Below are 51,322 nucleotides of genomic sequence, written 5' to 3' on the forward strand. Positions count from 1 at the left end.
ATCTATAAAAGTCTTTATACTGAAATAGTAAAAACCCCTATGACAAGTAGGCTAAAGTTACAGGAGGTAAATTCATTCTTCGGAAGCAACCTTTGAAAAGGAAGACATTAGTGTTTGTAGATATACTGAAAGGCACAGCAGCCCTTTCCCAATAACAGAGGTATATACAGAACAAACTTCATTTTTATCAGACATTTATCATGTCCTTATTTCAAGGAGCAGCAGTCATTACATAGTGAAGTTCAAACAGTTTTCTGGATTTCTTTCTGGTTTAAAATGTGAAACATTTTAACTTGAAACACACAATTTTTCCAACCTTTTCAATGTGCAGTTCCTGTATGTGTGCTTATGCTTGAAACAGGAAAGGCTACTTACGGCTCAAGCTTGGTTTTCCTGGCTATGTTTTGTACCCCCTCATAGGTAATCTTAAATTTTGAGAGGCTTCTAGATCATATGTTCAATACCTGAAGTCTCCGAGAAGAGAGACAGCCAGACAGCAATTTCAATTTAGCACCAATACTGAAAATAAAACTGGCAAATCTACAGAAACTGTGCTCTAAAACCTCATTTATACCAACTGAATGGTTGCCATTTTCAGTAGGGAACCGCCCCACTTCTGAAATACTCATTATCAATGCATAACAAACTCAGTAAAATGGAGTGGCATTGTTACTGCTGCACTAATGTAATAATAAGCCAAAACATATTTACTACATGTATTTATTTGTGGCATTCGCCCATACTGAGTATACAATTACAAATTATGCAGATAATACACACTCAAAGACAATGTCATTAATCAAGATGCATGGTATTATTGACAGAAATGTACTTATTTAGACAAGTAAATGTAATTTAGGTATACGATGAGTTTATCTATTAGTGAACAATGGTACCATAATTGAAATACTCAGAGGAGGAATATGCTCTCATTTGGTTTTTTTTCTTAAGATGTTTTCTTTTCTGCAGTATTGTGCAGCTAAAAAAGCATTGTGTCATTTAACTTAAGAACTGAGATCAAGATTTATTCAGATGCAATTTAAAATGGCACCTAGCTCCAGTAAAAGCTATGTCACACATCAAAACAAAGACAACAACCCCCTTTATTCAAACTAATAAACAAGAAAGAAAAATATACAAGGTACCAGAACAGAACAATGTAGATCACTTCTATCAGTATTTATTATATGTAAAATAAATGTTTTATGCTATTTAGCAACAACTTAGGAATGGCTAAATAAAGAAATATAAATTGATTCCTTAGGCTCACCGAATGAATTTTGTTTGGGATTTTCAAGGCAATGGCAACAAAGAGAATTAGATGACTAATCAGCATGGGGAGAGAGAATCCACTTTCTCTGAAATGCCAACTTATTATACAATACTCTTCTAGCCTTCATAAAGGAATGTCTAATGGATTCGTATCCCTAGGTTATTTACAACAAAGGGTTTCACAGCAAAGTACAGAACGGAACAAGATTTAATTTCATACAAGGCTCCTAAATATTAGTATTTTAAATACTTTTACTGTGCATACTCAGAAAGTAATTTATAAGCATGTAGGTTTTGCCTGAAAACAACTGAAATGGAAAACAATTCTAGAAAGGAAATCTATTCAACCAATTTCTCTCCACAAACATGAAAACAACACAATTATATGGTTCAGTCTGATCCTTATGGGAGGAAGAAAAAGTTATCCTTCATGATATATTTCACAATGACCTTACAGAATTATTATATACATGGCAGAACAGCTAAATCACTTTTTAATTACCCTTGCAAAGAAAGGTTTGCTTAGCAACATTTCAACAAAAATGCAAAATTTTCAGCCCAAGGCTTTTTCCAAAGCACAACAAACAGTTTTGTTCTACAAAATTTACTTCAGGCAGGTATTAACAACATTAAATTCATCTGGGGAAGACACTACATTAACCTAATAAATAAAGGAGAGATCTATACATCAGAGACATAGTAAAACTTGAACAATTTCTCATTCTTTTTTTTAACTAGCAGATACGAAACTATGGAGAGGCATTAAAATAACTATGGAGTCGCAGCTTATTACTGTCTATATATCACAATGTGTTATTACATTATTTAGATTTCTTGAGGAGGACTTTTTAAAGAGTATTTTTCTTTCAACTGAAGCACATACAAAAAACTCCAACAATAGATTTACCTCTCTTCATAGGAAAAATAAACTAAATTTGGTTCTGTAATAGGATATATTTTTCATATGCAGGAATTTATATTCATAATGAAAGGCCTTTTAAAATGACAATATTTTATCAGAGAGGATTATCTTCACATCTTGCTTGCAAGTCAAGGTAAGTCAGAGGTAGCTTAGGAATGCTTTAGAATTTAGTGTTTTACTTGAAATTAATTAATCCCTCTTTCAAAGGGGTTAATAGTAAGTACAAAAGGCAAACAGTATATACAGCTGCCACTGTCTGCACCAAGAGAATAATTCCAAGAAGCTCCAAATAAGATTAGAACAGGGAAAAGGATACTGTACTTCTTTGCATTTGCTTCAGTGCACCAGTTCAGGCTGGTTTTCTACAAAAGGAAGCACCCCACTAACATAATATGCTATTCCAAGGGACAGAAGAGCGATGACAATGATGAGGAGCAGCACCCTCCAGAAGCCCAGGTCTTCCACAAACTCTTGCCATGTGGTGCGGAAACTGGAAAGAACTCCTTCACCTTGCTGTAGGTTTGGATTAAGAAGGGAATGGCTTTCCATTGCACTACAAAGGATTAAAGTTAAAAATACATCAGAGCAAAAGAACGCACCTTTAAGTATGACAGTAATCCTACTAAGGGCAACTGAAACATTCTAAATTAAAAATTAAACCCACCTACTGATTTATAGCATTGATGCTGCTAAATCAAGACAAATCAGATCAGGAAAACACTCCTAATTCTAAACTGACTTCATCTGAGAGGACATTTTATTAACCTGTGCAAAGAGAATGATATTTGCATATGTACAACTGCCCTGAATTTTCAGGCCTGCTACCTAGAAGTCTTCAAAGGTCAGTCCCTATAACTCCTACTATATATGGCTATTATATAGTAAAATATAATGAAGCATAAGTTAAAGCCTCAAGGAGCACACATTATTTGTTAATAAAACAAATTATGACTAAAAAAACACCTCTGAAGAATAAAATGGAAACTTTAACAAATATTAATTTAGATGCTGAATCCTGCTGTGACGTTTACTACTCTCCTGGATGTCTTTGCTATATGCCTCTTCTCTAGCATTAAAAAAAAAATCACAGAAATCAATAAATTTGGGTAACAAGCAGTTCAGAAACTTTCTGAAGAAGTTGGCATTGCTGTGTTTTCTGCCATATGGTGTTCAGTGACTGCTTTGATGTTTTAATATTTCACTACCAATCCATCAGGCCCCCTTAAACTGTCAGACTGTAATTTAGGGACTGGAATTCTCACTTTTAAATGAAAAACAACTATAAAATCAAAGTAAGGCAGTTTTCTTGACAATAGTTCACCTTTAGAAAAGAGGTAAGTTGTCGCATAACGCTGCCTGGCTTCTGGTGTAATTCTCCCAATTTTGCTGGTTTCACAATTATAACAGGAAACTCTGTTGCTTATGAAAAACCACATGAAGAATAGGAAAGCTTTCTCATAGCTTGATTTCATTTAAAATTTTGGCCATCTGCACAGTCTTACTACTTCTCACTTGACTTACACAGGTGTTTACAGGATCAGGCCTTGACAACCACAGAAAGGAAATGGTGGAATCAACCACATACTCAATTATGTCAACAGCAGAATGTAAGCAGAGGAAAAAAAAGTAATTCTTTTTCCTCCCTTTAAACTGCTTTCAGTTACCATATTCCTAGATATTTCTTACAGGATTAATAATAAAAATTTTTAAAAATCAGGGAAAAGTGACTTCCAAGTCAAAACTAATTGTGGAAATGCTGTTATTCTTTGTGAAAGAAATAAATTGACGAATTATGGTTATCAGAAAGAAGTCTCATTCATTAATCTCTCCTCTAAGATTACACCATGGGAAAACTTCACACTATTCATATGGTATTTTTTCTCAGGAAGTACAAACACCGAAGAACAATTAGCCTAAACTCCCAGGGCTTGCTCGAAGATTGCAGCATCACATGCACAAGATTTCAGGAATTGCCTATTAAAGAGCCTGTATTTTTGTTTTTTTAATATTTACCATGCTGTAAAGCTATTTTAGCTTGCCCATGGCTGCAGGATTTAGTCATCTTCCTTGCTTATGATGATTTCCCAAGCAAAACAAAGGGTTTAATAAAAAACAGCCCTTTGTGTAGAACAGAACTTCTTACTCACTAAGTACAAACTAGTTAATACATAACCACAGAGAGGTTAAATAAAGGTGCAATGCAATTTAAGTGAAAAGATCACATGCTTGCTCATTAAAAAGGGTACATAGAAAACATTTTTGCTATTTTATATTACGAGCCAATTAAAATCAATGTTATTCAAGATATTTTTTCTAAATACCAATTACAGCTGCAGAAGAACTGGTAATGCAGCAACACATCCTCAGAAGAGTTTGTGCCACCCAGCCCAGACAGATGTTCCCCTGTGCCCAACAGCAGGTGGGAGCTCACATTCGGACACGCTTGTGGCACAGGTCCTGCTGGGCTGTGCAGATGGACAGATGTCTGTGTGAGGGACAGAGCGAGCTCTGCCTCCTGGCAGCAGGGCCACTCCTCATTGGGAGGAGGGCAAAGCAAGCAAGAACAAATTTGACTTGGGAACAGAGCCCTGGCCTCTGCTTCCAGAGCAGCAGCAACTGCGTGTAACAAGGAGCAGAAAACTGAAGTCAGAGACTGTTTTTAGAAAGAGTATTATTTCTCCATAGGTTCATACATAATGTAAGAGTTCAGAGGGCAGAGAACAGAAGACATTAATCTAAGTGTCTCTAAAATGAGAAAATAATACTAAGAGGGAGAAGTGAAACTGTGGAGGTCTGAAAAGCCAACTGGTAAAAAGACATTATTTATTTACAAAGCAAACAGCACACCAGTTCATTTGCTTTGGCTCCTGTAGGCATCTGCTATTTGTTACTTTAAAAATAATGTATTTCAGACATTTTAAACACGTTCCCAAACAAGCTGGGTAGTGCACTGTTTATGTCTCTGTGCCTGTCCCCAAGGAGAGTTGCTGACTTCCTTGCCAAAGCAAACAATATAACGTTTATGAAGGTCAAATAGCAGAAAGGAAGCTATGTTCGTTAAAGGGACACCATCAAATCAAGAATCAGAATTCAAATGGGGCTGAGGTGATGGTCCATATGTTTAAACAAAATCAGCCTAAGTGCACTTCTGTGTGTCAAGAAACTTTCAATAAATTAGTAAAGTCAGAAAGGTAATATGTACTAATTCTTATAAAGTATAACCATGCAATTTTGAAAATAAAATTAATTTTCTGTTTCAGGTCTTAAAACAGTCTCTCTGAGAGATGGAGTCACCTGATGTATAAGAAAGAACTCAAAGTCTGCTCACTGGGAGTATTGGGCATGATTTCTGCAGTTTTGTTGGTTTCACCTTTCTGTTTGCTCAACTTAGATCTAACTCTATTTATACAGCTTTTTTTCTGTTTAAAGTACAGCCCGTCTACATTTTGACCCAAACTGAGCAACAGTTATGTGACAAAACTCCCTGTGTTTTGTGATGTAATGTTCCAGTAGTCATAGTTCATGGTCATCATTAGACAATATAAAAAAAGCCACAAGTTTTTTGAACCAGGGTAAACAGCATATTAAGACATACTAGAGAGCAGGAGTCATCATTGCTTTATACAACAGGTCTGAAAATTTTCTTTATGTAGTGAAAATACCTTGTTTCGTGCTTTGTAGGACTTCACTGCATTTTTCAGGGCAGCATTAACTCCTGAAACTGACTAATGCACCAAGCCTTTTCTCCTATACCTTTGTTTTCCACTGAAAAGGTTGTATTTTATGGCACACAGCTTTCAGTAATTAGAGCTGCATTTTGTGCTATTGAATCACAATTTACTCCTACTGATTTCCTCTCCCTTGTAACCCCAGGTTTTTGTCTATGCCATTCCAATTTTCCTCAAGGTTGCTTGTATTTTCCTTCTTGGTATCACTAATATGCTTCTATTTCTCATGCTTCTACTTTATTTAAGTAAGCACAGTCCCAGAACCAGACCTTCAGTAATTTATTAGTAACTTCCCTCTAACTCAGTACTTTCCCTGAAATGCTCAGCAATTTTCTTAAAATCTTCAGCTCTCCCTTAACTATCTTTTAGCAACCATGAAATTCTTATTCTCCATCTTTTCCAGGACTACTAAAGATAGAAATTTCACATACGGCACCATGTAAAATCTTTATTCAAGTTCAGATGGATGAAAAGTCTGCTACCTCTTCTTTGCATAGACAATCATCAAAAGCATGTCAGGTTAGCCTGTAATTCTGGCATTTTGCATTTCACACTCTTTTCTGCTTAGCTTTGTGATAAGTGGTATAATATTTATTTTTGTGACTCTGTAATGGAGAATTAAAATCTCAATAGAAGTTCTTTTTCTCCCTCACATTTGATCTGTTTAAAGAGACTTCTCAAAATTTAACACTGAATTTTCAATTTGTCTGATACTATCAGGCCAAATTTGATATTATCTGTTTTGAGGAATAAACAATCAAGTCAATCACAAAAACCTGAAAGCCATAAACATTATTTCTTTAGTAATTATTTTTGTTTGGTAAATACCTTTCACTTTCAGCCGTTTGCATTGTCTCCAGCTTTGAATGAGCTCCTCTGTTAAATCCTTTCACCTCTTGCTCCTCTAGAGATTCCAGCAGTCTAATCACATCTTTATTCACACCCCTTCGTTTGGCAAGAACAAGAGGTGTTGCACCTTGGTGGTTGCTAAAACAAGCCCATAAAAAGACATAAGAAAATTTTAATGTTGACATTTTGCAACAAGTCAACTCAGCACAACATATAACAATTTAGTAAGTCTTCAGAACTATTTTCTGTTTAATCAGACACTAATAAATTCCAATCTATTGGAAGCCAAGTTATGGCACAATTTGCCAAAGAAGAAAATCAGTATATTTAGGTTTAGGTTTGAAATTGCACAACTCTTTCCCCCCCTAAATAAAATCAAAATTCCTAGGACTCTAATCTAATTGGAATCTCTGGGTGTAATAGCAAAAAAAAAACCCAACCAGTAGATTTATGGCAATGTTCAAGTTTAAGCTCAATTTCAAGAAAGAATTGTGAAATCTGGCTCTTTATAGTTCCTTTTCCATGAGAATATTAGGACATCAGGCAAAAATGAAATAAAATACAGATGGTCCCTCTGCTGCTATTAAAATAATACTGAATAGGACCAGAGCTGCCTTTAGACCAGGAATTTCCACCAGAGCTGTTTGAAATGAGGGGAAAAAAATCCCAACCCACAACCCATAAATAATCTGGTCTACCAATAACTAGTTTTGCTGAGTTGAAAACATTAATGAGGGACAGGTAAAAAAGGGTCAGATTTAAAAACTCAAAGCTTTTGACATTACTCCTGGTTTTTGCACACATTGTGAATATGCAGAAAGTTCCACAAACAAAGTAATTCAGTACAGGAATGAAACAGCTAGTTATTTTGCAGCTTGAGAGCTTCCATCTGAGCACTGGCATCTGACAGCTGCTGGAAGCCAGAAGGAAAGAATATACAATATTCTGAGTCACAGACTTTGAGGGAGGGCAAAAACACTGAAAGGAAGCATTGTTAACAGAGGAGTATGGGAATGAACTGACACACACATTTACTGTATTTTCTTTGTCTTCCATAGTACAACAATAGAAACTGGGGTGGAGAAAATTCTTTTAAAGTAGTCAATGGGATTTTTTCTTTGGTGCCAACCACCCACACCTGGTTGTCTGGCCAAACCAGGGCAGCAATGTCATCAATGAGGCAGAATTAGATACAGCAGCCCACACCAGCAGCAGCAATTTTCATTTGCTTTGCTTGTTGCACAGACTAGCAGAAGTGGCCTTTTACTGTTTTCCTGCCTTTTTATTTTGGGGGGTTTTTTGTTTGTTTGGGTTTTTTTTAATTAAGTGGTATCTTTAAAAAGTGGAATTGCACCATATACAGCATTTCAACAACAGCAGATTTACAGCAAGGCTCAGGTGACAGAAAAGCAATATATTATAAAATACATACTGTAAAAAGTGACTTACCAAATATCAATTTTAAGTCCATTAGAAACTAGGAACTGGATGGTATCGACATGCCCACACAGGTGAAGGGCTGTGTTACCCTGGTAATCAGTGGCTAGTAGGTCAGCCCCAAATTTATGCAAGAGTTGACAGATGTCTACATTTCCTCTGGCTGCAGCCAGGTGAAGGCCTGTTCGGCCTCGGCTGTCACGAATATTTGGGTCGAAACCACTCTCTAACAGTCGTTTGGAATAGTTAAAATCTCCATCAATACACGCCTGCAGCAGTGGCACATTTGTCTGGGAGGAGTCGTTTACAAAAACGTAGGACATTGCTCTGATTCTCTCAGGAGAAGGTGACCAACCTGCAAGTAAAAGTGAAGAAATGATAGTGAAACCCGGCAAAAAACCACAATGTAAATAATCTGTAGAGTGCTCGTGTTCCCAAACAAGGATGCAAACTAGCTTATAGGCCAACTCTGAAATGTTCCTGTCATACACATTAACTTTGTGTGCTGCATTCCCTTTTGGTAACATGGAAAGAGCTCACATGTTTGGAAAGAGCAGCAAAGCTTTGTTGTTATGACAGAAAACTGGTAAGGTCTCTGCCACAAATGCAAGACAGGTGCTTCGTTTTCAACCTAGTAGGGAATCACTAGGTTGAAATTATAAAGGGCATTAAAGGTAAAACACCTTTGATATTAAAGGGTAGAACACCATAGACTGGGACAGAAAGGAAGAACCTTTCATAAATGGGGAAACTCACACAATTCAGCCCACTTGCACAGTGACACTAACTGCACTTTTAACCATCTGTAAGCAAAGCTGCTCCAATGGGATTTTCACCATCTGAATTTGAACTTCAATGCACTAAGTACAGTGCAGCTAAAAATGCTTGATTAATAAAAATACTAATTTCTTCATTCTGCAAGAAATCTGTTTTTCAACAGCCTTTGCAGAACATTATTTTTACAGTAGCAGAGATACACAAACTGCTGAACAAACAAGAACAGCAACACAGACCACAGAAAACGAAATGTATTAAGTGAAACTGCTCACCAAAAACTGGAAGTGGGTAAAAGGAACACAATAGTAAAATCAAGTACAGAGCTGCTGTGGGTTCAAATAAAACCTCAACATGGAGAAACACAAACGTACTTTCTCTGGCTTAATATGAAATAAGGGATTAAGTCCTTTTCTGTATCAGGATGTAAAAGAGGAAGATAAATGTTTCACCATGGATTACTTGATTTAGAATAATTAATGAACTATGATTTCAGTTTTGCAGGAGAATATTTTAAGGATGAGTCAAATAATGAGAGTATGATGACACTTATGTGCTTACGGGACACAGAAAAGATTACTTGAAAACAATAAGCAAAAAAGAGAATGATTTAGCAAGAGAATGGTAAAATGTTCATGAAGCAACTGTAAGAAGCTGAAAACATGAAACAATGAAAACATCTAGAAGACTGGACAACAGTCCTCTCTTTGCATGCCCTCAGAGTGGAGGCAAAAAAGAAAAAAAAAGTCATATAAACCACTAAAAATCCTTAGATGAAATCTCAATAGAGATGTGACAAAGTTCAAGTGACAGGACAGAAAAATTATTTTACTAGATAAGCTTTGAATAGAAAGTGAACTGAAACTTGACTTGAAACAGTATTTTTCAGTTGCCCAGGGTTTCTATTCTTGGCTTATGGTGTAGCAGTGTTCTGATTAACTATCTGAACCTCTTATTAAAACTGCTATACACAGCTTTAAATTTTCTCATCTATATAAGGTATCCTTCCACACCAGTGCACTCATTCAGCCAGGAGAATGGAAACATGGCCAGTAGCCAAAGAATTCAATTTAAAACCTCTCCTTTTTTGAGAGTTCATAATGTCTATATTTTATAGCTCTTCCCCCATGTTTTAGATCAAATTCAAGATCAAAGTATCTAGAGAAGTAATTTCAAAATGTTTACACACTGGTGTGAATAACAGCTGTAGCACTGGGGGGCTATTGAGATTAGTAAATCATACTTAAACTTCACTAGGTTGTGTTTCCTATCTGGACAAATTCTGCTACATGCATCAACACTGTCTAGTTCCCAATGCAGGAATGCACCTTTTTTTTTCTTTATTGGATGCTGAAGAGAAAGAGATAGAAATAAATTCTACGTCCTGATATCTGTATAAGGAATGATTTTAAGCAGAGTACATTCCTCTAGGCTGCAAGTATGTTTTTAAGCACATGATAGTACGTCACTGGCTCACGAACCCTTTTGCACAACCTTCTCCAATAGCAAGTGGCCAGTTCACACCATAAAGCTGAAAGATTGGTGTCATTTAGGGCACTAACAGCTTCCTCATAAGCCTATACAACAAGAAAGGACAATGTAATTACTTGCATTTTCAATTAATATTAGAACCCCCTGGATGCTACAAAGCTAGGATTCCCAGCTGACAGCAATTTTGATTTTTTTGCCCATTTTCCACCTAAATCATGAATGATACCAGAATTATTCTTCCTCTCTGCTTGTCCAATCTTTGCTGAGAAAAATAATGGGCCCACTTTCTCTGCAATCTGATTGTGACCTTTATATTCTGTGCTAAATCTTCCCTAAAGCAAGATCATAAATCATCATAAAACCTCCAATTATCAGCCCTAGTAGCAGCATATCAATAGCACAAACCCCTCCTTGCACTTGACAAAAAGATTGTGATTCACTTGTAAAATAATGCTTGAGTGTTTAAACCTGCTTAATAAAACAAGGCCTAACATAAGTCAACATAAGAATATTATACTGGAAGAGACTTAAGCTATTTGAGAAATAGCATGGCATGCCCTGTTAAATGTAAGCTAATGTTTGTATTTTCATACCAGACGTGTATGTCTGGTAAAGCCTTACAGAATTCCCCAACTGTGACATTTCCATGACTGAAACATTAGCTAATAATACCAAGAAAAAAATTCACCTCCCTATCTTCTCAGAAAAGAAAGCACGAAAACTAGCAGTTAACAGAAAGTGTAACTGGAAGTAATTCTGATTCAGAATTTAATATCACTAGAATCTTCTAGAACTGATCACTGATGTGTAGAAGACTAAATGTAAAACCCTAGTATTTCACAGCAAGAAAGACAAAGATGAAGCAAATCCTTCTTCCCAATACTTGAAGACTGTGCACTAAGCAAACACATTCACACACAAAAAAAAATCTGGACCATCTGGTTTGATTTATCTTTGTGATTAAAAAGATTTTTTCTACGAACACAATTCTATTTCACATATGGCTACCATACCTATGCCAAATACAAGCTGCATACAAAGCTGAACTATGCACCATCTTTAAAATGTCAGACCCCAAACGACATGTCCTCGCCTCAAATTAAACCCAACATCACAAAATTTCCTGTCTAACAAAACTCATTAAAAAATTGCAGGTCAGCTTAGTAAGGTATTTTTGATTAAACAAATGGTGGTTACATTTCTGTCCACAGTATCAAAACATTATTGTTGCAATGACTATCTAATACAACAGATTTAGGAACAAAATTTAGACACAAAACAGCATTGTCCATTCTCTTTAAATCACTCCTGAATCAGGTAACAACTCTGAATCTGTCCCTAAGCTGGTTCACTACCAGTGAGGACTGATTTCATAGTCAGCAACTAGGAAAAATAGACCTGCATTAGTAACAAGACACAAAATATTGCATAATTACGGTTCTGAACATCCCTAAAAATTACTAGTACTATATAAATAAATTTAAATTTTAAAGACTGAAGTAAATGACTGCTTGTAAAAATGCATCACTATCTACTGAAAATGTATCTGTTAAATTGTAATCTGTTTTAAAAAAGTTTTGCTTTTACTAACTTGGTACTTTGACAGAAAATTTGTTTAGTGAAAGAAAGTTAATTCAAAACATCCTCCCAAGCTAGAAGGATTCCCTTTAGGCATAATATAAGAATACATTTTCCCTAGATTTATATATTTATATAGCCTCAACACAGTGTACTTTTTAATTAGTAATTTTAGAAATTATGCTGTAAGCCTCTTCAATGACCCATGTGAGCTAGTACAGACTAAAAAAATTTAACCAAGCTGTTTTGTTTTCAAAATGAATGCTTATATTAAGCAATTCTGTAAAAATCATCTACTTTAATAGGAATCAGTTGTCTCTCACTATACTGGGTACAATGGTAACTCACTGTCCCACACTGATGTAGTGTTGGACATGTTCTTGGCTGCAGAAGCCAGGAGTGATCTTGAAAAATTCAAACCACAGAGCCAAATTCAAGTTCTGTCACTTCTTAAGCTAGTCCTAAAATTTGTGTTAACCATGTACAGTTTTATTTTACAGTAAATATATGCTGTTGTCTCTGCTTTCTCATTAAGTTCAACAGCTACAAAATAGCCCAGGAACAGGAGAGAATGGCTCCACAGGAGAAACAATCACTCATGGGTCCCGTCCCTCCACTACAGAAGTATTAATGGGCCTGCCAAGTTGGGATTAATCCCCCAGTCACTGCTCCACAGGATATACCAGCTCTGCAGAACTACAGTATTTTCCATTACATTCAGGAAAACGGAAGTTATTGTCCGTATTTTAAAACAACACATCAAGATAACAGAATAGTATCAGATTGCTCAATCCTTGAGACTTCTCAATATTAATATACACTTTGATATCTAGAACCTAGGCATGAGTAAGATTACCACTAGAGAGGCTGTCTCCACCAAGAAATGGAAACTAAAACAAAACCCAGGAAAAGCAACCTCCCATGCCAGCAAACACATGGTATGTGTTACTTGCAAAATTTGCATTTGTCAACTCCCTTGTGGTAAACAGCATCCTCTTTCTGTAAAGCACTTTGAAAGCACTTCAGTGGCAGTGGCTTGCAGAGCTTTTCCTCTTCATTATTTAAGTGAATGAAAAACATTCCAGTACTTCACTTAAAATGCTGAGGGAGAAATTCCTTGCCAAGTTTTCATGCACACATGTATTTATGTGTAAGCTACTAAGAAGTCGTTTAACTGAATAAATATTGTATTTAGCAAAAAATTATGTGATCAGGTCATTTCCATTTAGGAAAGAACTCCATTATGTACATCAAAATCCATTTAGAGTTCTGTATTTTCTATTAGAAACCTTTGTCTTTTCAGTACAACTGAAACAGAGTTTTATGACTCCACTAATATGGAACTGCTGCTAAAAGCAGCACCTCAGATTGACTACAGCATGATGCCTATTTTACACAATGCTGTATTTTGCAGCATTTGCCCTTTCTAACTTTAGTTATTTTTTTCACGGTTCCCGGACTTGAGGTATCACAGCAGATTCGTAACACCTACATCAGCTCTCATGTCCCTAGTCAGCCACATGGGTAGGTGATTATAGAACAACATTATTTATGCCATTTGTTTCCAATCATTCCCATTTCCTTATGCACACATGAGACACACAGGTGTGTTCTGATGTCAGGACCATCCTGCAAGTAGAAACTCTGGTGCACTGCATACACAAAGGGCTTCACAAGTACGGGCTACAAAGTACTTTATGAAAAAGTTTTAACACTTATTGCTGCTCTTATAGATCAGCAGATGATGGCATTGGGAAATGGGGAGCTTTGCTCATCACTGCCAGTATGTCAACATTGCAAGGTAAAAAATTTACAAGACCTCAAATGCCAATCCAGGGTTGCAGAATGCTTCCCCAGATAAAATAGTACAAGCTTTGAGTATTTATGTACACAAAACAAGGGAACAATAAGAAAGAGATCATTCTTTTAAAAGATCTTTATCAACAAGCAGATTCACAAACATTCTTGCTAAACTTAACTGGTAGCTCAGTTGCATTACGTGTTTCAGCACATTTAACTTCTATCAAATATACAGCTAAGTATTTTTTGAACATTGCTCATTTTTCATCTTCTGCATGAGAATTATTTAGGAAAAAAGACAATTTACGGATTTCTTCAAATAATCTGTAACTTTAATTCCCCACAAATGGCTCAGTTAAACCAGTATATAACTGCAGTACTTCTCTAATCATTGTGGCCAGTTTGAATACATCTGTTTTTACAGAAATTTATTGAATCATATTGTCATAATTATCACTCTTCACAAATCTTTATTCAAATTCCTTTTTTTGTCTCTGCTGGGAGCATGTGTATGCTGGTCAAGAAAATATTAAAGGTTAGTACCTATTGTTTAGTTGTTGGTTTATTTGTCTGGTTTTTAAAAGAGTAGAGAGAATTGATCCCACTCTTAATTGTTTGCGTTTAAACGTCCTGCAGACTCTGAAGTCTTCTGGAAAAGAAGACAACAGCGACAGAGGAACGAGGGATAGCTCTGGCTGGGCGCAGGCTGCCGAGGCAGGAGCAGCACTGGAGTCTGGATGGACACTGCCACCGCGTGGGCTGATGAATTCCTGTCCCACTGGAGGGACGCACAGAATCGTTTGAGTTGGGAAGGACCTTAAAAGGTCATCTGGCCCTGCCATGTGCAGGGACGCCTCGGACACCCACTAGACCAGGTTGCTCAAAGCCCCATCTAGCCTGCCCTTGAACACTTCCAGGGATGGGCATCCAAGTCTTTTCTGGGCAACGTGTTTCAGTTTTTCTTCACCCTCACAGGAAAGAATTTCACCCTTACATCCAGTCTAAACCTGTCCTGTGTCAGTTTAAAGCCACTCCCCCTTGCCCTAGCAAAAAGCCCCTCTCCAGCTTTCCTGTAAGTTCCCTTTAGGTACTGGTGTGGTGTGTAAGCCTGGACTCACACTTTTTCTACATTTGCAGTGTTTTCTATTTTCCTGGGAAGGAAATGGTGAAAGGCCTGAAAATAAGATTTTATGAAACTTGATTAAAAGATTCTGAAATCCAAACTGCTATTTCTTTGCAGTATAAACAGCATTCTCATTTAAGTTCTGATTCTCTATTAGTGAAATGAGGAGTTTGGTATGTTGCTTGAGTTCTGAAGACAAACGTATTTCATTTTAAGGAGTATGTATTTGCGCCTGTTTCTTATAAAACAAGCAAAACTAAATCCAAGCCCCACCCCCCAAAGCCCAGTCCTTTTAACTAGACAAACAGTAAGTCTGAGACAACACATTTACTAAGATGGGGAAAAACCTTGTGTCCAGCAGGAATCATCAGAAATCAGAACTTAATACGAGCAATAAAGCAAATTGATGCAGAGACCAGAACCACACATGCTAACCCAAATGTGGGGGCACCAGCTGCAGCAGCACAATGGTGCCCTCTGTCTTCTCACTGCCTCTCTGACGACAGTCACCACTTTTCTGCCTCTCTGGCTGCCATGGCACAATGAGCTTAGGTTTCCAGGGAACATTCAATGGTAACTCCAAGCACTTTTTCTTGAGTGGTGGCTGCCAGTTGTGAGTACAGCACCATGTAAGCATTATTCTGTCCAAGACATCATCTTACTTTGTATACACTAAAGCTCATGTGCCACCTTTTTGTCTCCTTCCTTTTTCTAGCACTTTCATTTTGCTTTCTTTATAATTTTTCAAGCCAGCCACTTCTGCATGGAAGAAACTTCTTTGATATTACAACCATCCAATCTCCTCAAAAGCCTCTGGTATGGTACTTTGTTTTAATGCTTCCTGAAAATCCACATCACCTGTATCTACAACCCTACTCAGTAACCCTGAGTAAAAGCTGATGAGCCTTGGACGTAGCAAACCTCTGAAGACATACCCAATCTCAGGCAGAGCAGGTCTCTAAGGTACTAACACATAACACGAACAGGCATATTCTTCTGTAGATAACAAATACTGAGGTGAAGAAGACAGACAAGCATTTTACACCATCCATGGGAAGCCCATGCACCAGAAGCCTTTCCTGAAATGTACTGCTGCCCTTTTTCTGTCACCATCCACTACTGCTGATCAGACATTCTAAGAGGTCCTGAGCATGCTGAAGAATATGACCCCATCAATGAGCATTACAGGATTTATGCCTTTATGTTATAAAATTCAGCTGATATAGCGGCATTGCTTGGATGTGAGAATTTGCTGAGTGACAAAACTGGTGTTTAAGCAGCTCTGTTCCACTCAGCCAACTGAAATTGTATCAATAAAGTGAAAGAAAAAATGTCACTTGGAAAAGTGGTTTTGATACATGAATGAAAGCCAGAATCAAAGTCCTGTAAGTACAGACATGGCTGCAGTGGGGGATTGCACAAGAGAAAACCATTTTCCCCCCACATATTTAGTAAGTATCATCTTTAAATGGCAAAGCAATCCATAACAAAGCCGACCATTTCACTGTCTGCACTCTTGACTTAGAAACACAATAAACTCCCACAGTGGAAATTTGGTGGAACGAGCCCATGCCTGCCACCTACTCTAACAGCATTCTATGGATGATCTGCAGAAAGCTCAATGCATCACGGATTGTGTATTTCACATAACATGTATAAACCAATGTCTTCTAAAATACCTTATGTGCTAATCAGTCTAGAAGTGGAACATCCACAACTTGAGATCATGTGGGAAGATATTAACTGACAGACAGATTGAAAGAAAAGAGTGGCAGTCCTCAAAATTCCAGCATACCCAAATGCCTAAAAGAGCCTCCAGTAGTAGTCCACTCCTTGGACAACCTTGTATCTCAGGTCCTGAGCTGCAGATGAGGACTTCAAGGCCCCATGTGTTCCAACATCAAGATCAAAAGAATGTGAGGTAATACAGTCAACTTAAAGCACTGCTTCAAATCTCTCACTCTTGCTGATGAGACAACTCTGACTTAGGGATACCAAAACCTGCTGAGGAAATGTGTCACTGCTTACAGATCAGAACTGATTTTGAGAGGCAAACTCACACTGCTCTGGTAAGAAGACAGCAGATGCACATACTACACTTCAGCCTTCAACTCATCTCGGCTTAACTCTTCACACCTTTTCTTCAACTTCAAAAAAGACAGCAATTAGCCAGCGTCATTTTCTGATTGTCACCAACCCTACTATACAGACTGCAAACATTACTATTAATATTTTTCTTATAAAAAACAATTGGACAAGTTATTGCTAATAACCTATTTCACAAATGACCAAAAAAGAAAAACTCATCTATAGACTACAGGTAACACTAAGATTAAGCCTCTGCTGCAGCAAACAAAGGCATTACTTTTACAAACCAGTCCTATTCCATCTAAACGGTGTTCAGATTTTGCTCTTCCTTGACTGTTTGGAAGGCTGGTCCTCAGTATCAGTGCTCTCTGACGGTTAGAAATTCTCATATATTATTAATCTTAAAATCTGTGTTAAACTATTCATGTATTAACATCATCCTTTAGCTCAGTTTATTCCCTTCATGGTGTTTACTTTGATGGTTCAATAGAAAGCAAAATTAAAATTATTCTGCAAAATTAAAAAAAGCCAACTGCCTCTTCCAACAGACTCCTACTTTCCCTAATTGACCTCAGCATATCTTCCTGTTTCTGTTCCACTTTTTTACTGAGAATGATTAACATTATACAAAGAATTCTAGAGTTCTGTTCATGGAAAACAGTAACTCCTTTAACTGGATCACTGTACTCACCATTTACCTCTTCCACAATTCAGTACCTAACATTCTTGGGTTCTGTGTTGCTTTCAAATGGTAGGAATTTCTTCTAAGAATTTTTTGCTTGGAATGTTACAACTGTAAATCCTCTTTCTTTAAATCGTTACTGTATTTATTTCACACCCTAGTTCTCAGGATCACCCAATTCTTTCTGTGTAGTATTATATCCCTCTTCTGCATTGCCAATGCCTCCCAGCTCTTCATCACTACCAAACTAAGACAGTAAAGTTTTAATTGCTACATCAAGAGCTCTATTAAATATTTAATAAGATTGGTCTCAGGACTGATCGTCAAAGAACTAATTTTAGACCCTTTGATACCCAGATTTGATGGATTCTCGATTCAGTATTACTCACTATAGCTTGTCTCTAGTTACTTCCCTGTCCACAATTCAGGTGTTATCCCTACCTTTTCACAATAACAGCGTGCAGCAGCCTTAGTGCGGTCTAGAAAACAATAAAGGGAACTACTCCATTTCCCTTAAAGACAGTTTTGAGAGCAGGTTAAAACACGTATTTCAGTTTCACGTATCTTCACTGTTTTCTCCTAGAAAGCACGATCAAGCCGCACGCTCCCCCCCGCCCCGACAGCCGGGCGGCCGCGCTCCCGGCCCCGCTGCCCTCCCGGGCATGGCACTGCTGCCGCTGCTCGCCCACCCAACGGCATCACAGCGCCCCACCGCCCCGGCTCCGGCCGGGCTCTGCCCAGGGCCCATCCGCGGCTCCTGCCCGGGCCCGGCACAGCCCTGGCGGGGTGAAAGCGCCCTGCCCTGCCCCGCCGTGCCCCGCCGTGCCCCCAGGCCGCCCGCTGCCGCCCGCCCCGCAGGCTCCCGGCCCCTCCGCCCTACCTGCGCGGGGCTCCCGGGGGCGCGCGGGGCCGGGCGGAGCGAGCGGCCGAGCGGCGGCGCGGGTGCGAGCTCCCCCTGCTGGGCGGAGGCCGCTGGCGGCGGGCGGTCCGTGCCCATCCGGCCCCTCGCAGCCGCGCCGGCCCGGCGCAGCGGGACGGGACAGAGCCGCGGTGCGCTGCTGGCCCGCCGGGAGCAGGAATCGGGAACAGGGTGGCCAGCAGGACCAGGGCGGTGATTGTCCCCCCGTGCTGGGCACTGGTGAGGCCTCACCTCGACTCCTGGGCTCAGTTCTGGGCCCCTCAATTCAGGAAGGACATGGAGATGCTGGATTGCGTCCAGAGAAGGGCAGCCGAGCTGCCGTGAAGGGCCTGGAGCGTGAGTCCTGGGAGGAGCAGCTGAGGGAGCTGGGGGTGCTTAGCCTGGAGAAAAGGAGGCTCAGGGGGGACCTTATGACTCTACAACTGCCTGAGAGGAGGCTACAGCCAGGTGGGGTTGGGCTCTTTTCCCAGGCAACCAGCGACAGGACGAGAAAACGTGGCCCTGAGCTGTGCCAGGGGTGGCTGGGGTTGGACATCAGGAGGAATTTCTTCACAGAAAGGGTGACTAGACATTGCAATGGTTTGCTCGGGGAGGCAGGGAAGTCACCAGCCGTGGAGGTGTTTAAGGAAAGACTGGACCATGGTGAGGTTGATATGGTGGTGTTCGGGCAGAGGTTGGACTCGATCTCAGAGGTCTTTTTCAACCTAATTGATTCTGTGATTATGCAATTTTGATGCTGCTGTGTATGCTACCCCTGTAACACCGCAAAAATCAGGCAAAAGTACAGTTCTTCTCTCCCCACATCTTTTTAGCACCAAGGTTCTCTAAGTGAATGGGGGTGAAAGGGAAGAAAGGATGGGGCCTGAAGTCATTTGACTTTCCCCAAAATATTACTGTAGCATCTTTTTTGGATGGATTATACCTCAAGCAAGTCAATAAGCAAGCTATAGTCTGTAGTCTGGTCTGCTTGGAAGGAGCAGAGGAAATGTGTGCCTTTCCCAGAAGATGCCTAGGCAATAGCCTGCTCAACCATCACACTAATTACAGGTACTCACAGAAACATTGTAAACTGATAATGTAAATACTTCTTCCTTTCTAACAGAGTAGCACCTTTTCCCGTCAACCCTTCCCCTTCTTTCTGCCCGACAGTTTCTGGGGAAAAACAAAACAATAAAGCAGAGTCTCAGCACCCATTCACACTGGTAATTACAGTTGTAAAAACTCTAAAGAACAGTGCACAGGCAAGGAATTACACTGAAGATGTTTTTTTCCCTTATAATTCAAGACTTCAACAATGGGTTTATTATTTTCGGACAACTCATTTTGAAAGACAGTGTCAAAAATAAATTACCAAGGTCGTCTTCTCTTATTTTGTCAAATACAGTTATCTGCATTTGGCCTAAGCAAAAATCTTTTCCTTGATATAAAACCCAAATGAACTACCTGCAGTGAAGCAAATAAACAGTTAGAAGGTCATATGCATTTCAATGGTAGATACAAATTACCTTTAGAAGCTAGAAAGTCTCACATAATACTGTTCAGGTTGATCTCTCAGATATTTCAGAGAGAACAAAATTTTTTTTCTGCTGGAATAGAACACAAGAACAGTTGTTTCTGCTCTGAGGCTTATTACAATGTATTATCTGTGGATTGAACAGCAATTCCAAATGTGCCAACATCAATGTTATTTGGCATTATAGTGATCCCAAGGACATATATGCATATATAGTTAAAGTACTGCCTAATAGGCCTTCTGAATTGGATTGACTGCTGTTAATCACACATTCTTTAACCATAACAACTGCATGAATCTCACCTTTCAACTCTACTTTTCCTAAAAGGTACCAAGTACTTTCTGAAGCTTCTGAATAGTGTATCATCTGGCAGGTATAAGCAGAAAAATTATATTATTTCGTTGCCTGTATCTGCAGCTTTCTGTTGTATTAGGAAAATCTATGGCACCAATTTTTCTTCTTGATATATGTTTGTATATTTAATGTCCTGAAAATCTTAATAGAAGTGTCTATCATGAAGCTATGGTAACCATGCTGCAATAACTAACATCGAGGCATGAGGAAGCTGCAACCAGGTTTTGCATACATTATCTCTGTAGAAGTTATTTCATGCCTGTTTCAAGATTTCTAAAAGACGTAACAGCAGAATTGCCTAGGTGCAGGCACTTCTACATCAAAGCCTCACTATCTGCAAAGTCCACCTATGCTTCTTCATTTTCCTATTAAATCTTACTGCTGCACTAGGCTGTATATCCAAACAAGAATTTTCAGGCTGTTATGCTAATCTAGCAGTATCAGTGTATTCCTACAGGATCAGAAACAAAAGAAAAGTTACGTTTTTCTTCTCATGAGTCGGCAGGAAATATTTGATGCAAGTTTGCAGAGTCAACAGCATCAGTGTAACTTTTCTCCAACTGAGAGGAAAGACTTGTAAGACTCTTGGGGATGCTAATGCCAAAATTATAAAGACCCAACTCAAACAACACTTTTTCAAATGAGAATGTATGAAACATAAACTTTTAATACATTTTTCATGCATCAGGCAAAGAAAAACAGAAAAATAGCAGAGGAAAGCCTTAAGAACCCTAACATTGCGATGCCAGCATTTAGATGGTAGCTCACCATGGTTTAAGATTTTACATTAATTGTCTAAAAACACAGCTTGGCGTATGAAGACCTAAGTCACCTCAAATTTGCTGTATAAAATGAGATACAGCATTCCATACTATCACTGTTTAATGTAAGAGCACACCTTGACTTGCTTTAACAGCTCTGTTCTAATAATTAGCTTTAATTTTCTTAGCTTGCTGAGCTTTGTATCAGCAGCCAGACACAGGTGATAAGCTCAGTGGTTTTCTGTTGCTCTGGCCAAGGCTGCTCTTCTCACAAAACATATATTTTAAATATGGTCAGGTCAGAGCAATGGCTTCAAGCTCAGAGTGCCACGCAACTTAGTCCTTGCTAAAGCTTCGCCACAGCAAAGCCACTGAACCACATCCTTAAGTCTCCAGCACAGGTGCAATTCTAGTCAGAAAATGTTGTCTCCCTTAACATCATTTGCAAGTTATTTGTGAATGCTGAAGGCCACACCTAACCTAGAATCTCATCTCCAGCAGTTACAAGTACAGAGCAGCTCAAAGAAATGGGCAAGAGAACCAACCACACAGTTTAATAAGTTTGCTTGTTGAAGAGCAGTTAGTGATTGGTTTTATGGTTTCTAAAGGTACAGCAACATCACTTTTTTCTGAACTCAGATAAAGTTTAGGATTTCTCTTCTAGAAATATTTTTCTTCAGCCAGTCACATGTTGTAATAGAGTTATTTATTTTAATTCATTTATATTATTCCCTTTCATTCAACAAATAACTTGAAAGAGCAACATCTTTTAGTAATTTAGCTGTTCAGGAACTATCAGCAATGGATACTGATTCCTGTTAATGAACTTGGAATTGCATCTTTTATGTGATGGCAATGCCTGTGTATGGATATGTAATGTCAAAATTTCCAAATGGGTATGATTCCCAACTAGAGGGAAAAACAAATGCATAAATAATCCTAGTGCAGAATCTAAATACGTCTGTAAAATGTATCAGCAGCTGCATGTGGATAAACATACTTGATCTCCATACATATTCTGTCTTTCTGTAAATTTCAATTATGTCATTCAGGAATACTTGAAATAAGCAAATAAAATGAAGCAAGTTGTGGAACCCATCAAGCTAGTTGTGGAACCCATCAACCTAAAATAATCTTTTTTATTCAGACTTTTTTTTTGCCCTCCTCTTCCTCCCACAGTTCAAGTTTTCCTCCTTTTCCCACCCAAAGAAATTCTCATTAAATTTTTTTGTTTACCTAACCAGAAAAACAGAGGTTGGGCTAAACAACACAAGCTAGAACGTGCCATATTTACATTTTGGAGACAATTTCTCACTCACTAATCTGTTTTTGTTGGATGCTGGATTTCTTACTATTTTTCATCTATTGAGGCATCTTGATCTCCAGAACAGATTGACAAATGTAAATGTAGAAGAAGCTGAAATGCTCTCCTAAGTACTGTAACAAATTATGCTGATCAAATCAGCCTTCAGTTACACCTAGCAGCAACAATGTAGGAAATGAACTGGCATAGTGGCTCTTCTCTCATAATTCTCTGGTTTAGTACAAGCTACTATCAATAGCTGACTAGTTACATAATGAGTGCTAATCTTTATAATTAAAAGTTTACTTCCATTACAAATAGACTTAGAAATAAAGAGATCCAATCTTTCCCAAGATTAAAATTGGTCTTTTCTTCTGAATCATTTACAGTCTAACGCTATGAAAAAACACGCTCTTCATTGTGTCACTGCTCACTCTAATCAGCATTGGCCTAGAAGATCACACATGGTCCTTTCTTTTTTCCTTGTCAGACATTTTCAGTTGGCAGACAAAGTCTTTAGATATCACAAGGTTAAACAAAGACATTACTAATGCTAGAAATTATTTTTAAAATATCGAATATCTTAACATACTTGCATCCTGAAAGGCCCACGCAAAAGACAGAAGTATTTTAGCTACAAATCAGATTTTTAGTTTATTAACACTTCTAAAATTTTCTTAGTATGAATGTCACAGATCTCAATTTGGTCTAACAATGCAGCAGATGGAGCAAGAAAGTGAAGTGGGGAAAAACTGAAAGCCAGAAATGGATACAACAGGGTAGTGCAGAACACACAAAAAATTACACGATCTATATCCTTTATCATACTCAGAAAAAGTTGAAGGAGAGAGAATGTAAAGCATATTATTAAAACTATGATGGTAAACCATCTCTAACATTCAGAATATTGTTTCAGTAAACTGAGCAAAGATGTGTTTTTTAGTCAATTAATTCTGTACTGGTATTTTGGAATGTGCAAGATATTTTCCTCAATGGTACTTCTCTCAGCACAGTTGTAAGAGTAATAGAGTAGCAGGCTTGTCTCATATTAAATACAAATTCCTAGGCCAAGACACATGCTCACCATTTCAGGGCCTTTGGCTGCCTTCATCCTCTGTTCTGATACAATCTTCTTCAAGCAGCTACTGAACACAAAGGTCTGAAGAGGGTAAACCAGATAACTCTCTGATTTCTTCTATTAAAAGACATACTTGACTCTTCCATTCTTTCTCCAGGAGAAAATTAGTCCCTAACTACTGAATTTTCATTTTCCTGACTCAGATAATTTTACTCTGTTCTTAACATCCTTATAGTGCACCAAACAAGCTGCAGTTCCTTATGGCCCTCCTCAGCATGACTAACCCTGTAAGATTACATTTTACTCTGATCCTTTCCTGAAAGGGTTGAGAAATAACCTGTTTTGTGTACAATATTATTATTCACTTTCATGTGCCTGAGTAATTGTACTCAAATCAGAGCTCCAGTGTGTCTTCTTTGCCGTCCTTTGTAGCACCCTGGAAAAACAAACAAGAAAAACCAAACAAAAACCCCCCAGCCAATGAACAGAAGGAGCAGCTAAAAACAGCACTAATATGTTCAACCTTAAATTGGAATCAGTCAATTAGGTTCATTTTATACAGTATACAAATAAAACAGCTGATATCTCTACCAGAACACTTTCCCTGTGGGAGGGAGGAAGTGGGAGGTAGGAAGGGGGAGTCTTTGCAAGCATAAAGCTGGCTAAAGCAGTTATTTGCTCCCACGCAAAACTCTTTCAACTCTACCTCCAAAAGGAAAGGAAAGGTAAAGTATGATATGGAATGCTAGGAAAGGAAGAAAATGGCAGAGTAAAGCTAGATTTACTGCTGTAAAGGCTGCCAAGAGAATATGTTTCAGACTAGGTTTGGAGGAGAATATGGGTAAGTGGAAGAGATCTAAAACACATCACCCCCTTCTCCCCAGGCCTTCCAACCTTATTTTTCATGAAGAGGAAGTGAATTTAGATACAAAGTCAGTGAAGTACTTACAAGAAAAGTAACCTGCCAAATTCTTAATCTGTTGATTTTAAAGCTGACCTCTTTGATTTGGTTAGTGGGCAGTATTATGCAGCAGCTAATCTCATCACTGCCAACATGGATGTCAGCTGAGCAGCTTTTTTCTGGATAGTCACAAATAAAAGGATCAAACATTAAGTTATACATACCATAGAACTGCATTTCTCGAATCTGCATCAGGAACTGCACCAAAAATACAGAACTGATGCAATTTGCTGTAACGGCACATAAGTCTAGTGATTTGGGAAAAAAAAAGGAAAAAAATAAAAGAAAAAGGGCTAAAAGGGCTATAAGACAAATGTTTAAAACTCCTAATATTCTTTCTTCTGGAAGGACACAGATTTACCACAATAGGTCAATGCTTGATTCAGAGAATAATGCTAATAGTCCAGTTAGAAACTTGATTTTTTTTAAAACAGGATATGATGAGCTGGGTATTTTGGATGATTATCAGATATGATGATAGTGAGACATAAAACTAACAAGTAAGCACTACTATGAGCAGCAGTCCCAGCAGTCTGAATTTTCATCTGGTTGCCTAAACTGGAAGACAAATTTTTGCACCTGAGTTTTTCAGAGAAGAATACCATTCAGTCAGAAACTTCTTGCTAGCTCATTCTGCTGGGATTTTTAAAAAATATTACCACAGATTGGAATCTTCTTTTCTATTTGTTGGTTCAGTATCTGACCAGGAGATGGGAGACCTGTGTCTCTAGTTCAAACCACTTCACAAAACCATGCTCTGTTTTTGAAGTCATAGCCTCTAGTATAATTTCTTAAAAAACCCACTCCTTTGATCTGTTTAAATTGTTTTTTAATGCTGTTTTACCTTTGCTTTGTTTACAATTTTTGTAGAAATTCAACTTCCTGCATCTGCTCTTCTGTTGGTTTAGCCCAATTCCTCTTAACTTCCTTGATTGCCTTAAAAGAATTTTAAAAAATAGCATAAAAAGTCAGCAAAAATATATTTCCTTTCTCACAAACATTAAGAAACACACACAGAAATAGAAACCTTGTGGTTGGTTTTGTTTTTTTTTTAAAGCCGCTGATTTTAGGACAAGTTCTACACTGTTCTTTCCTCATGAATTAATAGTTTCCAAAGCTCAGTGTAGATGTACAGCTCAACACACCTACAGTTCACCTACATGCTCCCATATCAGGACAGAGCGCCTACATATTAGGAACATACAGATACGTGTATCACCTTGAAAATACAGTAGATGGATACCTAAATACGTCCTTTTTCTGTAATATCTTTCCCATACACAAAACATAGATGAGTTAGAATCTCTAATACAAGGGTTTGAAGGAGGAAAAAACCCCAAAACACCAACAGGCCCACTATCAACATCTATAACCAGCATGTTAACTTGCTGTCACAAAGCAGTGCCAACAAGAACCATACATAAATACGTCAAGAATTTGTATAAAATTTAAACTTTTAAAATTACAAAGTCCTTTCAGTTTTACCTGCATGTGTAGCAAGTTCTGTGAAGCTCTACAGTCCATCAGCAGTGTATTAAGAGAAGAATCTATATAACTTTCCCAAGCCAAGGGGAAAAAAAGTAATAAAATATGAAGAAATGCTTCTATTGAATGGTGGTTTGATTTTTTCAGCTAAATAAAGTGGGAGCACAATCCAGAAAGATTTCATTCCTTACCAGATTAAAAAACACCAAACTAACCAACAGATGTAATATTGAAGTGTGTGCTGTACTCATTCTTTATACATTGTAGTAGAATGGAAATAAACTAGAGTCAGGTTGTCCAATCTCTCCACTTTGATTTTGGTGCTACCAAACATAAGAGTTACAATACAGAACTAACATTTTTTCCTCCTTTCCTCAAACAACTCTGGGTTTCTCTACACAGCAGTTGATAAGGGTCCTAGAGCAGTCACTGCCATGCTGCAGTGCTGGCATCCAAGACGTAGCCTGAAGCCAGCTAGATGCAGCACCAACAGCTGTGGAGCTGCGGCAGGCTGAGATCAGTGCAGCAGCAAAGCAAGTTGAACACTCAGTTATCCAACATGCCAGGGGGCACAGCTGGCCTGAGCCCGTTGGTTTAAAGCAGCCTGGGTAAATCTCCACAGCCGTACGACCGGAGCAGCGCACGCTCCACGGCCAGTACGGGCGTGTCACTCGCACTGCGCTGGGACACGGGTCCTGCAGACAGCCCCATTTCCTACCTCTGGGCTTGGAGCAGTGCTCCGTGGAGAAGTATCTGCTCAGACATTGTCATAGCTGAGCACCATGCCGTTCTTTCACTGGACTGCTAGTTCTGCACTTTGTAAGGGCACTTATAGGGAAACAGAGAAAGCTTTGTAGAGGCCAAGCTCTAACACAGTAGATTTAAACCAGACAAGTTACTAGAATCAAACAACAGGTTTCTGTGTACCTTCAAGCCAAGCAACCTTCCTCACTGCCACCAAGACATGGTCTGTTGTTCCTTTTCTGCTACAATCATTCATCTGCTGCAATCAATAAAATTCATTAAGCAAGCAAAAATAGATTTCTTTTTTTCTTTTTCCTTGTAGGAATACGTAGACCAGAGCACAGCTGCAGCAGGGAGCGATCAGACTGACCCTGCTATACTGCCTAAGTGCCCCTTCAGGGCACTCTGAAAAATGGGACCTTGGCACCAGGCTCCCAATCCCCACGGTTTATGCCCGCCCACAAGTCAGCATTACCATTTGCTGCACAGCAAACACAACCAGTGGACTGACTCAGGCCAAAAATAGGCCTTCAAAACCAAATAAAAAAATTTAAAGCCTGTATTTCTAGACCAGGTTAGCTTGCCAGTCCAGTTCACCACTGTTTGCCCACACAATTCCACCAGCATAACTGAGGAATAGCCCAAGGAACAAGCAAATGGAAGGGGAAGAGTGCTCTGCTGTTTAAGCCAGACCACTTACCAAAAGAAATGCTCAAGCTGTGGCCTCAGGTATTGTGTATATTAGTGTACAGAAATGAGCACTTCAGATAAAAAATAATCCATCTCTGCCCAGAGGGTCAGCTTGCAACTCAGAACTCAAAGCTCTCTTCTATATTGTTTACAGATATATTCTTATTTGTGGTCACTGCATTGTGCAGGTATAAATATTAGGAGGCAAGGAGCCACAAAACACCTCTCTACAGATTCTGAAATAGAGAGGGAATAAATACCTAGCTACAGTAAAGGACCTTTCAGGAATACTACAGTGCTAAAATTTAAAACATGCAGGGCCACAGAAACCAGTCAATTCCAATTAAAAATCGGCCTCAGAAAAAAGCCAAACAGTCAAGGTGCCGAAGCTTGAAGGCTTTGTAACTCAGTTATTCAAGGGATTTCTTTCTCTACTCATAGTAGTTTTCATGCATCTTAGTAGTTTTGCTTAAGCTTCTTGCTCACCACTTTCTGATCCCAAGCTTACAGTGCAACTCCTTCATGCTCTGAAGACTCACATAAGGAAATTCAAGTTCTGCCACTTTTTTCACCACTGGGGAAAGAAGGAAAACTACAGAGACATTTGGTGAAATCTAGTGAAATAGCCCAACTACTTTTGTGTATGAGTTATTGCTGGTTATCAACGTGCTTTTAGAGAAGAAAAACAAGAAATACAGATTCTGGAGTAAAGTTAGATGTCAAGGTAATTTTCTTCCTCACTTCTCTGAGTCTAAACTTACACAGCTCTGTTACAGAACATCCCTGCTCCCTGAGGCTATATGGTCTTATAGAATAGCTTTCACTCAAAACACAGCTAAGCATGATAGATGTTACAAGACACATAGATGAAAACTTCCAAGACTGGCACTATTCTGGAACAGAATACCAGATAAGATGTATGCAATGTCAATGTACAGCAAGAAAAGCATGTCACTCTTCAGGGATCACTACTTTTCTGCTTACTTTTTCAAAAAAATGTAAGTCTAAAGGCCCAAACCTGTAAACATTTAATTCTAAGCTGATAACATGATTCAGCAGAACACTTAAACATACCTTCTTAAGCTTGTGAGCATCTAAACATTTTTTGGCAGTGGAATGTGGGTTATATTTGAACTTGATGTATTTGTGAGGATTATCAAAGATGCATAGAAATGTAATCAACTGAAAAACCTTTCTATTCTCTTGTGTATCTGATCATATCACAATACAAGGAAAAAATAAATCCACCTGGAACTGCAGAAGAAGATACATTTGAGATGTAGTAACTGCCAACTGTGTACTCAGAAATATCTTTCACAGCCAGAATGAAGACGGCAAGGGAATAATAAATAAAAAAACCCACAGACTGTGAAGTTCCTACCTCACTAAGTAAGCCTGAGTTGCTTCCTAAGTCCAGTAGTAATAGGACCTTCATTTTAAAACATTCAGAAGAGCACCAACGTCTCTGTGCCAATAAAAAGACTGTGAAAAGATAAATGACTGTAATGGCTAACTTAAGTCCAGTCAACAGCAAAGACTGTTCACTGTCCTGGTGTGGCCTGAGCCGATCCCAGCCGTAAGCCTAGATCCCACTCATCCGTGTACCTGCCCACATGGGAAACAGGTCATCAGCAGGCCCATGAGGATGCAAAAGCCTCTTCACATTTTATCATCATAAAGAGACTCACAACCCTGATTTACAGCTTGTTTAATAAAACTGTGGTCAAACTTTATTTACTGGCAGTTAAGAAACATGTAATGATATAAAGGAAAGTAAGCTAGAGACATTGTTTATAAATATAACAAGAGAGCTTCCTGTCCCATTGTTAAACTCAGCATGTGATCTGTAAATTAAGAACAGTTTTATGTAGGTATGGCCATGCGATTAAATACCTACCCAGAATACACACCCAATAGTTCCCATGTGGTGAAGTTGCTACGTGACTTGTAAACTCAAAGGGATGATATTACATGTGAAAGTCTCACCCCTACACCCCACTCTCTCTTGCCATACTTTGTTCCTCACTACCAGACTTTCCAAGATGTAGGGGGAAAGAGCTTGAGGGAATTTGTCAGACCAGATGGGTCTTTTAACCTTAGCAGTCTCATGCAAACCTTGTTCAGATTTCAGGTTCAGTCACCGCAGCCAACAACAACAACATTTAAGGGAGGGCTAAGTTAAGCAGCTTGTAAAATTTACCAGAGGGAGCTTCATCATCACAACCTTGAAAGAAAAATGGGCTAAAATATTTTATAAATTCTTTTGACAGACCCACCTCACACATGTAACCTTTAAAATCAAAGAAGGTCAGAAGCTTTGCTATACATTAGCATGAATAAGGAAGAAGTGTTCAATACTTATTAATGTAACTTACCTGATTTTTTAATTTTCCCTTATGTCCCATTTAACTGCTCATTTAAAAGCAAATATAACCACTCCCATATTCCAGTATGTGAATTTGTGATGAGTTTTGTAAGTTTCAAAGCAATGTCAAAATGTTTTTACTACTGTCATGCATATAAGTATTCTCTAATTCAAAGCATCTGCCATGTTATTCCAGATCTTTACTACCAAAGCCTCAAGTCCTGTTGTACAGTGAGCACTGTGTACTCTAAGTTAACAATATTACTCATGAGTAACACAAATACGTATTTTTACAGGATTTGTGTATTTTCCAGGCTGATAGAGTTCTCTTATCAGATATTTCTTATAGGAAATACCTACATGTCCTGCCCCTTACTGAAAACACCAGTCTTTTAGGGCTCTGTATGAAGGTTTCTGACAAGAGCAGACTTGAGCTCTGTTGAGCTTTCATTATCAATAGCACATAAGGAGGAAAAACCCTATCTGGCTTGACATTTGGGTTGCTTTTTGCCGTGGCCTTTCTACATCTTCTCTGAAAGAGGGCAGAAGTAGCACCAACAGAAAATGTAGGAAATATTTGCACGACCAGCTGCACAATGAGATAGTGGGGACAGAAAAATCAGGCAGAGGTGAGCCCAGTAACCACTGAATCTGATTAAGGCTGTTGTCTTATTCTGGTTTAGGTTCTGAAAAATCAAAGCATAAGTTAAAACAGCCATCACCTAAAAGAATACAGTACCATTGAAGCATTCCTAAATTCCAGAGTTACCATAATGTCCTGAGTTTGCTCAGGAAAGTGGTGTGGCAGCTATAAGAAAACTCTTAAACCCTGAGAATACTAATGTCATAGTTCATCTGGCAGATTATGCAACCTCATGCTTTGGTCAGAGAGGCTGGATTTTCTTTGTTTGAGCATAAGGTGGAAGTGCAGGGTTTCAGTCTTCTTCCAAAAGGTGGCAATCCCAAAACATTTCAAGCTCTGTATTGCAGTGGCAGAATTGTAAACTCATCTTCACAGTTCAGAATGGTTTCCTCCAGCTGTATCAGTCTGTTTAAAAAGCAGACATGTTTTTGTGCATGGAAAAAAGGTAGACATCAAGCTATATATAGGTTAGAAAGATTGGTTCCAAGTTAAAATTAAAAAACACAGTAGTGAGGTTTTTCTTATCTCTATTCATATCTGGGCTGTTACCAGTGAGGGCAGCAGACCATAAAAATCACTTGTCTCACAGTCAATTCAGACACCAGGTATGATGGGAAGAAAGTTTCAGAAGTCCAAACACAGAAGAAAAAAAAAGTGAATATCACCTGTTATTCTATCTGCCACTGTGCTGTCCTCCCAAATTACTTAAATAAACTAGCCACAGACTAATGTGTTATCCCTTGGTAGTGTAATACTAAGCATATCAGATGGCATTTCCAAGGAATGACAAACACAGAGCGCAGACTTAGCAGGATTTTGACTGGTTTTATTTCTTGGATCAAAGCACAAACTGTTACATGCTGCCTGAGCACTAGAATATTAGGGAGTGACAGTTGTAAAACCCACCTCCACCACAAAACAAGAGTGAATGTGTCGCTGTTGAGCTGCTAGCAGAGTAAGAAGACCCAGGTTCAAAGTGGCATCAAGAAGAAGATTTTATTATTTCATTCCATCTTATATAGACTTTTCAAAGGTCACCAAGATTAGTCAGTTCGAAGCCTCCCCCTAGGCCTGATTGGCCAGGCCTGAACTGTCCACATCCTGAGAAACTGTTTTTAATAACATCCAAACTTTATCTATAAAACACAGGAAGAAGAGAGAGAAGGATTCTCACGGGAAAGGTCTGTGCTAGCCACATGAATGTAGTACCAATTTACAGTGACAGAAGAGAAATAATTCCCAAAAGTCCTATTTAATCTTTAAGGCCACAAGAGAAGAAATGGTGTCTGCAGCATTTTAAATGTCATTGTTTCTTCCCAGTGTCACATACATTAAACATAAATAAAAACAACATACAAAGCAATATACAACACCACTATCTGGCTTGGAAATTACCTTGACCCACTGCAAATTTACAGGTTTATCAAGCCCAAAATATTGTTGTTTTCTAAAGTATATTACATCCTTACTCAAGGCCCCTATACAAGTTTCTTGTCCAAAAATGTCTCCTTACTTCTTCCAACCTATTAGCACCTACTTTTCATTCCCCAGATCAGAATTCCTATCTCTCTGCCACCCCCAAGGCTTTTTGCCTTCAGCATCTCTCAAGTGTCCTGTTGTAGGGTCTAAGGCCAACTCTGACACTTAAGTTCCCCTTGAAGAACCGGTCCCAGCATTGCCTCAGGTGGTGCAAACCCCATGGCAGAACAAAGCCAGTAAGGGGTCACCTTGTGTTATCCAGTTTATGAATCCTGTGCACAGACAGTGTAAGTTCCGAGGCCAAGGCGGGACTAACACACATCAGCTCAACAGAGCACAGCAAACACGTGTTCAACTCCCTTGTACCTATGGCCAGTTGATAAATACCTTCACAAACTCATATTGCAAAGGCACAGCAGAAACACGGTACACACTTTTCTGTATGGTAAGAGGAAATTTCAGAATCCCATGACAAAGACCAGCGCCCATCTGACAGATGTATGCTTTGTTATTGCTTAGGAAATAGATTAGGAAATAAGGGCAACCAAGGAAGCCTAGCTCATGCACATGTACATGTGCAAATACACAAAATAGGCAGAGCCATTGCTGCTCCTCCTCTCCTGGCACAAGAAGGGAACTCCAGCTGAAAGTTTCAAACACAAACTAGCCAGTTGTGTAAACAATATTTGGTTGCTACTGGTTTCAAATTGTAGCTAGGAATTGTTTACTGTGTGCATTGCAACAGCTGTTACAGACATCCCAGAGCCAGTGCTAGAACTGCACCAACACTGCAGACTCACAGTTCCACAGAAAGCACCAAGGGACACAAAACAAGAGAAGCATGCAGAAAAAAAATGCATTAGTTGTGCACTCAGTTTTAACAGGAGCTGCTGTCCAAGACATAAATAAAGACTAGATAATTTCTGACTTCAGTGTTCAAGTACTTTCACCCACACTATGCCAAACCAAAAGTGGCTTAATTAAGAATGTGTCTCCATAAATTTTCTGATTTTATCACATGTGAAGGAAACCTGGACTTGACAGCTAAATGCCATAGAAGCAGAAGACCTAAACCATGAAGAAGTTAATTGTAGAAAAATCTAAGAACCAAAAAATCTCATCTGCAAAACCAGCCATTCCCCCCAGCCCTCTGGTACAATAAACTCCTGAAAGCCCACAGAAAATGCTCTTGTATGTCTTCAAATAGAGAGGTTTATCCTTTCCTAATTGAAATCATATTAATTTTTGCTTCTCACAAATAGAAACTTCCAACACAATTCTAGAAAGCCATTACCTGCAATATTCTTTCTGCAGTGTCTGATGTCTGGATATCAAGTCTAATATTGCTGCCATCAGCGAGGTAAACATCCAAAAAGGCTCTCTAGATTTGGATCTTAAACGTATTCTGTCAGGTAGAAATGGAACACTGTTTTATTGCTTTCCATATTGCAGAAATCCTTCTGAAGATGCTGATGCTCCATTCCCTATTTACTCAAGTAAAATAAACAATTGAGATTACCATTTAGTACACATAAAGTTACTAAAATTACTGTTAAAGCTTCCAGATGACAAAAAATAAATATGCAGAACAGCAAATGGGAAGATAACGAAAAATTGGAGGAGGGTCTTTTTGATGTTAAGTGACACAAGCTACCTGATGTCTCAATGTTTGTAGGCATGATGCAGTCGCTTTTTAGGAAGCAGAGATTCCAAAAAGATGAAGTGGATGCACAACTGCAGGTGAATATTCTAAGCCACAATCTTGCCAAAACAAAAAGGTGCTTCCCTGTACCTACACACAGGAAAGTGTCTGGTGAGAATTATGAGGCTACAGTATCTGAATAGACCAGACCCACTGCTACAGAATACTGTGCAGTGCCAGTGCCCAAGGTCCAAATCCCTGCACAATGAGAGGAGATATAAAGAAGAAACCTGAAAACATTTAGGTCATGAGAAAACAGGTCTGAAATAAGTGACCTCAGAGAACTGTCTTAGGTGTAGACACAATAAAGGAGTAATTTGCAATCTGGAAAACTAACGCACAGAAGCCAGATCCATTGGCTGTCAGCTGATGGTAGATGGAGTCAGACTAGTCGCAAAGCTCACATTTCTAACAGTGAGGTAGTGCACAGGAACGGGGTATTCTCCACTGGGTTTATATCAAGACTTTATGTGTCCCTAAAAGACTTTCCTGAGCTCAGATTCAGAAAGTGTCATGCCTTGCCCTGCATGAGAAGTCAGTTACTCATTTCAGGAAGATGGGGACTAGTTTGAGATCACCCTTGGGATTCCATCTGGATCAGGTAGCAGAAACTCATCACTGCACCTCCTCCTCCTGTTTACTGCCCTGGATCAGAAGACAGCAGTGGTCCTTCTGGCATTTTTATTTATTAAGAAGAGGTACTTCCCTTGATAATCATAGTAGAAGAAAATGCTGGAATTGTACATAACTGCATGCAACATTAAATTTTAGTTTCTTATATTCACCTTTGCTAGCCTGGCAGAAAATATGGGAGAGTTTCTGGGAACCCTTAGATTTCAAGTACTCTTGGTGTCTTTCTGCAGAGTCTTCATGGTGTCTGTGTATAAGATCATCTCCCAACTCCTGCAAGGTCAGCAAGAGCAAGGTTGCAGAGCTGACATTTATGCTGTGTACTCTATTACCCCTCTTTGGGTACCCTAGAGAACATCCTAGGATGTATGACTCCAATTAACTGACTCAGCTCAGATTGGTAACACTTTTTTTCAGTCAGAAAGACTATACTTTCTAGTAAATCTGACTAATTAAGAGGTGTTTCAAGGTAAGATCAAATACAAATAAAAAAATGTTGGTTTGGGGACTTTTCCCCACAACAGTTGAAAATTAAGAATCTGTTATAAAAGTTTGTAGAATGATATGTGGGGAATAGTTGAGGAAAACCAAATCAAAACAACCTTTTTTATTTAAACAGGGTTCTCACAGATTTTTCTGACACCCAGCATTTCACCTGTCTGCGTGCCCACACACCTGTTTGCACGTAGCAAGGAATAAATGGCTTTATTTTATCTTATTTGACTCTCCTGAACTACAAGCAAATCTTCACTTCATGGCACTGGGGACAAATTCACTACTTATCTCCAACTTTTGATTACTTTCCTTTTTAAAAGGACATGTAGTAATGGAACAAGGGAGAATTGTTTTAAGGTGAGGCTGGGTTTACATAGATATTAGGAAGAAAGTCTTTACTGTGAAGATGTTGAGCCACTCTATCACGTTGTCCAGAGAAGCTGTGGATGTCCTATTCCTGGAAGCATTTAAGGCCAGGCTGGGCAGGGCTCTGAGCACCCTGGTCTAGTGAAAGGTGTCCCCGCCCATGGCAAGAGGATTGGAACGAGAAGATCTTTGTGGTCCCTTCCAGCCCAAACCATTCTATGATTCTCTTCGTAAAGTTATGACACAGCAAACCAAAAATAAGAATAATTTTAAACTGTTGGGTTTGGGGATTTTTTCCCCTCCTCTTTATCACCTGCTTTTAATGCAGAAGGCAGAACTGTCCATGCCAGAAACTCCACACATTGTTCCATGTTATAAATATTTGTTTAGCCTCTTATCAGTGAAGTATTGTTGAGACCAAAGAAAATTACTTACATAATACAAAAGGAGGAAACAGTGCAGTCTGTAAGGCAGGAGAAGACAGTGTTAAGTGAAGAAATACAAATACAGACATGTCCCTAAAAAACCACAATAGAATCCAGCATAAGTTTAATACAAATACAATGTAAAAAACATTTACCAGTGTTAGCAATGATCCATTCAGTAAGTGCACATGCCAATCGTAACCACTTCCAAAATGGATGGAAAATTCTTTTGAAGTAAATTTGCAGCAAAATCTCTCCTTTTGACCCAAGCAACTATTTTAGTTTTGGAAAGAGAAGTAGAGTTTTATCTACTCAAAATAGGCACCAACATAAAAAAACCCTTCTGTTTTGGCAACAGTAGATGGTTAGTAGAACTACTCATGTTTCCTACACTTTTTCTCCTGAAATTCAGGAAACATGCCATGTAACTTGAACTGGGCACTTTCTTGTATCCCTTAATATTGTTTGAATATTACCTGTAGTAAAATCTCCTGAAGCATCTTGAACTGCTACCTACTACCCACTAACCTGCTGCTTCCTACTACCCACTAACCTGTCCCAGTAGCTTGAAGCACAGTCCAACCATTAACATAGGAATACAGAATAATACAGAGCTGGGAAGACATTTTCTTTGGGTTTTGGTTTTGATGAAAAAACAGTTTTCCTAAAGAAGGAAAAACGGAAACAAACAATAAACTAACAAAAATGGAAACAAACAGACATAAAAAAATGTATGTTATATAGCAAGAAAGATGTCTAGATATCTTTCTATTCCTCTCATTTTCCCTTTAGAGAACTTAAAGTTAAGTGATTTTGTTTTAACAAGAGTCAGCCAAACCTGAATCTTCAGCAAGCTCTCAGAGGATTTTTGCTCAGCTAAGAAGCATGGACCATAAAAGGAGAAAGGATGAGAATTAGGTCCTTATTACAACATATATGAAAAGAACAGCAGGTCAGGAGACTGAACTGTATCTTAACATCGAAACAAAAATAAACCAGACATCCTTGAATTAAAATTCTTTACAACTTTCTATGCCAGAAACCTTCCCCCTTGGCCAGCACACAAGTCTGAAATATAGGAACTTCCCACATGAAGTTCAGATGAAATTCAGTTCTGTGGCCATCTGTACTTTTGAAATAGAAGGTAATAAATAAGAAACACAACCTAGTTTGATATGAACAAATAACATCTTTAGAGCAGTGCTGAAATCTTAGATACTCTGTCTGACTTCTGTTCACTTACATACACATCCAAACACACTTGTGACTTACTAAGTGAGATCAGAGGAATGTTCCAATCATTCATTCTTTCATTGCTTGCATAAATGGTGTGTGGCAAGGTCAGGGGAGCAGAGATCACATGGTCAGAGACAGGGCCTCTAGCCAAGAAAGTGCAGCCCAGGATCAGAGCAGCTTTGATTCCTGCAGATTGAAATTTTGATTCCTTGAAACCTGCAGATTTCTGGGTCACATTTTACCTACATTTTCAATACCATACACACCACAACTCTCTTATGGTATTCAATCCTTGGCCTCATGCTTGCTTTTCAGAAAGAAAACCACCTTACATCAGACTCCTTTGGTGAAGAACCACATAAGAATGTTACTTTTTGGCTGTTAGGCTCTGCTCGTGTACTCTTGTACTCATGTACTATTTGCTCATGTACTCAAACTTTTCATCTGTTCTTTTATCAACACCTGAATATTTTTCTCATGTTAGAGGCTGCTGTTCAACACAGACTAGAAAAGGTCAGCCTCCTAGACTGCCGACTCCAAACCTCTGCTGCTTCAAGGAAACATCTCAATTCTCTTCAGAAGTGCATATTTACTGGCTGTCCTCACAGCTGCATCCTGAATACACCACATCATTCCATGGATGCCCAACACAGCCAGACCATAATCTCAGATTACATTAAAGGACATAGATGAATTGCATTAAAATGAGACTGATGAGGATATATGTACCTGCTCATACTCTCTTTCTCTTGATGGAAAAGGAGAAGACACAACATAGTCACAGCGTCTCCTCTTGTTAGTGGCTTCTTGCAAGAACCACAGAATTTGTATTAAGGAGCTGGAGAATTTGCAGAGTTTGAAAGAGTAGAAGGGCAGGGGTGTTACAGGTTAGGTCATTCAACTCTGTGTTCAACTCTACTACACTGTAGTGTTGGTAAATATTTTAGCAATGCTTGTGTTGAGCAAAACATCCATTCTGCTAAGCTTTCTCCTGTTGTGTTGTGTCCTGTTGTCCCCTGACAACTCCCCCCATGACATAAATTACTGGGGCAATAGCCAGACTATGCCTGCTGTAATCTATGCAGCAGGAAAAGATGGTGCCAGGCACCAGGAAAGCAGGGTTAGCCTGCATGGGCTTGTTCAAAACATGGAAAGTTATCCCTGTTAGATATGGTTGGGGGATACAGCTTGTTGGTGTGATGCTGAGTGAGACACAGCTGAGTCATGTTCAAAACTGTCAAGCAGCTGCAGAAAAGCCACGGTCTTTGCACAGCACTTCCATACCAGCACACACTTCACAACCCCATTCAGAAGAAACACAAGACAAGGACCAAACAAGTCTTAATTTCAGTTTGATTTTTCCCTTTGCATGTTGTATTTTGGTCAGTGACATATACAAATCCCTTCAGGTAGAAGCTTAAGTGTTGCTGTTTAGGACAAACCAAGAAAATGAAGTAAGTACTAACAGATTTTCTGAGAGAACAGCCCTATGCTCTCTCATAATAAAAGGTAGAAGTGAAGGTGAAAAAAAGTCAGCAGTAGAATTTTTAGGGAAAAAATATCCTACCCTAGCAAGCTCGTTGACATCTGATTTCCCACCTTATTGTTCTATTAAAAATGAAAGGTTCTATTATAAAAGCTGCACTGGTTTGACCTGCAGACATATCTGCTCAATAAATTGCTGTGGTGGCAGAAAAGAGACTGTTTCCTTTTCATCACCACTTGTGATGCAGTCCCTCTGCCACTTCTCCCACATCAGCTGCCAGGTTGCTTGTACTGCTATGTGCTAACTTGTTTCAGGTAGCCAAGGCTGACTACTCAAGGCCAGAGGCCAGTCTATGCCATTGCCAGAAAGGGAACATACTTTTTCATATTTTTAATTTTTTCCCACTAACCATCCCTCTTGTGATGTGACATGAGAAAGTTTGGGGTAATGCCTGGTTTTAACACTGAGTATCAGTAACACAGAAACACTCATTATGTTTTCCTTCCAGAGAAAAACGTAGGACACTAAGTGCTGCCTACGCATCTTCAACAACAGGGCAGAAAAGAACAATACAGAGGTGCTTTAAGAATGAACTTCACTCTGTGTCTTTCAATGCTATTACAGAAGTTTTGTCACTCTGCCGTAAAACATCTCTCAAGTCACAGTATGCTAATAAACACTAGAACATGCACAACAAGGCCAGTTTGTTGCGTGAGATTCTTTAATGGCCAAGATGAATACCTATTCAACTGTCAGTCACACCAATTAAAGACACTGTGCACAGGTAATGACAATGAATGCACTCATGTCTTTCACAGAGTTATTTGATCTCTATTTGGAGATTGTTCTTTACCAGAATGAAAGAACACACAAAGCACTACTGCTATTTATATTATGACACAGCATTTATGTAAGTACACCCATTTAAATTTTTAATTGTAAGCAAATGAAGGTGTAGAACTACTGTCTTTGCCAACCAGGAAATCTAAACATAATTTATTAAAATCCATTGTATTGTGGAACAGAAATTTGGGTTCATTTAATGTCTTGAGAACATACTGATCTTGCACCAACATTTAAGGAATAATTCAGTGCCTACCTTGACCTCTACAAAGTAACTGACTGCTTTTGGTAGCACAGTCATCACATGCCTTTATAAGCCTACATACATGTATACATAACCTGTAAAATTAGTACTACACTGTCACGAGTGGAAACTGAGGGTATATGGATTTTACCAGTTGCCTAGGCCTATGACAACTAGTGACCAAACCTATTCAGAGTGACCAGCACCCCAAAACCCAGTCTCACTCGTAAGTTCTTATAAAGACAGCCGATTTATGTCTAATGTAAAATAGATTATGGTTTATTAGACACAGGTGAGAACGGAACAAAGAACTAGACAAATTTTACTACACAAAACATGAAAAGCTATTCATAGCTAAAACAAACATATATATATATATATATGTGCCCAAAATAGGGAGATTAAAACAATACAGCGCTAAAAATGAAAAAGGTACCTATTAATATTATTGTAGCTAGCAAAGAGGAATACAATTCAGGAAACAGAATGCTTCTTACCAAATCCAATTCTTTGGAGCTGGGGATGCACCAGATCCGCTCTCAATCCCACGGGAAGTAACCGCACAGCTCGCGTCCAAGCTGAGGGGAGAAACTTTTCCTCACGCTCCAGTATCCATGTACAAAAGCTTCTGATTTTACTGAGTTTTGCGTGGTGTTTTATAGGGAAAAGAGTGTGTATTTTGCGGTCACTTGAAAATTACTCACATTCTCTCAGTGTCTCGCTCTGAGTTCCAGACGCCAGCATTGATAGTCAGGATTAAGCCATTGACTTAATCTGAGCCATCGATCTCGGCTAGCAATCAGGGAGAGAGAGAAGGGGGGGGGGGGGTGTCTGTCCTGCCACATACACATGTACTTATCAAGTCACCCCTCCTCACCAAAAGGGACTGCTATAAAAAAAAAATTAATATATGCTGTTTCTTCTGGTGTGCTAAGAGAAATCCACAATGTTGGCATGTCAAAAGACATCTTTAAACCCTGCAAACTGATATTTTGAAGAATTATTTCCTGCCAGAACTTTGTAGAAGAAAAGTCAGTTGGCAGTGTTTGAAGGCATATTGCAGGCATTCCTGATGGTTTTAACTTTCTTTAGCAGCCCTGTTATCAATCTCATCAAGATTAATTAAGACTCAGCAGTAATTACTGGGAGTCATCTGTAAGGCTATAGCAGGCATTGGATCAGAACTGAAGAGACTGCTTTTCACAAGAGAAATCAGATCTCATTCACTGTCTTTAGCACTTTGGTAAGTCTGAATTTAAGAGACTGTAAATAAACAGTGTCTTTTTATTTACAAAGTATGTAGGAAAAATCTTTCCAGAATTTTTTAGGGATACTTGTTCACACCATTTTCTATAGCCTTCCTGACCTCCCCTTACATGCCTTTATCACACATAACAAGCGAAGAGCTCTTGAGACACAAACCTCTTACCTGGTCCTTCAATACACACCCACTTCCCAGATCAGGGAAGCAAGGATTCACTTCAAGCAAGGTTACCACAGCACCCAAAGCACCTCCCAGAAAACTAAAACAGCATCCCCTCCCTAAAAATGCTGTGGTGTCATACTGCACCCACCTGCTCCAAAACACTACTATTCTCATTAGAACCAGCAACAGGAAAGAAGGAATGGAAAAGGACATATGGCAACTTGCAATAATCAGACACAAGCAAAAGTTATCGAGGCTCCAAGCCTGCCAGAGAAAGATCACATACGCCACGGACCACATTAAAATGGATTTGGAAAGTCATCTAGGCTACAACAACCCAAATATATGCCAGATTCTGCCCATCACTACAACTGCAAGATGAGAGAATACGACATTTTCCCAGCAGTCATCAATATACTTATCAGTGTAAACCACTGACACTATCAAAAAGCATTTACAATTGCAAAATCCAAGAATGTGTGTAATCCTTCTATTGAGCTCTCACAAAGACTTTCCTGTGAACTGTTTAGAGGCAAAAGATTCATCAGATATGCCACAGAATATGAAAACAAAGCATGCAGTTCTTTCCATGTGAGAAACAAGTTTGTACATGGAAAAAAAACCCCAATAGCAATACTATTATTATTATTGCCACCCAGGCTTCACAGACAGCACTCTGTCATTGGAACTTGCTGCTTTACAAGGCACACCAATATGCTAGGAACACAAGGAAAGGAAGATAGCAAAGGAAGTCTTGAACTTGGGAGGTAGGATAATATTTCAACTCTTTCATGTAACAAACTATTTGGCTGAAAAATTAAAAACTTACCTGCTGTAGCTTTCAAGAAAAATCTATGAAGACATCATTATTGGTAATATTTGAATCCAAAGTAACTAAAAAAAAAAGAGAGAAAAATGGGGAGGGAGGAAAACAAATGTAGCCAACAGATGAAAAACATGGCCAGTGTCTTAAAACATGACTGTTGGTTAAACAGTCAGTGTTACTTTATTAATCGTTTGGTTTCTGCACAACTACATTTGTCAGTCTGTTAAATCACTGAAGCTATGAGCAGGGTGAAACATGTAGAATGCTGCTCTTCTCCCAAAGCAAAACCTCAGTAAGGTTCTGGGCCATGTAACTCCATGGTCACTCATGGCCAGTAACTTCAAAATAAATGAATTCTCAAGTGAAAAAAGACAGAATAATCACTAAATAAAACTTTACAGACTGACCCTGAGTTTCTGTTTTGTAAGTCTTGGCACAAAATATCTGAGGCCAGAGGCTACAAAACCTCTTTAAGCTCATCCCCCTGCACCCCTTCTCAGGTAGGTGAAATGGATTTTTCTTTTTTCTTGGCTTACATGAAACATACAAGATCCATTCTAAGGATCCTGCAGATCCCTATCACACAACACATGGCACCGAGATTCAGTTTTTCTACAAACTCTTCCTATAATTCCCACAAGTCCTCTTGGAAACCCTTGAAGGGAGGAAGTTCATGTTACACTTCTACCTGTTCTGCCTGTCTTTTTTGTCTCTGTCTTTTACCCACTGGGTCCCACATCAGCTCTAGAAATTGTGGAGCAGCAGGGGTGGGTGGCTCCACTTACTGATTCATAGGGATAGAGAATGGACAGTCTACAGGCTGTTCAGTGTGAAACTGCACTCTTATGTTTTAGAAAAACTGCAGAAAGACAGCTTCTTCAGAAATAAGAGAAATATGATACCCTAATGTTCTAAACCCAGTGAACCAACAGCCAGGACAGAGCTGCAATATTTAGCCCCAGCCTTTTAAATACACCCTTACTCAGCTCAGTGTAGAAGGTAGAGCACCCTGCAGTCACAGTTGTAGACACAACCTTGAAGGTTTAAACCTGAAATATGAAAGTTGATCAGGTTTTTACAGCCAAACTTACCATTCTGAAGGCACTGCTCCAGCTGTGACTACCTCTCATCTGCCATTGGTTTGGACATTATCAGGTAAAACTTTGGAGGGAAAGCAGGCACAGCACTTCCAAAAAGCTGCCTCAGCTGCAAAACAAAGGGAAGCTCCACAACGATGAGGATGAATCCATAGTTTCAAAGGAGCTGTCAGTGCTCTCTCTGTCAGCAAGACATGATGTCCTGCAAAAGGCACAGGGCACCCACCCAGACCCTCCCTGATGGACCTCAGGGCCCACAGCGAGGGCAGAGCCTTTTTCAGGGCAGCCACCAGAAGACAGCCCAAGTGAGCAACCTCTTTTGGTGTGGAGTTCTCATTTTTACAATCTTACCACTCCTGAGCTCCTGCTCCAAGCCAGAAGAGTTAGTATTATATTAACCTTATCAGCTAGGTCTTATACACAAACAAGGTCTGGGTACAGATGTCTTCCCTTTCCAGTATGCCCATACAGGATTTCTTTGTTCTGTACCCACAGAACTATTTTTTTATGGGCTGGTAACTTCTGTCCTTGACTTGTGCTACTTCAGAGGCTTTTACTATTTTGTCTATGAGAGGTGATAAAAGTTATTAGATCATGTAATATTTACAAAGGAAAAAAAGACACAAAACCCAACCAAGCAGAAAAAAAACCCACCAAGAAAAACAACCCAAACCAAAAAATCTTTAATGAACACAAATTATCTGAAAGTTTGATTCTTCCTCCAGCTATTACAGCCAGATAATATGGGCATAATGTCTCTGTACATACCCTACGTCATCTATAAACAGACCTGGAAGTACTAGAAAACCACAATTACACTACTTTATAATTGACATAAGATGTCTCCAATAGGTTTGCACAGTATTTGGTCACTTGAAAGTATAAAAATTCTCTACTATAGGCAAACACTCTCAAGAGAAGGATAAGCTATGTTTACTTTCTCAAAATGCACATTACTAAACACAACAAAATACAGCAAGTTTGCTTGGAAACATTCTTTAACCTAAGTCAAAACAATGTGTCATCTGATCAGTAAAATGAGACTCCCTACAGTATGCTGAGACACTATTACTAATTAAATTTATGCACCAGTATTCAACTCAGCAATTAGTGTCATTAAATCATGTGAAAGATGACATTTTCCCCTCTGGCCCTTGCTGCCTAAGTCTTTCCCATGACTCCAGCAGCCGAAGTATGAAGGAAAAAATGTTTATTACTGCAAGAATTAGCAATACCTTTCCTTTTTTTGGCTAAAACCAGGAGTGAAGCATATTGTCACAATTCCACTTTCCCTACACTGGCAACACACCAGCATTTCCAAGGTCTTGATTTTTAGATATAATGTGTGAATTGCTCAGAGATACAGAGCATAAAAGCGTTAGATAACACTACATGCTTTGGTTTAATGTAAAGCTAACTGCAATAGTTAGTGTAGAGTGGTTTTTATCTTCAAAGCCCTTCACTTACGTGATTTGCCTCCAGGGAAAACTTATCTCTGCTTTACAGGCAGGCAAACTGAGGAGATAGAACAAGAAAATTTGCCAGGAGTCTGACAACAAGGTGGTCCTCTCCCTTCCCTCTGTGTTCAGGCCATGCCTCCCCTACACAAAGTGATGCTGTCTGTTATCATCATTTCACACAAACTGAGACTCTGGCCTACTTTAAAAATTAATTAATTCATCTCAGCGCTGGCTGCTGAGTAAGTTTCTTGAAATGCAATTGTGTGTCCTCAGGATTTGGGCTACAGAGGAGAGAGACTTCTTTCAACCAATTACATTTTTGCACATCCCAAAGAATTAAAGGAAAATTCCCATAAACTTTAAGTGTGTATTTGTGTATGATGCTGAAAACCCAGATAGGATGCTCCAGACTGGTGGAAGAAGTACTTAGTCTTCACCCAAGATTTCCATCTAAAATAGATAGCTTCCCTAAATATGACAATTTTAAGCTCTAAGAACTGTTATCTTCAAAAAGAGGAGTGAAGACACAGGACATAGTTGGTGCTGGTTTTTTCATCTTTCTGCAATAAATATTCCCCTCCACAGCAGGAGATGTAAGTTTCAAAGTGTGGTTGACCAAAATTAATTATTTCCTACTTAGTCTAGTCCCACAAGTTTGGCTTTTAGTGTCAGTCCTGCCTATGCTGCCTAGATCAGCCATTTCATCCGGGACCATGCTGGAGGTGTGCAGATCTCAAAGTCAGACAGAATAACAGAAACAAAAGTGCTAAACTGAAAAAATAGAGCAGCATTAAAACTATACAGCTATTATGTATGGATTAGATAGAGAAGGAACAGGCCTACGGGCATCTCCTTCTCAGACATTTTATTAAATATTAAAGAGGAAGGAGACACCATTCTAAGATAAAAATGCCTAAACATGTTTCATGTGAAAATAAAAATTTCTGTGTGCAGAAACTGTCAAACAATCAAAGGTATGAAGCCATTCTGGCACATGACTGACTAAATGAAACTTTAAAAAGACATTTCTGGTATTTAATTATTTTTTACCAATTGCTTTACCATGACTAACAGATTTTTTTAGAACTATTTCCACAACAGTAATTTATAGGAACCACAGATGCTAAGTGACTCACTCAAGGCTGGCATCATGACCAGAATCTGCCAGTGCTGCATTTCACTCTTAACCCTACAGAAGACACTTCCTATGTACTTAATCCCTGCCTTGAAGTAATCCCATGAATACTCCAACAATTGCAAGAAATAATCTGTTTCTTTCAGTCCTACAACAGAAGTAGCTTAATGATTATATTTCTTTAGTAGGTTAATGATTGTGGTATTTCTTTAGAGAGGGACCTGTTAAGCAGCTGCCAAACTGAAAAGCCAAATGCAAACATCACAACATCACAAAGGCAGAAACCAGGAAGGACCTGGATCTTCAGCAACTGTTTGATTTCAAAGAAATCCAGTGATATTTTTAAAGCACATGCCATTGTCCAGATGACCTCTATCCCCACTCTAGAAGCTTCTGTAACTTAGTCTTGCAAGAAAGCCTTACCTCTCCATAAGCAGAACAAATCCCCAGAGCTCTCTTAGGGGTGCTCTGGTCAGTGTGCAATCCCCAGAGAACTCAGGAGAGAGCATGACTACAGCACAAAGCACTGCCTGGCTGTCCTTGGTTAAATCTAGGGCCAAAGCTTAGATCCTTCAAATGCATGTCCATCTGTCATCAACATTCTAACTGAAGGTGTTCCCAGTCATTTGCAGAGAATGGCTGCACAAGTCTCAGTTCAGCAAATGCAAACAGCCCAACATGTGTGGGATTCATCCCAAGTGAAGGGAGACAGGTCCTTCAGCTCTCTTTCCTACTGCTAATACTTCATACCTAGATATCAAGACAGAACAGGAAATGCTAGAGCAGTTGAATGTTTTAGCTCCTAAAACAAGAGGCAAAAGGGGAGAATGTGGAGCCACCTCTGGACTCTCTTAGAACCAAAGCTCCATCTCCCAGAGGAAGGTCAAGGCTGTAAATCCTCATACCAAGACAAGCACCTTCTGTCAATCCACAGCCAAGTGTCTATGCAAGAGAAGAAGGGCTAGAGTTGCACCATTCTCCTCAGCATTTCTGCCAGCCCTGCCTAAGCAACACATTCTAAGCAATATCTCTTTTAATATATTGTAATTGGTTCATCACACTTCCCTCTATATGATTTTCCTTAGGTCCTCAGCTTAAGGCTGAGGTTCATTAGGAGGTGAGGAACCAAGTTGCTCCCAGTCAGTACATCTGCACCTCCCCAACAACTGTATGTCCAAAACATCATCTGTTCCATCACTACACAGTGCCTCTGAACAGCTGCTCCCTTCAGACTGTCCTTTTTAAGAGAACAACTGCTCTGGGAGACAGCGAGGACACAGAGTTTGGAAGTGTCAAACAGAAGTACTCTCAGACTATAAAGTGATGGGAAAGTGATGGGAAGCAGGAAGATGCACAGCAAGAGAAAAGGGGCAGATAAGGCACAGCATCACAAACAAGAATTATGTGTCCTTTGCATCACAAGTTAGGAGAGGAGCTTGTAGAGGTAGAATAGGAGAGCTTTGAAAATTACTACCCTGAAAGGGGCACAATTAGTTCAGTACCTCATCCAACAGATGCCACAGACAGACCCTCCACAATGGTATTCAAGAAATACCCTCAAGTACAGCAATGCAAAAATCTGTCCATGAGGGAAGTTTATTTCTAATTTACATCACAGAATTGTTGCATCTGTGGGACTTTGTGGTCATGACACGTGATCTGGTTGCATGTGGTGAAAATTACTGTATCCTGGAGTTTAAGGCTTCTCATCCATGTGCATTTTTCTACATTAACAGAGTATTTCAAGCAAAATAAGCAGAAAAGCATATAATAATTATAGACAAGCAACCTCATAGAAGAACAGGGAAGGCAATTAAGAGACAGGAGTGTAGCTGTAAACTTCAAGACCAAGTGTGGGAGCTACCAACAGCAGGAATGAAGGAGCTGAAAATAAAAATCAGCTAATAAGTTGTACAGCCCAGCACGAGGCAAACTCTCAGTTACTGGGGATGCAGAGAAGGGAGCAATTTTGCTGAGAGAACTAATTATGTTAAAACCTGTTGAGCAAGAAACAGTAAGCCCCTTAAAAAAGGAAGCAAATGCATCAATTGATTTATTAGTTCAGATAGGTTATCCAAAATGTTCCCTTAACCAAAGCAAAATACTACTGTGAGAGGTCCCACAGGGAACAGAATTGCAGAGCTGCGACTTCAAGGGCACACCTCTGCAAACATTGCTTCTCATGGCAGCCCTGCTGTGACTTAACTACCTTTTAGCTGTGCTATTCCAACTGCTTGTGCACTCACACAGAGTTGGGAGAGATGGATTGATACCCATCCAGGTTTACTGGCTTAAAAACTGCCTCAGAGTGGTTCTATCACTGCAATTGAGAGCACAGCAAGGATGTTGCCAAGAGAAGAAGCACACACCTAACCCACCACCATGAGAAGTGTCCACCAAAAAGGGCCCTAAATGGGGTTGTTGAGGTAAAATCATGCTGCTGAGAAAGGAGAACAGTGTGCACCCACACTTACGAAAAAGCTAGGGGAGAATTTGCTTAGAGCCAAGGACTGGCAAAGGTCAGCCAAAGAGCAAAGAGAAGGCTAGCAAAGAGGAGCTAGTGGCTGACAGCCACTCTGCTTTCTCAGAAAAGTTCAGCATCACATGCTCCCCTTTACTTTCCTAAGAAATCAAGAGCAAGGGTAGATGGGAAAAGGACAGAGGTAACTCAACAAGAAACTAAGCAAAAGTAGAGATAAACAGGCAGATTCACCCTGAAATCATCCACTTCTGCTGCCTGGGGCCATACATTATTCTCTGAGAATTGCTATTCCTTGAAATACTTCAAACCTGTGTTCCAGCTGTTTTGTAATTGTCTCTGTGGAAAGGGTCACTCCTGAGACTTAGGCAATTCGAGATCCAACACTTGGTTAACCCCCAGTTTATCAAAAAGAAATCCTACATTTGACTGTGCAATTTGCCTGGACTGACGTCTGTACACTTTTTAGAGTTGTTCATGGGATTAACGACCCAGTTTAAGCAGCTGCACCTCTCTCCCAGAAGCCAAGGAAAAGAGGCACTTGGAGCCAACAGTTGCTGCTGCTTGTCCAATGTTTCCCAATAAGCCCACTTACCATACCCTTCTGGCACAACCCTTGCCTTTTTTTTATTTGTCTCTCAGTCGCTGCTGGATTTTACCCTGCAAACGTGTGCTCCACACGCAGCACTCTGCCCCTCGGACAGGGCGGCACCAGGAGAACCAGGCGGGTGTGAGGGCCAGGAGGAAGGACCGGGCTCGGGGTGGTTCCAGGAGCACCCTCACCTGCGCGGAGCTGTGGCTGTGCCGCGCCCGGCGGAGCAGGAGCCCTGTGGGCACAGTGGGCACGGCGGGCGCCCAGCAGCAGCATTGTGCCCTAAGCCTGTGCCCTCAGAGTGTGCCCCCAGACCGCACCCCAAACTGTGCACCCCAGCCCGTGCCCCCAGCCCGTGCCCTCAGCCCGTGCCCCCAGCCCGTGCCCCCAGCCCATGCCCTCAGCCCGTGCCCTCAGCCCGTGCCCCCAAACTGTGCCCCCAGCCCGTGCCCCAGCCCGTGCCCTCAGCCCGTGCCCCCAGGCCGCACCTCAGCCCGTGCCCCCAGCCCGTGCCCTCAGAGTGTGCCCCCAGCCCGTGCCCCAGCCCGTGCCCCAGCCCGTGCCCCCAGCCCGCGCCCCCAAACTGTGCCCCAGCCCGTGCCCCAGCCTGCCCCCAGCCGTGCCCAGCCGTGCCTCAGCCCGTGCCCCCAGCCCCTGCCCCCAGCCCGCACCCCAGCCTGTGCCCCAGCCCGTGCCCCTAGCCCGTGCCCTCAGCCTGTGCCCCCAGCCCGTGCCCCCAGGCCGCACCCCAGCCTGTGCCCCAGCCCGTGCCCCCAGCCCGTGCCCCAGCCGGTGCCCCCAGCCCGTGCCCCAGCCCGTGCCCCTAGCCCGTGCCCTCAGCCCGTGCCCCCAGCCCGTGCCCCAGCCAGCACCCTCAGACCACACCAGGCCCTGCCGTGCCCGCAGGGTCACCTGAGCGCTGAAGCGCCAGTGTCAGGCAGGGAGAAATCTGAGAATAGCTCGGGGAAAGAGTTTACCAAGTGGTAATTCATTATGAAGTGATGGTAATTCACCATTTCTCAAGGAACATGAACTAGCAGCCATCTGGCATATGGGGTACACAGCAGGCTTGTAAGAAAACAAACTCCTTTTTTCACAATGTGCCTCACTGGAAGTCAAGTGTAGTTAAAATGGCACGTTCATCTCTGGCCTGGGACTTTTATTTATTGCTAATTCCCAGACAATAAGGGTGATTTATTCTTGCTGTTTTTCACGGCTTCCTTTCGAATGTTTCTGGTACCCTTGAGGCAAAGGCACTGCAGAACTGGGCTTTCTCATGTGAAAGTCCTTGAGGACTTACACAAGCAGCACTGCCTGAGATATGAAATGAATTCATTAACATGGAAATTATGCCACTGCAATGCCTGCCCTGCAACTGAGGACCCGATGCCAGCATGGTACTCTGGCCTCACCAAAAGGCCCATTTCAGAGGAAGAAAATTGTTTTGAGAAGGCTGGGATTGACTACATGACCTGGGGAAAAGACCTTCGCGGTAAAACAAGGTAAATACATAGTTTTCAAGAAACAGGATTAACTATGGGCATCATGGATAAAATGGAGAAGAGCAAGTAAAATAAAATTGTGTAATGTGTTAGATAACTTGATTTTCATCTGTGCAGCCAAACATAACCAGTCCAGCGACTTCAGGAGCACCCCCCACAACCACCCTCTTAGAAAGCCAACTTTGTAGCCTTGGTGCCACAGTTGTCCTGGCGTACCAGGGCAGTGAGGCTCCTCACACCCTGGGGAGCTCTGGAAGAGCTTTACTTCCACTCCTGAGCAAGGCTGCTGTGGGCATCCTTGTTTGCATCCCAAGCCACCTTGCAAATCCATACCTCCTCGTTTGTAATCTGGGAGGTTAGGCAGCTGCAGAATGAGTTTAATGGAAAAATGTGAGGTAGAGGCAGACAGAGTAAAGATGTGCACTCCAGGTCACAGAAATTTTCTGATGCTGTCATTCTAGGTTGCTGGTCTCTTCTCATCTGCCTAAACCTGGTTCCTGAAAACTACAGCAAGGGAAACTGAGCTAGTTTTGGTGGTGTCCTTGTTGCAGGGCAGGGGCGTGGTGTGGCTCTGTTGCTGTTCTATACCACCCACATCACTGGGTTTGGGGTGAAGCAAAGGTGAGTGTGTCAGATAAAACAGAAACTCTCCAACATCTTTTCAGTGTTAGAGAATTAGGCATTATGTTCTTCAGTCCAGGATGTTATTCTGGCCTGGATGTGCAATAGAAATCATTTCATCTGCACATGCCTGGGCTGTGCAGTGAAAATCATTCCATAACACATAGTTCTTTACTAGACTTTTCACATATTTATACATCAAAAAACTCAAAGAAATTCTCATTCATTGGTCCTAAATCACACAATTCTTAGTATTCAATCTCCTATTGGTTATTGATACCTTTGCCTTTGATAGTAATTTGGTCCTCATTCTTTGGTTCTCTTATCAATCTTTTCCCAGACCAGGCATCTTGGACCACACCATGGGGGTGATATTTGTTAATATTCATTTATCTCCTGTGTATCTTCTGCTACTCCCAATCTGTAGATGTTAAGCTCATCAGGCCTTATCTGGCATTGGTGAACAGAGTCACTGAAGAGAAACTTCAATTCTCCTCCTGGGGCAAACAACCCCCTGACTAAACCTACATAGAAAAAATTAAATTGTTGTATCATTTCAAACAAGTGCACCCCAAAGTGCATCATTTTTGCCTCTTCTCCCCAGTGGGAAGGCTGTTGGCATGAGTCCTGTGGTCCCTGTCCTCTGCCATTGCCATCCATCCCCTCTTCTTTTCTCTGAGATGTGGCTACAGGATGTGGTGCTGAAGAAAAAGCGTT

At 40.0% G+C, this 51,322-nt stretch overlaps 2 protein-coding genes and 2 long non-coding RNA genes across 8 annotated transcripts; 1 reads left to right on the forward strand and 3 right to left on the reverse strand.

Moving 5' to 3' along the window:
- Nucleotides 1–706: 706 nt before the first annotated feature.
- ANKRD46 (ankyrin repeat domain 46) lies at nt 707–18,684 on the reverse strand. Of its 5 annotated transcripts, none has more exons than XM_085053320.1 (5): nt 18,186–18,344; nt 17,035–17,121; nt 8,221–8,563; nt 6,751–6,909; nt 707–2,747 (listed from the first exon to the last, which is right to left on the reverse strand). In XM_085053320.1, the coding sequence occupies exons 3-5, from the start codon at nt 8,529–8,531 to the stop codon at nt 2,531–2,533; spliced, it is 687 nt and encodes a 228-aa protein (XP_084909446.1). In that variant the 5' UTR covers nt 8,532–8,563; nt 17,035–17,121; nt 18,186–18,344; the 3' UTR covers nt 707–2,530. The 5 variants fall into 5 exon arrangements, with proteins under 5 accessions (XP_084909446.1, XP_084909448.1, XP_084909449.1 ...); XM_085053324.1 differs by lacking the exon at nt 707–2,747 and adding an exon at nt 2,758–6,527 and having other exon boundaries at nt 18,186–18,354; XM_085053322.1 differs by lacking the exons at nt 17,035–17,121; nt 18,186–18,344 and adding an exon at nt 18,625–18,684.
- On the forward strand, nt 5,772–14,552 carry LOC146442292 (uncharacterized). Its single transcript, XR_014850216.1, has 3 exons — nt 5,772–5,824; nt 6,326–6,441; nt 14,488–14,552. It is a non-coding gene; the product is annotated as an uncharacterized LOC146442292 (long non-coding RNA).
- SNX31 (sorting nexin 31) lies at nt 17,902–45,173 on the reverse strand. Its single transcript, XM_085049850.1, is given in 18 exon segments — nt 17,902–17,991; nt 18,625–19,006; nt 19,719–19,815; nt 20,015–20,043; nt 20,045–20,102; nt 22,612–22,672; nt 23,680–23,754; nt 24,011–24,109; nt 24,623–24,832; nt 25,479–25,495; nt 25,498–25,570; nt 26,120–26,189; nt 28,040–28,127; nt 29,754–29,843; nt 33,316–33,445; nt 41,723–41,787; nt 42,811–42,925; nt 45,120–45,173. Coding segments are annotated over 18 exon segments (1,803 nt in total).
- Nucleotides 34,310–36,314, reverse strand: LOC146442294 (uncharacterized). The gene is made up of 3 exons (XR_014849578.1): nt 36,212–36,314; nt 35,669–35,751; nt 34,310–34,645 (listed from the first exon to the last, which is right to left on the reverse strand). It is a non-coding gene; the product is annotated as an uncharacterized LOC146442294 (long non-coding RNA).
- Nucleotides 45,174–51,322: the final 6,149 nt, after the last annotated feature.

This window comes from Lichenostomus cassidix, chromosome 2 (genome assembly GCF_008360975.1).
Source record: "Lichenostomus cassidix isolate B80296 chromosome 2, HeHo_3.0, whole genome shotgun sequence".
In the NCBI taxonomy this organism is placed as follows: Eukaryota; Metazoa; Chordata; class Aves; order Passeriformes; family Meliphagidae; genus Lichenostomus; species Lichenostomus cassidix.

Excerpts from the sequence above, each read along its gene's own strand:
- ANKRD46 (XM_085053322.1), bottom strand. The coding sequence starts at position 8,531 with ATGTCCTACGTTTTTGTAAACGACTCCTCCCAGACAAATGTGCCACTG. Across the intron at positions 6,910-8,220 it reads GGACTTAAAATTGATATTTG|CAACCACCAAGGTGCAACAC; the intron begins GTAAGTCACTTT and ends GGCTTGTTTTAG. Across the intron at positions 2,748-6,750 it reads CAAACGGCTGAAAGTGAAAG|TGCAATGGAAAGCCATTCCC; the intron begins GTATTTACCAAA and ends AATCCTTTGTAG.